The 72,089-nt window shown below is 40.5% G+C and overlaps 1 protein-coding gene across 1 annotated transcript; it reads left to right on the forward strand.

The window, feature by feature from the left end:
* The first annotated feature begins 19,971 nt into the window (after positions 1-19,971).
* Positions 19,972-51,829, forward strand: lmo1 (LIM domain only 1). Its single transcript, XM_049601053.1, has 4 exons — positions 19,972-20,793; positions 37,212-37,425; positions 49,337-49,462; positions 50,906-51,829. Exons 1-4 carry the CDS (start codon positions 20,772-20,774, stop codon positions 51,009-51,011), a joined length of 468 nt encoding a protein of 155 aa, XP_049457010.1. The 5' UTR covers positions 19,972-20,771; the 3' UTR covers positions 51,012-51,829.
* The last annotated feature ends 20,260 nt before the right edge of the window (positions 51,830-72,089 follow it).

Here is a 72,089-nt window from a genome sequence, read left to right on the forward strand (position 1 = left end):
CTTTGAATTTTCTATGTGAGCACACCCTTTTGCCATAACACATGACAATATCAGTTTCAGATGTGAAAATGACACAGAGAGTGTGGGAATTTTCTTTCATGAGCAGTGAACTCACATCAAACTGCTGCAGAGAGACCAACACATTCCCAAATGATCAAAAACCCACACTTGGTCAGTGGATCAGCACGTCAAAATATGATATACACTAGGTACCCCTCCTATGTCAGTTTTGGACCCTCAGGGACAGCGTGTCAATTTACACTCATTGCATGCATTGTCTCTTTTCAAAATAAACTTCTAGTTTTACAGTTTCAGTTTCACAGTTGTTGCTCGTTAAATACAGTCTCCAAATTAACTTCGAACATAGGTGAAACACTTTGTTTTTAGGTTCCTTAGATTTAGGCAACAAAATAATGTGGTTAAGCTTAGAAAAAAAACATAGTTTGGCTCAAAGTAAGCACCTTTGTTACCATAATATGAGGTCATGTGAAATATGTCACTAGCATAGTATGCTACACATACTAGCACACTACACTGTCATTAAAATAACTTCATTGACTTTTGGTTTCATACGGGACACAAACAGCGGTCTCCCAGGTAAAAGTCCGGAGTATGTTTGCAACCATCTTCCCTTCTACCTGCCCAATTTGGACTTTCTTGCTTTGGTAGGGCAGCTGTGGCTCAGAGGTAAAGCAGGTCATCCACTAATCGGAAGATCAGCGGCTTTCAGCCGCTTATATGGTAGCCTCGACCACCAGTGTGTGAATGTGTCTCGTAGTGTAAAAAGCGACTAGAAAGGCGCTATTCAAGTGCAAGTCCATTATCAGCATCAAAAATGCTGCCCCCTTGTGCGTCTCAAACCGCTGCTAAAGGGTGCCTCTGTGCATCGATGTCTGATGCCAAGAGCCATTGATCAAGCGTCCGTATTTAACGAGTTGGGAGTGAGACCAGGCTGAAGAAACAGACAACTGACACTGAGTAGACATAGCCTAAAACTAAGTGTACATCACTGGAATGGAGAGGATGCAGAACTCTTGACATAGGCGATGGTTTGGTTTCCTTACTTCCTTAAATGTCTATCAGATTTCTCCCTTCATGACAAAAAGAAACACGAACAAAATTAACAAAAGGGCTACATCACAATGAAATTATAAATCACGTATAAAGGAAAAAGGTCAGAGGAAACATGAAGGTTACGAACAACAGATTATTTGTCCCTGCATGTATAAAATGGTTAAGCACTGTCACCTTACAACCCCAGCAGGCTGAGGCTTTCTATATGTGGTGCTTCAACGTTTTCCTTCTGCTTGCATGGGTTCTCTCCACACTCTGAATATACAGCTCTGAATTACCCATAGATGTGGTCAAAGCTGAGTTAAAGACTGGCAACTGGTTCAAGGTGTACCCTGCCTCTTGCTCAATATCTGCTGGAATAGGCAGCTGTACCCTGGTTGTTTACAAGGGTTCACTGAATGGTTTAATAAATGAAAAAAATGATGTTAGTCATTTTCTCTGGCCTTCACACTCATCACATCTCAATTCAACTGAACATCAATGGGAGATTTTGTACCAGCATGTTGCACAGCGCTCTCCAGCTGCACCAAACACCAAATGAGGGAATATCTGTTCATTCCTCTGGTAGAGTTCAGATAGGAGGCTCATGGTGGCCCAATATCTTACTCGGACAATTTACGAGGGGTTTTCCTTTAATTTGATACCCATCTGTAGTTGTATACTCAACATGCCAAGCTAGCATCTTTTACAGCGGATGTCTTATTGTATTAGCAGCTAGTAATGTGTTGACAGTAGAGTCCACAGAGCAGAGAAACTCTCTCTCCAATCTGTCCATCTAATGGGAAAAAGGGAAGACAGAAGACCACTGTGGTGTTGACTCTTTCAAATGCCACCCCCACCCAACCCTTGCCTTTCCAGACAGTCACACTCTGCGTTGACACGTCATTTGCTATTGCCGCAAATGCGATCATTAATTTACCCTTCCCAGTGAAACTTCATATACCCATGACACTTTTTTTTTTCTTTGTCTAATTAAATATAATTTTGAAGCTCTTTAAATTCAACTTCATCCAAATGCACAATCTAATTTTTCATTTGCTTTTGTACATGATATAAGACATCAAGTCAATAATTTATTAAATTACTTTTCCCATTCATTTTCTTCTATCTATAATTGATCTCTCCAGTTGAAATTCTGTTGTTCCTCTTACTCAGCCAGTCTGCGGAGAGGCTGCGTGACATCACTGTGAACAGGGCTTGTACCTCACCATACCCTCACTGGAAAACACACACACACACACACACATACACACACACACACAGTCTCTGTGCACTAGAAGTACATGTAGCCCAGCAGTATTACACTTTGCTAGCTGGGGCAGTTTTCTTAGTTTTGCACAGCTGCTCTATCTTTTCTGTGGACACTACTGCCTCTGCAGACGGCAACAAACAAACAACCTGAGAAAACAGACATTACTGTGAATAACTTTGTTTGCAAGCAATTACTGGTAATTGTTGGTTACCTTGACAATAACAAACAGGCATTTTTCATGATTTGCATGAATTAATCATAAATAAACACATGCTGGTTTTTATTCTGAGCAATCATCTAGTCATTCCTCTTGCAGCGCTGTGAGACTTTCATCAGAAGTGACAAAAGCTAACATGCTACCAGCTAACATGTCATGGCGATCAGCGTTGAGGGTAACATGCTACAAAAGTAACACGTTACAACAAAGCAGTAGCAATAGTAGTAATATAACCAACAGGATTTCGGGTAATATTATTATATTTACAATGTCATGTAACACGTTACCACCCAAAATAAACCGTTTATTGTTTTCATTCATCTACACCGCTCCACTTCCGCCAGTGCGCCACCACAAAAAAACATCCCCCTAGGTTGTTGTGTGTTGTCATGTCATTCATTATACGCTACCTTATAGAAGAGTGCCAGTGATCCTGTGTGTTATCATTTCCAGTGTGTTCGTCATAGTGATTTACTTACACGCCATTCTGTCTGTTGTGCTAACCTCAGTATTTGTTTACTGTGTTTAATTTCATAGGCCCACAAATATTTATTCATATCTCATAATTATTAGACTTTTATACTCTGTGTCCCTGTGTCCAAGGCTATTCATTTATCTTAAATGGTCTAGGCTATTTAATTGTTCTATATTGTCATACTACTGATAATATAAGCAGGGAATTTTTAATGCAAAGTGGTAACCACTGTACGTGAATGCATGAATGGGTCGGACCTGCGCAGCACTGGATAAGAAATTAACTGTAATAAACTGGACCTTCTGTGCTCTGATTATCTGCTGTGAAACAACATGACCCTCATCCATTTAAAATGCCTACTGATTTTTCTGAGGTCATTTTGGTTAAAGTAATGCAATAGGTAACTTATTTTGTAATGTAACTTATTATTTTAAATAAAGGCAACGGGCAATATGTAATGTATTACATTTCGAGAGTGACTTGCCCAACACTGATGGCCATTCCCTGCACTTTCAGTGGGCCTCACATCCTCTAGATGCGCACTTTATCAAGAACAAATGAATGTTCCTCTCATTTAAATTTTGGACCTGCTGCTCGAGGAGGTTATTTTAACAGTTCCAGTGGAGGACAGGGAGAGAGGACTTGAATTTGACTATTTCCTGGTTCCCACAAAGACAAAGCACAAGACCCATTCTGGATTTCCATCCACTGAATGCTTGCAGGGTAAGTATGCCTCTCTGCTAACATTAAAATGGCTACTAGAGCTGGCTCAGCCAGGTGGTTCACCACTATAGACTTGAAAGATGTTTATTTTTATGTTGCAGTGGCGCCCTGAGATGAAAAGTTCCCCTGTGTAGCTTTCTAGGGAGTGGCTTACAAATACAGCTCACTGCTTTTCAGCTACTTTCTGGGTGCCAAGGTTTCTGCCAAGGTAGTAGAGTCTTCTTCTACCTAAATGACCTTAAGATTATTTTTGGCCTGGTCTCCAGAGTCAGCTATGTTCTACACAGTGCAGTTGATGCTTTACCCCACCAGGTAAGAAAAAGAAGGAGAGCTCCCCTCGGCTCATCAAGCAGGTGCTTTATCCAGGAGTGGAAGTGACTTCTGCCACACTAAACACCGGACGCTCTGAGCCCAGATGCACAACAATGACAGCCTTGATTCTCATGCAGTTTTTAGGTTTACTGGCAGCGGCTAACACAGTGGTTCTCTTGGGTCTTCTGCATATGAGGTGCATGCAGATATGTTTGGAGCATTACAGCCTAACCATTGCCCCAGCAGTCAGCCAAGTCTGGTGCAGAGGAGAGATCCTTTCTTTTGAGAGAGTGTCCACCTGTGTTTACAGACGGCCTCATGATGGAAGAGGAATGGACTTGCATGACAGTTCTTCAATTTAGAGCAAAGTCTTCGAACTCCCCAAAACCAAAGGCTATAACTGATGGTACTGATCCACTGAAAGCTGCAACACAGCTTTGTGTTTTGATTCAGCGTCAAACACCTTTGGCTGGCACATACTGTGATGCATTAGTGGATTACAGAAAGTTGTAATAATCAAAACTTTGCTGTGGCAGAAATGTACACAGTGCCTTCAGAATATTTGAAAGTGTTTCCATTATTATTAACAAGTCTAAATCATGTCTGAAGTCTGCTTCACCGCCCTATGAGGGTGAAGTGGAGAGGGCTATCATATGAGATCTGTATTGTTTGTGTGACCCTGCATGAGTGATGTTCCTCCACCCTGCTAAGCCACTCTGTTGTTGGCCTCTGAGTCCATGTTTGTACTGTGCTAATTTTGGTTGCTGGACCGGGGTTTCTTCCTTTTTACTACTCAGAGTCAATCAAGCTTGGAGCAGAGTTTTTTTTTATCTTTCCATCCTCCATCACAACAGGAGCCGGAAAGGCGCCTGTTCCTGTGTAACCAGTTCATGTTGATTTCATGTCATGCTGGTGTCACAGCAAGAGGTGTGAGTGTCATGCCCCCCCAACCCCCTTAAGCCTATAGCGAACCTGTTCATTGGAAATGTAGCTCTATAATGCCAGGCAGAGCTGTTGCCTTTTCACATTGCCACTTGACAATATTGCTATTTTGTAAGTGTCCAGTGGGGTCATGCTACCTCTAATATAAGGTCAATTATAGTTGGGTCAGTAATATAGGTGAGAAAAACTATGCTTGTCTCAATTTAGCAAGCAAGTGTTGTAAATAGTGCATACTTCAAGCAAGGTTCCACAAGGGATAGGTCCGCTTAATGGCTCAGGCCAAACTGCACACGTCCTTTGCAACTGTATACACTTTATCCAAAGCAGTTAACATGTATATATTTGCACTCTCTGTTGTGTTGTGTTGTGAATAAGTCTACTGCATGCCCACAGTAAGACTGCTCTTACAGTTTACAAAAGCAGTATGTTAACAATGGCTCCATATAAGGGGACGACTGATCATGGTTCAATCACTAGTTCCTTTTAACAATACACCCACCTATCAGCCAATAAGCCATTTGTAACATACCCATCTTCCTAGTAGTACACCCACTTCATCAACTACCACTGAACCACTGCACAAGAGGTATATAACGCAGACCTGCTGATGTGCATTCAACCTGCGTTAAATCCGTTTATAAAAGTCATCCGCGTGGAAAGGCAGATTGTATTGGCTGAAATGCAATCTTGGAGCCCATTGGCTAGCGTTTGATGTCTTTATGTTTTTTCAGGGGGAAACACAGCAGGACAAGCACAAAAGTTAAGGTGTCGAAAGTCCAAGTTAGGCAGGTGGGAGCGGTGGCGGATGGGTCCAACAAACACCGACTTTCACCCGAGATAGCGGTGTTCGCCTACCGTAAGATTCTAAAGCCAAACCCTGTTCTTTTTTCCTAAACCTAACCACTTGCTTTTGTTGCCCGATCCTAACCGTATTTTGTTGCCTAAACCTAACCACGTGTTTTTGTTGCCTAAACCAAACCACGTGTGTTTGTTGTGTTTGCGCGGTGCTATACAGACATAATGCGTTTATTTTGAAAGAGACTGTATATAAACGATAAATTTCCTGTGAAAACGGAAGTGTATCTTCAAAGAAGACAATGCATGTAACAGGCAGAACTTGACATGGTGTCCCAGTACACCAGCAACAGAGAGAGCTGTGTGTAAGACAAGGACAGTGTGTCAGTGTTGCTTAACCATCGTAGGGTATGTGAAAGGAAACACGCATCACCCAGATGTGCTGATCACTGGTACCCTTCTACATTGTAGCCTGTAGTGGCATGACAAGATACAAAATTTAAAAAAGGATCTTTTTCTGGTGGTGTACTGGCAGATGTGTGGATTGATAAAAGAATACAAACAACAATCACTTAATTTCAGGTGGTATTGTGTTGTGTGACACAGTAAATGTAATGATATTACCCAATATCCTATTAGTAATGTATCATATTACTTTGTTACTGCTAAAGAAACATATTACTGTAACCCACCACTAGCTCCAAATATTGGTCTCTTTAACTACCAAAGATCAGAATTCATATTGGCCCTTGAAATAAAAACATATTGGCTGAACCCTATTCCATATACAGACTGTGTTTTAATGTTTGACTTGCTTCCTAAATTGTCTTGTCTCTATAATTTCTTAACTATCTGGTCGCCAGTGTGATTTAGAAAGCTACAGAGGAGAAAGTGATACGCTTGGGAGTATTACAGAACAATAATCTAATAATTTACAAATTAAAAGAGGCACACACAAGGGCCACATGGACGCCACAATTATGTAATTGCAGAGGTTTGCTGGTACCATGAAAGAGTGTGAAGCCCAGAAATAGAATCATGCAGTGGGCCTTCATGAGATCAACCTGTGATCATAGCACCAGGCTTACAAAACAACACACGAACCTATAATAGCACGCTAACGTGTTATTCAGTCATCAGTCAAATGCCCCTCGTGTCAAACGCAGAGTGAGATATATAAGATAATTATCCTAATTGTGACCAAAATAATTGCTGTGCATTTTCTACCTGAACCCTTCAATAGCTCCGGTGACGAGGAGAGAACAAGGGTCTGACAACAGGGCCAGACAAGGAACAGTCTGAGAAAATTGGTCTATAATTAAATGTTTACATAATTTGATGGTTCATTTTAAAATTCAAGTGCTTCCCTGAAACAATTTCCTCTCCCTAATTACAATTTCCGTCTAGACTGACAATTACAATACAATCTTCAGATCTTTGGAAATGTGTTTTTGATTTATTATTTCTGCCTTCATCACAGTAGTTAGTGACAAGAAATGAGTTTATAAAATAAGAGCTCAAATTATCAGGGCCTTTGACTTCTACAGCTGACTCGTTATCGTACGTCAAAGAAAAGCTGAACATTTCTGACAACCACGTACAGCCGGAGAAGATCAGAGGGAGAAATAGGTTGTTTCAATTTTCTCAAAATGCCTTTCTGCTATTGAAATGAACTGCAGGGACATCAAACATTCTTGGCTGCGTAGCTTTCAGAGGGGAAGACAGACAAAATTATTTGATGCCATCTGAGGCTCACCAGTGCTGAGGATCACAATACAGCTAGTTGACACACTGGTGATTATTCATGGCACTCACGCTTATTATGCCAGAGAGACAGAACAATGGTTTCCTGTTGTGGGAAGTGAACAGTTAGAAGTTCTAACCTCTGCCAAAACAATCGCCCTATGCATTTCTCAACAACGGAGGGATGGAGGGATGCACACATCTCCGTCTCCCTCGGGTGTAATCTGACTTGGATAAATATTTGCCATGCAGTCTGAACATCACACAAAACCATTGTGATGCTCTTGTGAAGCTTGCTGGGATTGCTTTACTCCACCGCAGAGAAGGATTTTAGCCTTCAATTGACTTTCTTTGCTAAAGTATCTATAAGCAGGCCTGATATACAGCTGAAAGTGCAACAAAAATCAATTTGGAAATCGATGGAAAATAAAGGAAAAACATCTTGGATAATTTCACAGACACATAGACAGAAATAGATAATTATTCTTGACATGAAATTATTCAAAAACCTTCAGAGTCCAAAGCAATGGGAATGTGGATGTTTCCTTCATATGTCTGAGCTTTATTTCCTTTTTGTAAAAAAAAAACAAAAAACAAGGCAACAAACAGGTTGGTTGAGTATTGGCAGTGACACAAATGATATTGCTTTGTCTTTGAAGAGCTCCGGTAAAGCTGTTCTCTGAATTTCTGCTTACCCTACAGCACGCTGGCCCATGTAGCTCGTGTTTTACTATCACACACATCCATCACTGAGTCAAGAATCATATCAATACTTGCCCATTTCCCCATTTGGGGAGAGCTGAGTAGATCAATTCATTTAAAAGGAACCACAGCCAGACATCCGTTTTAGAGATTAGAGCATATATTGGCTAGTCATCTGATGGAGGGTTTAAGGTTCATTAAGTCAATGGAATCCTTAATCAATAGGCAAACTTTAAGTCCAGGCTTTTATGGCAGAATTTCTACTGCATATCTAGTTACACTGGTAAGGCACAAAGCTCTAAACAGCCTTGGCCTTATTTTGATCATATTTATATTGTATTTCCTAACGTCTCTGTATTTTGTCCTTGGTGAACAACTAGCCCGACAAAATGCCTAAACTATTTGTAACAGAATATTTCAAAAGGCCAGTGATATATTTATAAAATTGTGAAATGCAGTCTCAGAGAGGAGGTTTTACAAATCCGTTTCATAACCTCGTTGCTGTGATGAGGCTCCGAGGCAATAAAAGTGGGGAAATATTGGTGAGAAATAATTCCTTGTTCCATTCTCAAAGTCAAACAACTGGTAATCTTTGATAGTCAAAGACAAAGGATAAAGACACATGACAGGCATCGAATGCGTGCTCCCGTATCCGTACAGTATTGTCCAAATGACAGTGGGCGAGTCCTCAATCACTGGGTTTATGTAAATCCTGCAACTCAAGTTTCTATCTACAGTCCAGCGTATCCCTCTCCAGCTAAATCATGGGGCATACTCCGGCCGTGATTCTTAAGTGTCACTCTGGCCCACCTGAATTATTGTTTGTGTGTAATGCAGGGGAAGAACCAGCATGCAATGAGAAGTGGTTGTGCCCTCTGATTGATTGTTAAGTGTTGTCCAGGAGCCCATTGCCAGACTCCACTTAACGGCCTGCACAGCAGAAAGCAATCAGTGGCTGTTACTAAGGGTCTCGTGGGGACGGGTCCGGTCATGATTGATCTTCAGTGGATCTCTGAAGATGTCTCAGAGAACTGGGTTTCACCAGAGTCGTCTTCAGGTCAGAGAGAGTGCCCTCGGACTTGAATGTGTGGCATCGCATCAACTGAGAACTTTGGATAGTCAGCGCAACACAAAGAAGCCCAGACCCCGTTTTTTTACTGATTCAACTTTCCTTGTTTGGAGAATAGGAGAGGACTTGGTGTGTCTAATCATAAGTGGTATTGCCCTGTGAGGCATTTTAATTGGCATGACAAATGGTGTGTATTTGCATACATCATTCATACGGTATGTTAACGGCAAATTACCGCATGAAGCAGTGCATTATAGCCAAATAGTAAATCCCAGTGGATATATTACATGTCTCCAGGCACTATTGTACCTGAGGACACGCATGCACACACAGACATACATACACACACACACACACACACACACACACACCACCGCTTCTAGTACCAGGCAGTAGAGCTGTCGGCTCTCCAGTGGTGTGTCAATGTGTTCAGTGACCACAACGCCTGGTGTTATTCTCATTACAGAGGGATCAAAGGGACATGAGCTTCATAGCAGCGGGGACTCTCTTCAGCCCCCTGAGAAGCAACTCCTCCTCTAATCTCAAAGGTCACATTTAGTCATTCAAATATAAAACAGCATCACATCACTCGCACCAATGTGACCCGCTGGAGTCCTCTCTGGAGCCGAGGTTTCACAGGAAACAGACGAAACTGTTCCATAAAGACTGGGAAACTGTAACACGGAGAACTAACTGCAGTTTGTCCTTTAGCAATAATTAGCCTCTAAGGTGCCCAAATATTATGGTGATGACCCTGTTGATATTTAATCTAGACTGGTAAGTAATGTTATTTAAATATACAATTAATATTCCGAGGCCCATGCAGCACGCACAAACAATAATCCTCATTAAGAAGCCAGATGAGGGTTTGTCCTTGCACAGTATCGTAATGACTGAAAATCACGGCCATGAATTGTGCAAACACTTTATATTCTGTGCGGTCTCTGTTTCAACCGTGCTCCAATGTCAGGGGTTAAGTGAGGTAAGGGTATGTAAGTTTAAGATTAAACCTGACACATTCATAAATATCTTTCTATTTTACTTATTTTATCATCATTATTTATGTTTTTTCTAACTTGCACAAATATAAGCTCAGTTTCCAGGGTTACTACAGTTTATGGCAGGCTAGATTTAGGACATTTTTAAGATTTTTTTACAATAACCAAAACTGGAGAAAACAAAATCATCAAATTCCTGGCATTTGTTGGCCAATTTTCCTTGAGAGTTGTCTTGCCAATTTTGTGTTTCTCACTCTGCATGTGGGATTCCACTGCCTTGACTCCCATCATGCCAAGTTTGAAAAACTTTTTGCATAAAATACACCTTAACTCTTATTCATTGCTGTGTGGTGGTTTCAACCAAGCAGTAACCACCAGGGCTGAAAAATGAAGCCACAGCAGAGGTATCAAAAACTGCAGTTCCTTGAATAGCCACTTGAGGCTGCTTCTGAAAGTCAGTCACTTCCCATAGAACCCTATGTTACAGTTATGCATATCTTAGGGCAGGGCCGCTTGAGTGCCAGGCTGTCTGCAAGGTGTCGCTACAGTCTATGAGTCAAATGCTGAACTCAAGGCTCCACAAACTAATGGGTGACATCACGGTAGCTACATCCATTATTTTAGACAGTCTATGGTTTCAGTCATGCCACAAAATCTTGGTTAAGTAGCAAAGTTTAGTTGAATTTGCACCTCCCCATGTCGTCCAGGGAGCAGTGACAGCTGTTCGTCAGACCTACGAAAAACAAAATATGAGTGTTGTTTGTGCTGCTATCCTGAGTTGCATGACGTTAATGCGAGAGGCATGCGATAAACTATAAACAAATAATAGATGTTACCATTTGCTCTGAGATTTTACAATGCAACATAAAAAAAAAAGATTCATAAAATCCTCCTTCCCATGTCTCAGCATTTTTAAGATTTTTGAAAGACTGGTTTTAACATTTAAATACCAATTAAAGTGATAGTTAAGGTTTTGGACATGAAGTTGTGTGAAATGATGACCATCTGTAGCTCTGATGTGACGGTGTCACTACTCTCAACAAGCCTTCTGCTCTGAGAAGTTGCCCGTAGCTTACCGGAGAAAAAGTAGTTCTGAAGATGTACAGGGGACACGTAACCAAAAGGTTTTAAGCTACAAAAAAGTATGCATGTGTTTTGTTAGACTATTTCAATCATTTTAAAACATCCCCGCATTACGTCAGACCTTGCTATCAATTGGGACTATTTTCTGGCCAGTATCACTCCACCGTGCAGGCCTGCAAGACAGCACGGCAACAGAAATCAATTAGACAGTTCATCACCACACCGTGCAGGTGCGCAGGATAGCAACGGCTAACGAAAACTTCATCGGCTGTTTCCAACAGAGAACCAGTAGGCTATTATTAGTGAGGAAAAAGATGTACTAGCCCTATATATACCTACTACTACAGCGCAAACACCGGCTCAGGCTCACGACACACCCTCGTCAGCTGCTGTCGGTAAACAGAGGAATACCAAAATGGTGCGAACAGCTGTGGGAATAAAAACATCGCCGGCTCCCAATTCCATCAGTTTCCTGTTACAGATGTAACCCGTAGGCAACTTTGGCTAACCCACCACCAGAACAAAGCAGAGACTGGTCGTAATCACATATGAATTCACATTTCTATGTGATTGATTACTCATGTCATGGATTTAGCACTATAATAAACTAAATGCCTACGGTAAAACAAGGCCGCGTATAAAACTCTCCACAATTAGTTCAATCAAACATTTTGTTTTACAGACAATCAGCAACAGACATCATTATATAGACTGGTATTAGGTAATATATCTCTCTTTGGGCACAGCAGTGCGGAAATTGCGTTTTCTCTGTCCATCGGGATCTGTGGGCAGCTGAAGTGAGCCTGACATACATGCAGTTGCTTCACCCTCGCCGGCTTGGTAGCGAGGTTCATCCCAATTGACACAAGCCAAAGTTAGCCAAGCCAAAGCTGTAGTAGTAGGTATATATAGGGCTAGTACATCTTTTTCCTCACTAATAATAGCCTACTGGTTCTCAGTTGGAAACAGCCGATGAAGTTTTCGTTAGCCGTTGCTATCCTGCGCACCTGCACGGTGTGGTGATGAACTGTCTTATTGATTTCTGTTGGCGTGCTGTCTTGCAGGCCTGCACAGTGGAGTGATACTGGCCAGAAAATAATCCCAATTGATAGCAAGGTCTGACGTAACGCGGGGATGTTTTAAAATGATTGAAATAGTCTAACAAAACACATGCATACTTTTTTGTAGCTTAAAACCTTTTGGTTACGTGTCCCCCGTACATCTTCAGAACTACTTTTTCTCCGGTAAGCTACGGGCGATTTCTCAGAGCAGGAGGCTCGCTGAGAGTAGTGACACCGTCACATCAGAGCTACAGATGGTCAGCGTTTCACACAACTTCATGTCCAAAAACCTGAACTATCACTTTAAGGCCTTATCTTTTACAGCAATGAATTCAATGCCTTGCATGGATTAAGGATTCCCAGGAATCCTACTTTCATACAACATGTTATATGTGTCAACACAACAATTTAACATGTGCTGCGCAGAATACTGCTGCAGTCAAAGGTACAAACACTGCCACAAACACGCGTTCACAATTAAAATCACACCAGTGATTTTTGTCATGGAATTTAGTTTTCATTCTTTAAATGACACAGTGAGTGGACAGTGATGGTGGCAGCTAATAACATTGCAGTGCCAACAGCAGTTCCTCGGGATCTGAGCAGCTGTTCTGCAGTCTATATTGGCCTGTTCTTCAAGTGGAGAAAAAAAAGAGCAACCTAGATGAGAATTTTGTGCTTCAGTGGCTATTGAAAGATGAGGCAATAAACGGCTAAACTTGAGTAATCACACACTCCCTGAGGAATTTCTCAAATGGGGATGGTCAAAAACCTTGAAATTTGAGCCCCTCGCACGCGGCCCAGGCTTTAACATTTGATGAGATTCATTATTGTAGGGAGCTGAATACAAGTGTCTTCTGATTACAGGGCCCACCATTAAAAGTTCCCACCAGTGTGCATTTCCATGGTGGAGCGTCAATGGGATTAAAATCTCAATTCACTCCAGTCAATTCTCCAGTAACAAGATTTCATTAAAAGCAGGCAGGGAGGAAAATGGACTCGAAAGCACTGAAACAGCTGGACTATAAATTATAAAAATGTGCTTTCTGCTAACTGAACACACCTTCAGCTTGCAGATGCATTATTATTTAATGTTCAGAGGAGCTGGTTTTATGTAAATTGGAGTCTTCTATTCTCTTCAGTCCCCTTCTCAATGCCAGGTACTTCCAAACCAAGCAAAGGGAGAGATTATGCAAACCAATTAACATATGAAAATAACGTATTAATATACTGTCTCTGAACTGTATCCAATCAGTTCCTTTTCACTGGCGTGTGTACAAAACAATTAAAATTAAATTTATACTGCTCTTCCTTAACATATTCTGCAGCAAATGGAATCAGTGAGCAAATGCTGACAAAAGTTTTACAGGCCTGTGTTCTTCCTTAAAGGCACACTGACTTTAAGAATATTTATAAGAAGCCAAGCTAATAAATTCCACTCTTTGTTTCTCCCTAATGATGTGTGCATCTGAGACAAAGCAGCGAAATCCATAGCGGTAGCCAGGTGCTAATGAATGGCTTACATTATGCTGTCCACTAATTACTACCGCACCATAAATAAAACACAAGACAATCAATTAGTGGTAGACGTGTGTTTGTTAGTCATGGGCAGCAAGTTCCTCCAGGCCAGGGCTCTGCAACAGACCTGCCTCTTCAGGGTGTGATTCTGAAATGGATAGGATGAGATCAGATGAATCACATTTTGAATGCTACCGAATGCACTCCTGGAGATCTATTTCCACTCTCGCAGATTACACGTAAATTAATATCTGCACAGTTTCAACTGAGAGGTGTCGTAAAATGTTAAAATGCACATGGAGCAGAAAGTCCTTTCCACTGAATTAGACAAAAGAAATCCAACAGGCGGCTATCATCTCTCTGCCTTTTAATGGAGCTTTGCAAAAAGGCTTTCTCCTCCACTTCATACAAAGCTCCTCCAGTTTCCCAGACACCAACTGGCTGACGTATCACACTTGATTTGAACCAGAGCAGGGGAAATCAGAGTGCATTAACACTGCATGTAGAAGGCACTAACTGAATGATCCTAGCATTATGCGGCCTCTGGCCTGGCCTATCTGCGTAGTTTGATGCATAATTTGAGCATTAATGTAATTTACATTTTAACACAGTCCCAAAAGTAAACTGATTAGGTGATAGTTATCTACTAATGTGCCAAGAGGACCCACATGTCACTTGCATGCAGGCAGAGGGACAGGATTACACATGACAAGGCTGGCCTTGCAGGAGCACAGACAAAGAGACAATGCCTGCCAGAAGGACAGACACCAGAGAGAGGTGCCACACACACACACACATGCACACACACACATGCACACAAACACACACTCAAAGTCTAACACAGAATCTTGTGAGGTAAATGGTTGTCGTTCAGGTTTGCTAGTGTAGCATTTCTGTCTAACAGGATCTATCTTTCTTCTTTATTTTCAAGGACCTTTAAACAGATCATACCAAAAAGGAGTGAGAACCGTAACAATAAATCTGGAGGATACAACAATAGGTTCTCGGTTGTGTTTGCAGTCCTCAGACCACTTGGTAGCATCTACAAATTTGTGTTTGTGTAAAGTTTCAAGGGCAGTTCACTTGCCAGACATCGTATTAATCAATCTAAAATTCAAATTTGAAAACTTATTAAAAGTTTTTCTGGGCCATCAAATGTCTTTTATCTCTGTCCCGGCAGAGTTCCTTATTTTTCATGGGACAAATTAGTGCCCCTGTAGATGACAGAGGCGCTTTAAAGAAAGTGCAACAGAGTTGCAGTCCCATGATGCAACGCTCCCAGTGGTTACATCTGCTCCATTCTTTCATCTTTCTCCATTGTTAGGTGGAAGCTGTCACATTAGGAGGAGAATCGTGGCTTCTTCCCACCCCCAAGTACCCCTTTTTTCCCATTCCAGCAGTTGGCAGGGTGGCAGGCCCATACAAAGGAGCGTGCACCAGGAGCGCAGAGGGGAGCACCGTTAGAGGAAAAACAGTTTGGGAATTAAGGTCATTAATTTTCCACTTTCAAGGGCTGCCACACAGACGGAGATAAAGTCAGCATAAATATTCCGCCGAAGTTTCTCCTGTTTTTCTCCTCTCCCCATTTTCATCGGCAGCCCATTTATCTCCATGCTGTCAATTAGAGGCAAAAGCAAAGAACTAATTAGGAACTGTGCAATTTTAATTAGCTGTTTTGATAATTAAACTAATTGGTTCCCTTGTGTTTCTGCAATGTGTGCTGAGAACTTTTTTGATATCTGGGCAGCAGATTTCCCATCCGCTGGTTAATTAGTCACTTTTGCATTAAAAAGGAGCCTTCCTTAATAGCCTTAATTTGCAGTTGAAAAGAGAATCTACCATCAATAATTTGTGTAATTGGTAACCGTTTGATTGTAATTTAGAGGCACGGCCGGACAGCTCGGCATGTCTAATTCCTAATGACTAGGATTAAAGTTGGATTAACTGTTTGGGAAAGGGATTCACTCTCCTCTCTTTCCTACCCACCAAATGACACCTTGTCTACATTTGATTGGTCATGAAATTCAAATTGACTAGGTGAACAGCAGGGCTTATACCGTTCCTATTACTTCCTATATGGTGAGCCTGTCAGGTTACATCAAAAAGATTCCAATAATTCCTCCCCGTCTCAGGAGCTCCACCAAGAAGATAATAAAAAGAGGTTACAATTTATTATGTGATGTGTTAAACCTCTGCTATCACACCCATTTGTGTACAAGTCTGAGGGGAACACATGGCAGAGATCAGCCACTAGGAGGAGCAGAACCTTAAAGCTCACAGTAACAAAGCAAAGTACATCTCACTGTTCAAGGAAACTTCATTCAAGTAGTAGGCAATGCTTTTCTCTCTGAACATTAAATTCTATATAAACACTGCGCACGTTCCCAAACAGTAACAGAATGTCCACCTACAAGTTACAGGCCTAAACTCAATGCAGTGATGGTGACATTACTATAAATCATTTTGTACAAGTACTTACCGAACTGGTGTTTGCTACAGTGGCAGAAACGCCAGGGGAAATCACACTGATGTTTACAGGTGTCCGCTTAATGCTAGAATGCATTTGAATATTGCTAGAAGCTGGGAAAACCTGGACTAAAAGCATATCATTCAACATCTTAACTATCAGGCACCATCTCTATACTTTTACAACACAGAGCCCCGTCAGTAGTCTGATTAAAAAGCACCATTCATCCCACTTAGCCAGAATACAATTAAGGGACATGGCTTTAAAAGCCCAGCCCTGAAGCCTCTCCCCATCCCACATAAAAGGAGCACTCTCCACTGAGCCTTGCCTGTAAATATCATGTTTGATATGAGGTTTTAATCTGCTTAGCCATTCTGAACTATAGAATGGGCTCATCCTCTCTCTGAAACCTCTGTCCAATGGCTGTGTGCCTGAGGACGAATAGGAACACAACACTAGTGCGCTATCTGATTAGGTGGGGTTAATTACAGAGCACTGTTTTGTAGTGGCTGCATTTGAGAGCCGCCCATAAATAGATGGGCATGGCTAATGCATGCTCAGAAATGAATTTTAATTAACTGTGTATCAGAGAGGCCCACTCAGGGGCTTGTTTGTAGTATGTACTGACCCTGCTGTTGGATGTGGAGTGGGAAAGGGTCTGTGCTCAAGACACTGTGAGAGGGGCTGAAGAGTACACTGTGGCCTACATGAGCCACATATCATGGACACACAAAATGTTGTGTCTTTACACAAAGGTAATGTGGGTAATTTATATTGATGAGAACCCTGATTGAGAGCCACTCTGCAACCTGTCCATGCCTTCACATTATGATCATCCCAGTTGGACTGAGACACACGGTCTCTGCAGCTACTCCACTTCTCCAAATGAGGATCAAATGCCAGCGACACTTTTATATACATGAAACTTCCTTGACTACATGATTTTGTGTAAAAAAATTGGCTCAAAAACGTGGCACACTATTGAGGTAATTGTGGTAAATTCTCGGCTCCATCCGTTATTACCCACCCCGCGCACACACCATTTTCGCTCCCTCTCTGAACGGTCTTTATATAGTGTTTTTTTCCACATTCAAATGTCAAATGGCTATTTGAAGTCAAGCCCCGATGATACTGAACCATTCTTTCCCCTTTCATTTCCAGTTTTCTGTGTGATTGGATTAATTATGTGCCACTCACTTTGCTAGAGGTCAGCAAACATACATTCTCGGTCATAAGTCATCAATCTATGTGACCGTGGAGATGAAAAGTCAAGCATGTCAGCCAGGAAGCTGGACAGAGAGGGATCAGGCCATTGATTTCAGGGCCAAGCCAATCTCACCACAGCCTGCTGCCCCGAGAACTGAAATTATCCCTATGGGCTATGTACAGTGAGCTTTATACCTTAGATTTGTGGCGCATGATCACATTAGCGGGGGCTATAAAAGAGGAAAAAAAGTTATTTCAAATGCAGGGCAGGATAATTATCAAATGGGAAAGCATGTGTAGCCCATATACTGTACTGTTCTTACTCAACCTATAAAAACTGCAATGGGGTCCGACTCAAAATAAATGCCAATACATCCTCCTGAGGCCAATTTGTTTTTATGTAGCCTATGTATTTTTAATTTCTCGTTGCTATTTGGGATCAGCAGGACCTGATGAGAATAAAAAATTAAACATTGTCAACAATAATAAAGTCCTAATGTCCTCAAATGAATACTTACTTAGTACAGCATCTTAGCTTGTTACCGTTGATAAAAAAATTGTCAAATGTGTATGGCATATCATAGTACTAATGTTCTTGATCATAAATAAACAAGCTTCAACCATTAAATTTGATCAGGTTTTGTCCACTTCTGTGTCAAGGTCAGCTGCAGGCTGACCTAGCTTAGGTGGCCACCATCTTGTTTCAACGTGAATTAGTGTAGTGTGGTCTTACTACCACTAGATGGCACAAAAAAGTGTTCACGACTGAGGCCTCAGATAAGCAGAATGAGGTGTAAGGTCCAGTAAACCCAAAATGTGATGTCCTTATATGAGTACACAAGGTCTCGGGAGGACATATTTTATTCATAGGTTTCACCTCCATCTCAAATATATACAAAAATAATCTTTAAAAAAAGAATTTCCACTGCACTAATCTTGATAAAATGTGACTGAACGCAGATCTTAAAGAGGCCCTTGATCTGAAATTGTTTGAGTATTAATTATTACACTTATTTATTATTGCAATTAACAGCATCTTAGCTTGTTACCGTTGCTAACATTTGTGAAATTTGTATAGCATATCATACTGCTAATGTTCTTGATCATAAATAAACAAGTTTCTACCATTGTATTTGATCAGGCTTTGTCCACTTTTGTGTCGGGGTCGGCTGCACACTGACCTAGCTTAGATGGCCGCCATCTTGTTTCAACATGGATTAGTGTAGTGTGGTCTTACTACCACTAGATGGCACAAAACAGGTGTTCACAAATGAGGCCTCAGTTAAGCAGAATGAGGTATAAGTTGCAGTAAACCCAACATGTGATGTCCTTATATGAGTACACAGGGTCTCGGGAGGATATTTTGATGTAATTTAGCACACATATTTTATTCAAAGTTTTCACCTCCACCACAGACATATACAAAAAGAATTTCCACTGCACAAATCTTAAAGAGGCCCTTGATCTGAAACAGTCTGACCGATCATTATTACAATTATTAATGATTACAATTATTGGATTATAAAGTAGCTAATGATAATGTGCTCAGAGTAGGACTGGTGGAAAATGTAACAGAAGGCAAGGACAGACTGAGCAAGCTCACACCACAGACAGCCTGCTGGCTGCTGACGAACCAGCATTATTGTAGCTATACTCCACTCCACTCTCCTAAATGGCTAATCTTTGTTGGATCTCACCCTTAATTGGTTAACAGTCTCCGCAGGGCAAGTGAAAGTGGTGCTATTTAAGGCTCCACCATGAAACAGCAACACTTTCATCTTGGCAATAACAGGCAACAATTATATTACCAGATTCGAAACTGAACCTTCTATCTACCCACTAATCAAAAACGCAGCCCATCTGTTGTGCTGTCTCTTTTGAAACGACTGTTTATCTGCAGCCTGTATGATAACTGTGTCTGGACACTAATTAACTGCTAAATAGACCGCAATTAGATGTTATTTCTATTAAATTCTGCAGAGAGGGGCGAAAAGTAAGGAGAAGAAAAAAAAAACAATAAGCGCATTTTATGTTTACTCCAACTGTACCAGGCACCGATGGAGCAGCATCACTCTGCCTCTATGTCTCTCCCTCCTTCTCTCCCTCTCTCTCTCTCCCTCTCTCTCTCTCTGACACACGCGCACCCGCGTCCGTGCGCACGTGCATCAATACAACCTTACGTGCATGCGCGCTCTCTCCTGCTCCCTCTCTATCACGCACGTTCAGCAGACTGGCAGGCGCGCGCACACACACACACACACACACACACACACACACACACACACACTTTCCCTTAGCTGTGCTTTTGTGTTTTGTCAGAATTAATGAGAAAAGTTCCCTTGCCCTAGGGGTAATTAGTGTCCTTGGAGTTAAATAAGCTAATACTTAGACACCTCTGGCACAAGCAATTATGTTTGTGTATTGAATAATTGATTCAAAGAGGGGGGAAGGGCTGCTAATCAGATCTGAGCATAATGAATTGATTTAATTAACAGGGGAATCCGAGGGTCTCTGGAAGCTGCGCGCATTTATTCAGTAGCAGCAGAGGCGAGCGCGGCACATAAACTGGAGGAGAGAGGCGGCGTGAGTTTGCTTTTAGCAGTTGTCAGATTTGCAATTGGATTTGTTTGAATGTAGTTGTTGTTTCGGAGCAAATGAGAACGGGAAAGAGAGAATATTAACAGCGAAGGGGGGAGCTCGGCCGTTCAGTCTGAGCGTCTGATCCGTCCGTGTGTGCACACTTACAGATAGGCGACACTAGATTTATATCGCTTTTCATTGTTTTGCCTTTTTTCTTATTCGCATGGAATTTATCAAGAGCAAGCAACGCTGTTTGATCGCGATTTATTTGCGTTGCACTTCAGTCCGGATAGGGGGATCTCGCCGCGTATCTCGCCGTATTCCGTGTATGAATTATTATTGATAGGAGAAGAGAAGAGAGAGAGAGAGAGAGGAAGAAAAAAAACGTGCAGACGGCAATTCATCTTTCCAGGGTTTTGGTTTATCGAGGCGTAGTCTAGTCAACCGCGCGTTTCAAAGCCATTTCCAGGAGAAGCTGTGAGCAGACCGAGCGGTGCAGCCTGCTGGAGCCGAGGACGGATCGCCCGGGGAAGGACTCCTCGTTCCTCAGGACGATGGTGTTGGACAAGGAAGAGGGTGAGTAACATCTCCGACTGTAGGATGCTATAACCTGGGGAGTAACGCGGCAAACTACTGACATTTTACACGTTAAGTGTCTCCCGTCGCCCCGGACCCTGCGCACCCGCAGCCTCCGCTTTATATTGGCTTTTTCAAACCCATTTAGTCACGACAGGCTCCGTGTTTCCGCGAACAAACCTCCAACACTGTGTCTGCTTTCTGTACCATGAAGTTGAGGCTGCACTTAGACACAAATACCCCCTGCCTTAAACTGCAGTTTAGTTGGGGAGAAGAGTTGCATGTTTATTGAGAGCAGATTTTGTAATTTTTTTTTATTTTTTATTTTTTTATTTTTTGGTGTGCAGCCCAGAGTTTGAGGATACTCCACAGACGCTGCAGTGCATGTGGCTCCTCTTTTCTTTCTTCCTCTAAGTGCTTTTTGCGTCTGTGAAGTTAGCGAGGCAGCCTTTGACATCACCACGGGATGGGAGATGACAGCAGAGTGCTTTTAACTTGATTGCAAATTATGGATAGCGCCGTGCAACGTTCACTCACTTTCCATCCAAATAGGCCTACTTGCATTACTTATCTATTTCAATGTATTTAGGTTAATGGGTGAGGCAATCTAATTAATTTTAATTTAAATCAAACTCGCCTCTAATGACGTCCCATTTTGGATTAGACTGATGTTGAGATGTGCAGCGCATTTATCACATTCAGGTCTAAATGGTGCTCATGCATTTAAATATATTTATACAACATAATGATTAAATTCATACAATGACTGTAAGTAGCACTGAAGGCTGTCTGTGCTCTGAAATGAAGTTATCCTCCTCCTTTAAGAGTATTCTGAGTGCTGACCACCGGCTGACATGCACAAATACAACCTCCACTAACCTTAAAGCACACATTTTTGTGTTGTTCCTCAAAGTACAGTGCATAGCCTTTGTGCATTTGAGTTTATCCATGGCTGCTCCTCCTCCTCCTCCAAAAGTAATGGATGCATTTGTAACCCATTATTTATGTTTGAAAATGGATATTTCATATCTCTTAGCAGAGCATCCTTTCACTTACACATCTAAAAACCAATAAAAGGATTGCGGCAGGGACATAAATTGGTCTGTCTGGCTGAATCCATGTTGTGCTGCAAATGTACTCAAATTAACTCAACTGTAAATTGTCTCCTTTGGATGTCTGTCTAGCTAAAAGTTCCCTATATGATTCATGATTCAGATTGCTTTTAACAGTTATTGGCTAAGCAATATGGTAAATGTACAAGGTGATGCAAATGGCATTAGTGGGAAAGGATGCACAGGAGCATGTAATGCAGTCAATACTACATTAACTACTGATGCCCAATTACAGAACCAGGGAGAGTGGCTTTTAGGAGCATTAGGACTTGCAGAAAAGCTGAGATCACCTGCTGCTCATTGCCTAAAAGCTTCACCCTTTATTTGCTGGGCCCGACCAGCAGCTCCAGCATTTTGGCCAGGTTGTCAACAGAGCTGCTCGGATCTGGTCTCTTTCATTGTGGTGCCTCTTAGCGTTTATTGGCTCTAAAGTTATAGGCTTGTCAATTCAACCTTCTTGTCTGATGTATCCACTTAGTGCCTGCACAAATAAATGCGTGCATATGTGGAGAGGGAGGTGTGTGTGGGTCAGTGTTTTTGGGTGGCCACATGGGTGTATGTGTGTGTGATTACTGTCTGTTTCTCTTGATTGATTCACTGTTATGTCCACTGTGTGTGTTTGCGCGTGCTGCTTAAGTGTTCATATTTCAGTCCTTATGTGGCCCATAAAACAGATCATCAGTGTGTCTGGTCTTGTGTTTAAAGCCTGCCATCCTGGCTGGCAACAAAGTAGTGCTGCTGCTTGTTTGGCAGGCTGTTTTTTGAACTCTGACTTCTTTTTGAAACGTCTGCAACAAATTGTGCAACAAAAGCAGTCACCAGAAATGAATATACGTGACCCCTTACATTAGCTTCATTGAGAAAATCGGCCTGTTACACACCATTTCCCTCTGGGGAGTCAAAAGTTTAATATAACATTTAAGACAGACTGCCATCAGGCGATCAAAACCTAAAATGTTCCTTATATTTTTTTCACGTGACATGTAGCTCCCTGCTCATATCATGCATCACATGTTATGTGCGCATTGTAAACTTATCACCACACTCTCAGGTGACGCAGTCATTAACTTATAATGTGCACTTTCTGGTAAAGCACTGAGTCAGAAAGCACGGAGGAGGAGGACTGTAAAAGGAATACAGGCACTGCTCTGTGAAGTGACCTAATATGCAGGTCATAGTTGGTAATGAATAGCAACACATGTACCAATTCTGTGTCAACATTTTATTTCACCCTGCGATATGAAGGTTCCAATTTGCGTCTAATTTGAGAGGGAAAAAGCAACTCAGCCATTTTCTCTCCTCCTTCGTACCAACTGCAGGAGAAGCAAGTGAGTCCACACTGAAGGCATATTTTTGCTGAACATTAACACAACTACAGTGTACTCTTTGCAGACCTGTGCAGAAGAAATATCCTCCAGCTCCTGATACATTTCTGGTTACCTCTGCTTGTTAATTTATGACCCTGTTATCATCCTGTCCAGTGAAATTTGTACATTCATAAAGCATGTGATTGAAAAGCAACGCTTCAGATGAATACAGACTGGTGATCTGTCGGCTGCTGTAATAAAACTTGGGCTTCAGGCTCCGATTTTTATTTTGAAATAATAAGAATTGCTTCATTCTTTACCGGTGTTACCATGGTAATACTGTCTCGTAGCGATGTTATATTGATTTAGAAAGTGGACAGTAATATTTCTTTTCTGTTATTTGGTTTCTGAGGGTTGATTTCTAATTTCCAGTTGGAGATTACTTTTATATGTTCCTTAAGTCTTTTCACTTTTCCAAAGGAATGCAATTTGCTCCCCTGTATTTGCTATTTTCTCAGCTTATTGGTTTGCTCTAACTTCAAAATTAAACTTGCCCATTTCAAATATTGAAATTACGTCTGGTTTTTGTGCTCTGGGCCGTGAACAATATTACAAACACATTGCTTCGTTTGATATTTCTTAAGTCACCACAGTTTCTTTTAAAAAAGCTTTATTACAGACACCTGCATCGCCTTAGCAGTACTTTTCCAATTTTGTCTTAAACATAGATAGCTGAGGGAGGCCAGTGTGTGTTTTAAACAGTTACGAGTTTCACCTGGGCAAAAAAAAATGGATGCAGGAAAATCTCCTTTTATTTATCAGCACACACATAACAAAATATCACCACAACATGCAGTATGAATCTCCTCTGACACAGATGTGATTGTAACATTATCCACTCCGCACTGACATGTAACATGTTCTGCGCCCTCATTGCATATTAGACTAAAGCTGCTCTCATTTATTAACACAAAATCACATTTATACCATTTTTAGCTGTGAGTGTTTAATTCCGTCTAATCTGTTTCTGATATTACAAATTCAGAATTCTTTACTGGGGACAATTTCGTCTGTCACCACTAAACCTCCAGATCCCTATCAGCCCTGATCGTTTCACATCTACAAGTGCTCGAGCTGTGTATCATTTCCCATAATCTTAGTGGAATTCAAAGGGGCTGAATTGAGACTTAAGAGACACGTGTTAGCGAGCGCGCCCACCTGCCTTTGATGTAAATGGCTGCACTCATCAGCGTGGCACACAAACTCAATTATGCACTTTTGAGCTGTAAGAGCATCCCTTTTATTATTGCCAGAGGCCACATGCTCGCCATGTTATCACACAAATTCTCACAACAAGATCTGGCTGCCACATGCATCACAGGGAGCGAACGATCCCTGTTGTCTTGTCCAAAGTCTGACCCTCTTATTCACTCAGAATGATTTTTTCAATGTCACCAGGAATGTCTGGTATATTGTCGAGTTGTGCGCGTGAGCGTGGTGAAGGTTGCAGAGATAGAGCTGCCACGTTGAAAATTATATGAACAAATAAGGAACTCTAAGCCGCAAGGGCACATACACATCAGTCCAATGTTACAATGAAACCTTTCACGAATTCCACAAAAATGCTGACAAGTTGAGATGAATCTTTACACCACCTTAGAGGAACCCAGAGTCTTATCACGAGCTCTGAGACAAATGCAGACTGAAGTAATGTTGATGTTGCACAGGGGCAAAACTACTCTCACCTGCACAAAATAAACCCCAATAACCTCATCTATAGTTGAGCTGGTGTAAAAATATGTACCAGCATGTAATCCAGCTTTAATGACAATGAGCCACCATATACGTATATATATTAGAGATGGGACGATACATGATTTTATCGTGTATCATGATAAAAAACACAGTAAGTTGATGGTGGTGAATTTCAATATTGGGATAATCTTACGGTGTCCAGCAGCACCCAAAAAGACTGCTGGGTGACCAGCAATAAAAGAGACTCTACAAAAGCAGGCTGCATACACACCAAACTCAAAAGACACAAAAGATCTTAATCACGGATTGGCATATTTCATATTGAAAGATATGATACCATTTCAAACTGCTGAAAAGCCTGCCTTTTTAAGAATGATTGTTCTAACTAAATTAGATTTTTGTCCCATCTGTGATGCAATAAACAACAAAATGTAAGGTAAAGTGTTCCCTCTCTCACTCTTAGTGCCATTTTAAAAGTTTTAATTATATTCTGATGATTATCGGGTAGGGTTGCAATGGCATGAGATTTTTACGATACGATAACGGTCTCAGAAAGTGTAATGGTCTCACAATATCACGGTATCATACAACTATTATCACTATATATTAAAACTGTTGGGGTGGGGGTTGAACAAACGCTTTATTATAATAGAAACATGAAACCTTTTTTTTTTTTTAAATCGATATATGTGTTAAAAGTCTGACAGGTAGTTGAGGAGGAAAGGAGAGATCCTCTGCCCGGTTGCATATTGTTTTACAAAACTGTCTGCGACACTATTATCCGTATAATATTGTCACTAATATATATTGTCAGATTTTCATGTGTTTGAACCTGTTGGAGGCAGGTGTCACTGCCACTTGTCACTGCGAAGCTGACTCTCGCATGCTGCTAACTACACTCATGTTGACGTGGAGAAAAAAAAGTATTCACACATTGATGCCTCAGCAGACACACACACACACACACACACACACACACACGTTTCTTACAACATCTCGTTTGTTTTTTTCACATAAAGTTATTTATTCACCTGTTTACCCATTGCGTGCTCTCTGTTCTGACTTGTCTGGCGTTCTGATGCACTCTGTAAAGCTTATTCTTTGCTCTCTGCGGAAAATAATTTCTCCTTTATTCTGTCACCATAGGCTTAGCGAAGAAGACGAGAAAGATGGGAAAGGGGAATGACATGCAGCAAAGTTCTTGAGATGAGCAGATGTCAAAACTACAATGTCACCAGCTACAGTTCTTTGGCAGCTGAGTGCAAGTGTCAAAATGGCCCAAAAAAATGTTTCTGAGGAGAAACCTTCATATTCCACCTGCAGTTATAAAATATCACGTCACCTGTTACACTCTAAGGCAGCGCGAGCACTTTGTACAGTGAAGCCTCAGTGGAAATCAAACACATGTGGCATAAATGACACGTTTGGAAGGATTTTAGACCCAGAATAAATGTGAATTTCACATATTTATTTCATTACTATGGTGCATTATTCATTACTATTATTCAGCCTTTATTAAACAGGTCTTTTTTAATCCCTCCTGAAACAGTCTCTTGACGCATATTTGTTTAAATGAAAGGCAGGGCTGTGCATACGCATAGACATGTGTGTGTGTTTGTGTGTATTACAGCCTGAATGATACTGGATTTTTGAAGCCAGTTTTGATACCAGTATCGATATTTTAGGAGGTATGATACCTTGACCAATAGAGGCCTACTTTGGTATTGTTTCTAAAATGTCATGTTACTAATCATTGATATATCTGCAGTGAGCTGATAAATGATTTTTTCTGTCTAGCTCCTGCTTCTTCAACAGAAGGTCCACAACCCTTAAAGGGTCCTCAGAGTTACTTCAGGGGGGCCGCCAAATTAGTGTCCCGTGATATATGTTTGTTTGCTTGTTTCAAAAAATAAAATATGTCTGGAAATACACAATATCACAAATCCAGTATATCATTAGCAAAGATAAGTTGGCGTGTTTCTAAAATCCTATTTAATTTACAGGACACAACATTGACAATACGCTAACTGCTACCCTATCCTTGTGTATTCATGTTAGCAAGCTAATGCTAAATCACTGTGCGGCATCTGTCCATAACAGCACGGTGAACTATTAAGTGTCACGTACTATTGAAACATATTAGCCAAATAGCCGTATTATTATTTCAACTGTATGAACATTCTTGTGAGCGCTTGTAACTCTTCACGCAAGACACTCTTAAACACCGTCACGCCTCAGAAACAAACATTATGTATGAATACAGGAATCTAAAAATAATTATTTAAATAGCTTCGTACTGTACACACCATGAAAATAGTATGTTTATACATGGTACTTTCAGCTGCCCTACAGTGGGCGCAGTTTAATATGCAACTCAATTTATGCAACATATGTAGCTAGTATGGGGTCCCTGCTCTGTCTCTGTTAGCTAAGCGGTCCTTGGCCTGAAAAACAGTGCTGACTGGTGACTGGTCTAGTGTGCACATGAGTGTTCGTTCTGATGGGAGTAGGAAGACACAGAAACTGTCTTGGATTTTAGGGTGTGGACATGTGTAAAATGTGTTACATGAAAATAAGTGTTTCATCAGCTTCTCATGGCAAATGTGGAGCGGTCTGAAAGTTGCGGTTAACAATTTTGTATGACTCAGGTGTTGATTGGTTTGATTAGCACTGGTTCATGTTAAACAAGGGGAAAAATGGACACCTGCAGAAATAATACAATACAGTATTATTGTAATAATATAGCTTCAGAGTTCAGCTGTCTGAACTGGCCTGCTGTGTTCCCTCTATAGTGCACACATCACAGTGCCAGCAGGAATTCTTGCCGATGCCATGTTTCCCATTTGCCAAAGCCCCCGATCGTTGTTGCTGAGTGTATTTTTCATTTGTTTTTTGGCCCTGCCTGTGTGAGTGTGTGGCTCTGAGGATGACAGTGTTGATTGGTCAGTGAAACACTTTGTTCTTGTGGGTGTAAGGAGCAGCACAGCCTCTAGGGGCTGCTAGCGGGGCTTTTAGACTTTCAGAGTTGTTTCACTGTAAATATCTTTCAAACACCACTCTGCTGTATTCCCACTGCAGTATTCAGAGAGAAAAGTAACTTTGGCCTCAAGACAGAGATATATTATGGGTTTCCTTTTGCATTTCTGATCTGTTTGCCTTTATCTGGTAGTGCAGGCTCCCAGTTAGAGGATGCCATTTAGTCCAGTCACACATGAACGTAACAGCAGTTTAACCATACGTTGCTTTAATGTTACTGGATTGGTGTTTGGTTGGCCTATAGTAAAGTTCCTCTGTTTTCATGCGCATTCTCACGCAATATGTGGTTTTAATCCAACACAAAATAGCACATGCATCTTTAAAAGCCTGCTTTTTAGTACAAGAATCCAGAGAAATAGAGGAGGATGGAGTCTTTCTTGAGATATTACTGCTATCTTGTTGGTAAATAGAGAAGCCTAGGGTGCCTTCTCTTAAATAAGAGCCAACTTGCTGCAAACTAATCTCTTATTGGATGACCTTCAGTAAATAAAATCTTAAATAGCTAATTAAAGTCTGTGATTAAAGGGGGGTAGTTCTTTCCCTCTTAAAGCTAGTAGATTAGGTTTTGGATATTGAAGCTGCTGATTTAATCAGTGCTTAACTGTGCTGTGTGCAACTACAAATTCAGAGACGAGTGACAGCCGCCATCCACGCACGCGCACACACACACACACACACACACACACACACACACACACACACACAGAGCCTGACATTAACTGGAACTTGTTTCCGAGACCTTAGACCTCCATTATTACAATCACACCTCTTTCATTTTATATCATTTCATTTGACAAGTCGTCTCTAGTTGAATTGCCATTTGATTTTAGCCAGTTACAAGAATTACTCCGTTAGGAAAACGGGCCGGACTTTATATTATGAGGTAATATAAAAGTGTTAAAAGGAATTCATTAAAAGCGAGCCATCTTCTTAATGAAACATCAAACGTCAGCCACAATATTCCCCTCATGGGAGATTTAGGATAGGCTGTACTACATGAGACTTTACCAACCCACCCAGGCTATATGAAGATCTCTTCCCTAACTGCACCCAACCAACCTCCCTCATTATTTACCCCATCAGGTGTGGGAGTAGGTGCCTGAATGACATTAGAGGCCAGTGCTGCCAAATAACTGCCCCCTGTGGGGAATTTGCATTATTCAAGATTAAAGAGCCTCACACAGTGCACCACAGTATGGTGTTCCTTCTTCCCCTCCATTTTCAACACACTGAGGACCCTGAATGGCACACCTGTCTCCTGGCATATCCTTTGAAATAATAAGTGTGCAGTAATTGCTGGGGAGTGGGGAGGATTTTGTACATCACTTCCTGACCTCGTGAGTGACACAAACTTTAGAGGGCTACATTTATTCCTCTCCAAATGCATTTTTAATGTGGACTAAAAGTGTTTGTGCATTATTCTGTTCCGGATGGCGGAAGGTGGCTGTGACAGGTCTAATGGTTTGATTTTTTTTTAGGGTTTTCTTTTAAGTTTTTGCCAGGAATCACGAAGTGGCAGATAAGATTGCCTCGTCTATCAAATTTTTAAAGTATATAGTTTGAGAATAGATGGGTTTTTTCTTTATTCAATCTCAGACTCTGGGAGGAAAAAAAAAAACGTCAGTTGATCGGGCTCCTACTGTATGAGGACTGAAAATGAAGATGCATTCACCTTCTCGGTTATTGACAGCTTGCGCTTAAATGAAAAATGGTAAAATGGCAGGTTTCAAGAACTAAACACCTCAGAGCAACAGCAGACAAAGCCTGACACTACGCCCACATTTGATTGGCTAGATGCAATACCAAATCTTCTCCTCGCTGTGTCAACACTCAGACAGTCCTCCCTCTTTAAGAGCTCTCATGGGTTTATTTGGGGTAACCCTGCATATTAAAACCATGAATGTTTGTGTCTTTTCTCCTCCTCCTCATTCATCTTACTCCCTCACTCTCATTTTCTGGCCCCATCGCTCCCTCTCTCACTCTGTCTCTGCTGTTGACAGCTTACCTTGCAGAGCTCTAATCTCACCCTACTACTGAGCAACCAAGTGTTGGAACAAGTCGCCTTCTGTAATAATTTGGAAACTCTGCCAGTTTCATGTCTTTAAAAAAAAAAGCCGCAATGAATTTAATTAGAAAGCTGTTGCATATCTCTGTGATACATTTCTTTTAATTAACCCCATGTGAATAAATTAAAAATAATAGGGGGCTGAAAAGTGTGGAAAGAACACCCTAATGAAGTTTTCCGTTAATTAGGATGGAGTCTGGTGCCAAACCACAGTGAGTAGTGAGCACCAGGAGCTAACAATGCCTTCTGTAAGCCTCAGAAAAGGGCCCAGGGCCTTCGTGCTGACTTCAAGTGTAAGAAATGCACCTCTGACGTGATGGAAATGACCGTGGGCTGGGAGAAAAGGCAGTCCTGTTCCAGGCTGCTCTGCTGAGACTCCCCATGCCGCGCTTGAAGCTGGGCCAGTGTTATTGCAGCCCTAATGCGGCTGACTCATTTGGAGCGGATCAGGAGTAATTATGGTAGGGAAAGTGGCTGCCGACCGTGGGGGTCAGGACACTTGTAACATGTGAAAAGAGCAATTATTCCAGGAGACAAAACCCTCCCTTATCCTGGGCAGTGCCAGGGTCAATGCAAGGGACGGCTGGGCTCCGTTTCACCGGGGCTTATTAGCCACAGCAAGCTGCAAAGTTTGAGAGAGTGCATCTTGTTAATGAACAGTCCCCTCCTCATCCGCACCAGCCCTGTCTGCTCTCTCTCCCACTTACTGTGGGTGTTAATTATGTCATAATCATAGCATGCATACAGTCCCAGAAATCACCTCACAGACCCCAGCATTCATACACAACCATCTGGAAATGTAGCATGCCTTACAGTAACATAGAAGACTCTTACAGCGGACTATAAGAAAAAAAAACAGGCTGTATGAAATGTAATATTGACTTGGGCCTTGTAAGAAACTCCTTAATGTGAGAGAGACAGGGGGAGTGTGTGTGTCTCTCTGTGAGTGTGTGTTCATGCATATCTTTTCTTCTACCCCTTGCATATGCTCCAACTAAGGATAGGGACATGAATCACACAATGAATCAGTGGTGTTTATTTTGCTTATCATTCAGAATACACTCATGAGTCTGCTTTCAACTGGCATGTGTATTCCAGCTGATGTTATTACCAGATGTCTTGTATTTTGTCTTGGCAAAAGAGAAACGTGTCTATGGGCTCAATTACGGCGATGACGGGAGCTGAATGAAAGGGGCTGATTCATGCACACAATGGCAAGACATCTGCATGAGATCCCTATTAACCTTCGTGGCAGACACCTTGGCCTAGGGACAAATTTTACTTGGGATTGCCATGGCCACGGCATTTACAGTGGTGGCTGAAAAATAAAGGGAGTGAGGTTTTAAATCAGCCCCTGTGGCTTCTGAACTGCAGGCTTGCTGAGCGCTTTGGCCAACATAGTGTTTTTGATTTTCCACTGTCCTTATATTGTTCGTCTTATGAAATCATAATATAATATAATTTTGATTTATTTAAATGATTCATTTAGTCATGGAGGGTTAGTGTGTGGTGGTCTGGTATCCGCGTGGAACAGATTCATCGTAGGCAATTAATGTCCGCTTGATGTCTTACGCAGGAGTGCTTGAATTAAGTGATGGTGATGATGATGATGATGATGATGACAAATGCACTTGTTTCAGCTAAATGCAATCATTTGGTAATGTAGTGTCTAATTTCCCTGAGCATCCCAGTCGTCTGTGTGCTCACCATGCTGGTGGCTAAACCTCTCTTATTTGCTGCAGCTGGGAGTTGGAATTATAGGGGCCCCCGAGAGGAGGCCCACCCAGGGCCAGCTTCCACCCTCCTTGAAAGCCCACCTCCCTCCCCATGTGTCAGAAAGGCTGAGTGATTCTCATCAAGATCCTTTACCTCCCCGTGAACCAGCAAAGTCTGCATCACACCATGGCGTCAGTGCTTTTAATTGATCAAAAGACATTTAACAAAACACAGAATCACATGTAACTGTCCCCTATGCCATTAAGGCTGAGTGCCTGCGAGAGCAGCTGTTCCATTGGGATCGTGTGTGGAGTGTCTGAAGTCGACTTCCTCACAATTGTGCGGCGTGCACTTGTTCTCATCTCAGTTCTCACAGAACTGAGATGATGTGTCAAAAAAACGATGTCAAAGAACTTTAAAATTATTTGGCAGATAATTTAATAAGCAATCAATAAGTCCCTCTCAATTTTATACGATGTAAATTGATTATACTTTGGTTTTGACTGTTAGTCGGAGAAACCACGCAATCTGAAGGTGACACGTCAGACTGAGAAACAATAAATCTATTAGTCGAACAACAGAAACGTAGTCTGCAACTATTTTGATAATCGATTAATCATTTGGTCTGATTAAAATATATTAAACAGTTGCTGCTTCCAGCGTCTCATATATGAGGATTTGAACCTTTAGTTTGTCATACATGATAGTTAACTGAATATTCTGGAGGTCTGGACTGTTGGTCAATAAAACAAGTTAGTAGGGATGTAAATAAGTTTCATCAAAATACCATATTATTTTGATTCTATGGGCAACAAAACTATATTTGCTGACAAACTCTGCCACAGTACCTTTTTGAGTTGATTCAATGCAGAGGCCTGCGATCAATACGACACAGTAAATAAAATATCCTTATTACGATAGGTATGTATATCTAGACATTTATTTTTTTTCCTGGTTATCTTATCTCATGTGATGGCCTCCGATTGGCTCCTGCCACTGTATAGATGGGGACATACCTGTGAGGTATGCTTTGAAAGCCTTTTAATGATTTAGCTACCACAATAAAAGCATATTACTATTTCCTATTTTTTCGGAGTGCCTGGATTGCCTTCCTGTCGATCCTGCTGTTTCCCGACACAAGACTTTGATCTACGCTTGAATATACAGAGCAACGAGTCGTCTCTCCCTTCTGTTTCTAAATAAAATATCCTTATTGTCTTTTTCTTGGCAGCTTGCCATGATCTGCTCAGCGCTAAGCTGTTAGCACTGTTTGAATGTTTAGCAAGGACGTACGCTCGAATGAAAATGGTGACACATACGTGCAGTGGGACTTCAACGATAAAGGCTTATCTTAAATATGACGATATGTGTCGATGTCTTCTCTTTGCATTGACAATACTAAAATCGTTGATCATTGAATTGATATTTTGATTCAGATCGACGTATCGTTAGACCCATACAACCTAGCTAAATAGATCCCCTTGGGCTGTGGAAGATGAGACGGGAATTTTTCACTTTTTTAAGACACTTATTGACAAAGCGAGCAATCGATTAATTAAATTGACAATGAAAATAGTTGCTAATTGCAGTCCTGTGTATGTAATAGCAGAGAGAGCAGAAATACAGACAATAAACCTGGTAGGGTAGAATTGATCAGGCAATGTGAATTATTGTTAAGGTTATGATTATTTCCTGGTTCTGCAGGTGATGCCGAAGCAACAACCAATCTTCTTTGAGTTCACATGATATGACAGAGCGTGGCTGATGGCTCAGGGACTAATAGGAAACCTGTATACATTACAGTTTGCAGCTTGATCTGCAAGCACCTGCACACTTGTTATAAAAATAGCAACAAAACATTTAAGTGATAATGACATGGGGAAAGGGGGGTAAATCTTTCTCTTCACACACTCTCGTCCACTCAGATCCACTGTAGCTGTGGCATTGTCTTCAGCATGTGATAATTGTAGTTCTCCAATTTCAAACATTTCCTTGAGTGCTCCAAACAGTGGATTTTCTTCTAAAACCTTAAATATATCAAAAAAGGTTAGCAGACTGATGTGATTTTTTGATAGCTGTAAAGACGGAAGTCTAAATGGGGTAACATAGAAATCGGATGCTATCTCTATAATGGAAAATACATGCTCTGACAGACTGCTTGGGCTGAGAAAAACTAACTGTACATATTCTTGAAAGATACAATCTTAAAGAAAGTAGATGGTAGAGGGGAGAGATGACAGGCCTCTACACACAGTACTAATGGCAAATTAAATTCCCTCTCAGGAAGAATATTTGGCAGGGCAAGTGCTGTCTCTCCACTTTGAGGGGTAAAATGCATCCCTTGTTGGAGAATGAATCGTGATGTGGAGAGGCATGCTTTTGGTGACATCAAATGACACTGGAAGGTCAGTGGCACTTGTATCTGTTAAATGGATTGGATTAAGTGGAGGCTGCCTCCTAGTCTGCTGCTTCCTTTCATAATGCAGCTTTTCTTTCTGGGAGGTGGCAAGCATGGGAGGTTCTGTTCTACTCTACAGTTTCACATAGCGCCGGGAGTGGTGACAGGTGCAAGAAAATGTCTCGTGGCATTAAGGGAATTGAAAAGACATTTACTTTACACACTCATTTTTTTTTCTGTCACTGCTCTTTGTTTAGTAGGTTTGAGCTAGTGCTTGCTACACTACTATTAAAGCTGTTTTCCAGAGGCTGCTTTGGTAGAAGACATCAAACCCATGTTTGTTCCCCGCAATGGCTTCAAGAAAGAGGCATCAATGTGCATACTGTTTCCCCCGGCAGACATTCCTCCATTGAGACATCTCTCTTAGAGCCAGAAGGACAGACGGACCAGGACGTATGCATGAAGATATGAGTGTCAGACTCACTGCAAACAGTGTTGTCACTTTAATGGTGCCGAGCAGGGTTTGAAACAAAGTGTGCATCCAATAGGAGGAGGTGAGCTGCATACAGTAATTCCAGGATAGGTTAAGCTTTGGCCTTTTCAAACGTGATGTAAAACACACACGTGATATGTTTAAGGAGTGTGTGGCAGGTGGTGGTCTCAACCAATTAGGGGTAGTTCTCTGGAGGTGGAGGAACGACCTTTTTGTATAATTAGTTCTCTTATTTAAAGCAAAGATTTTGAGTAGAATAACTAATTAGGTGTCATAAAAGGCAAATTAAAGATTTTTGTGATCCCCGAGGGAATTGCAGCAACTCCTTTCGTTTTCTTTGCACAAGCTCTGAAGCGCACACACACATGTACATAGGCATACACACACACACGCACAGGCATTTTCTCTCTCCTCATTAAGACTGTTTTTAGTTCTGTAGAAGTCTGTCAGGCGAGCACTGTTGGCATACCTGCAGAGAGCTCCCCTAACAAGCCATGAAATGCAGGTAGAAGAGTCCGCCCTTAGCCAGTGTGGCTTGAATTTGAAGCTTTTTAGCTTCATTTACACTGAACATTGGTATTTATAGCAGGTTTTGTGATCCTAATGTGCCAGCTTCAAGGGGCCTGTTTTGGAGAGGGAGGGAGGTGAGGGAGCTGGAGGGCAGGCAGAACACTAATTGATGGCTCCCATCACCAGCACCGGACCAATTAGCCTCCCCTTTCCACTTCTGATAAAGAAATAAGACGGCTCAACACCACCAGAGCACTTACTGACATATAAACCAAAGCCATAAATTTGACTAACAAGCTCTCCTATTTCTTTCACCTCTTTTTTAAAAGGGGAAATGCTAATTATATTACATTCATAGCATTATTGATGTGTGGATGGCCAAAAATTGCAGAGCAAATCTGGATCCAATAAGGTACTTTGTGAGTCCATTTAGGTGCAAAGATATGTGTGTGTCAGTGTGTGTGCGCGCGTGTAAGAGAGACAGAAAGATGGAGAGAGAGAAAATGCGCTTTTCTAGTCCAAAGAAGTCCTTTGAAAAGTGGTATAAGGTTTTTGTGAAAGAGAACAAACTTGACAGGCTCAGCAGAGAAAAACAGTGCTCAGAGTGAAGCAGTCCCTTGTTACCAGCTGAGGTTGTGTTTATCACTGAGCAAACCACATGAGTTACTGTAAAATGGCAGCGCTAACTACAGAATGACCCCATTCACACTTTACACTGCACTATAGCAACGTACTGTGCATACTTTCCTGCTAATGAAAAGGAAATAAAAACTTTTATCTGGTCTGGACAAAATGTACCTGCGCATGGCTCCGGAGTGCAACAGTGTAACAGTGACATTTCATATAAAACTCAGCGTAACATGTCTTTAAAACAGGCCTTTATAGATGCCCACACATACAAAATGCTGGCCTAACCCCCTGTGATGCAGAGTGTCCGGTCTTTTTTTTTTTAGAGAGAGAGAGAGAGAGAAATGTGTTTTGAAAGTAGAGTGGCAAGTGGCGTCCACTGTGTGTTCTTTTAGATGGATCAATAGCTCAGTGTGTGAGAGAGTGTCTTAAGAGCTGTTGTCTTGTGCTTTCAGCTGTGGCAGACCTGTTAGTGCTACAGAGGGGAGCTGCGCGCCCCTGCCTCTGTACCAGCAGTGGCCTGAGGGGGGCTTTTAGTCCAAACACAAATGTCAACCACACATAGACTATTAGTGTTTAGTGCAGTTATTAAATGGACTTTATTTGTCCTTTAGGAGGCTAAAAGGCACGCTTAAAGGGGACCTGCGTGACAGCAGGGCAATTTGCGAGTTTGGTAACTTAGGCTTGCTCGTTGCAGACACATGAGTACAGATAAGTGTAAAAGGAGGAAAGGCTGTAATGCTGTGAGTAGGGAACACCGTGTGTGTGTGTGTGTGTGTGTGTGTGTGTGTTTGTGGTTTGTGTGTGCAAATGTGTGTGTGTATGTAGGAAACACAGAGAGTGAGTGTATGCTAAAAGGCACTTAGGCCATAACATATCTCACTGGGGTCTGGTAGCAACGTTTTTGTGGTCAGAGGCTTTTTAAAAGGTTAATGTTAATCTATACCAAACAAAGCCCATGAGGAGCTTTTACAGCTGTGGACAGTTGAGTGAAATGGGCTCTGATGAAATGGCAGGTAACTAACGTACTACACAGCTCGCTGTAAATACCACAGTAAGCAAAATAAACATTGTGTCTTTTATCCTGAGAAATACACCAGACGTGCCCCCTCCTCTGGAACCTGCTGCAACTGATCATGTAACTTTTGTATTACAGCATGTTCTTAGTGGAACAAGTAAGTCAGGGCTTTGTAGTCCAATGTGACCTGTGCGCCTATCTACATGGAAGAATGTTTTCTTTAATGCATATGAAGCAGGTAGGCAGTGTGCTGTGGCCACGCGCGAGGCCAGGCTTAGACGCCTCGAGAAGCAGCCGGCTTATCAAAAAGAGAACATGAAAAGTCACTCGTGTTCCTGGGCCGTAAATCACGCATGGCTGTTTGTCTCCTTATCACTACAGGTGTGCCGATGCTCTCCGTCCAGCCCAAAGGGAAACAGAAGGGGTGTGCTGGCTGCAATCGCAAGATTAAAGACCGCTACCTGCTCAAGGCCCTGGACAAATACTGGCATGAGGACTGTCTCAAATGTGCCTGCTGTGACTGCCGCCTGGGGGAGGTGGGCTCCACCCTCTATACGAAAGCCAACCTCATCCTCTGTCGCAGGGACTACCTGAGGCAAGACAGACACACAATCACCTCTCTCTACTCACAACAAACACAAAAGCTATGCCTTTCCAAGAACTCTGTGACATGAAAGCACCACAAAGGTTTTTTTTGTTTTGTTTTGTTTTTTTTTTTACCTCCTGGTAGCGTTTGGTTTCTCAGTGTGTGTGTGTGTTTCCTGTGGCTCCCATTCACAGAAACTCAACTAAATCTAAATCATGCAAGATTCCTCAGTGTTAGAACTACATCACAGCACAACCTTATGTGTTGACAGTTTGTTGTCATATTGTTTTACAGCACGGATGAGGCGGAAAGTAATGTTGTTTTGGGATCCTCCGGCACGAGCATATTGCACTGGAAGAAAAAAAAGGAACAGTTTAGGAGCAGAGCGTCTCCTTGTTTTAACTCTTAAAAATTCTAAATACTGTATAACTTATAAGAATTCTTGTGCAACCATCAAAACATGAGTCATGCTGTCATGACATTTCTGTATCACTGCATCCAGAATACAGAATGCAAAGTCGCAGTTTGAATATAAAGTGAGCAGTGGGCTACACTGGGTTGTAATTTACAGTCAGTTGTTTTCATAGCATATTTAACGTTTAGCATCTGAAAGAAACCTATTGCGGATTCATTTTGAAGACATTGTGAGCTACTGAATCAACATCTACAAAAGCAGGCATGAAATTCAGTATTATACAAATTTCATAGGCATGCACCAATTATGAAAGTTTGGGCCCATATCGATACTGATGTTTAAAATAATTTGGGCAATAGCCGATACTGATTTTTTTATGTTGTCATTTTGTTTCTGTCGTTAATCAGTTCCTCTTTGTGCCAAGGAAACAAAGAAATCTTTGTTCTATAGTCATTCAGTCATTCATATTATTTTTGAAACAGCACAAATTTATTCATACACATTTATGAAACAACCTTTCACATAAAAAACATCTTAAAAAACTGCTTCAAAAACCTTTTTAGTATACATAATATATCATAATTCCCTCTTTTATATCCATTTTATATTGCTGTGAAAACATTCAAACATTTAAGTTTCTCGCCCAAAACTACATTTTACATGATTACATTTGAACGCATCATGATAAAGTTATAATGGGCAATTTTACAGAGCTTGAACACATCATAATTCGTTGGTCACATTGTAGCATCATTAGGCAAACAACAGGGTGCGCCGCCAACTCATTGATAGTGAGTTTACTGCATAATTTCATCCTGAAGGTGTCCTAGTGAAGATCTCCATTTGTCCCTGGGACCACGGGACGGCGTTAGTCTTGAGCCCTGCTTTTTTGCATGCTCAAAATTGATGTGAAACAGACAAATTGGCCACTGCCATCGATGAATGTAATCTTATTTGCTGATAGGCCGATGGCAGTCAATGAGGAGAATATTGGCCGATACTGATGTACAGTGCAGCCAATGAATCGGTGCATCATTAAAATTATATTATACACTAAAAACCCCAATCAATGTCTCACTGCTACAAACACCATCATTTCTTGGTCTTATTTAAGGGCTCTTTTAGTTACATGTACCATTATGCTTTGATTTTAAGGTGATTTCTTTTACTTTATACTGGTATTTACACCGACAAGACCTATGTCTAAGTGAATCCACTCCATGCTTGTTTTTGCTGTGCTCTTTTCTCATATTTTAATCTGGTCTTCTGTGTTTTGCATCAACACAGAAGATTTCTGTCATGGAGTAGACTGGCTCTCAGTTGTACCAGAGCTGTAGGCTGTGAGAAACCTCCAGGCAGGCTTGTTGCTTCATCAGTGTCTTTGGCTCTGTATACCCCCCTTCAGATGCCCCTGCCATCTGCTTGTTAAATTAAACATGACCATTTCCTGGGCGTTAAGTCACATTCCCAATGAGATTCTCCCATTTATCTGAGAGGGAATCCCCCAGGGGCCAACTTAGGGATGCCGGTGCCCTAGGCCCCCCTGTCTTCAAACTCCCTGTCCTGTGCTGTCCTCCTCTTTCACTTTCTCTATTTCCCTTCTGCCTACTTGTCTCTTCACTCCCTCACTGATACTTCCAGTTTACTGCCGCCCACTGGATCTGCATAGGTTTGTTATTCTGATTTTAAAATGCTAAAAAACAGCAATTTGCATCACTTCTAAAATCCAAAGCAAAGAAACCTTAATCTACTTGGTTTTCTTTCTCTCTTACTCATGGATCTCGATGACATTTTACTTACATCTTAGCTCTTCCTCTGACCTGGAAGAAGCCCGCAACCCACTTGAGAGGCGCTTAGGGACGTTACGTTGAGATAGGCCATTACCATCCATCAGTTCCCACCCACAGTTAATGCTTTTAAGATGCAGTGAGAGGTCCACTAAGACCTGATGTTGCCCCCAGAAGGGGCAGATGGTGCAGATGAGGTAATAATAAATGGGCAAATGACCAAGAGAAGGCAAAAATGATGAAGCTCAGAGTTTCACTTGGTAAAATACATCTGCTGAAAGGACAGCAACCCCAACCCCCCAAGCCATAAGTGCCTAACTGGCACTATGAAGGGAGAAGGAAAAGCTTTCTCGCACATTAGACCAGTAAGATGTAGAGGTCAGAGATGGGATGAAAAACTGAGCATGACATATGAAATCAAGAGTTAGGAATACTAAAATAAGAATAAAAAGGAAAGGGGAGGAGGGAGCTTTCTGTGCTCCTCTGTTGCCCCGGATTGCCTAATGAAATCCATCCCACTCGCCTGCTCTTCAGCCTGCAACAAATGCAGAACACTTAATGGCTAGAGATGCTTGAGATGAATTCTATTATGGAACAAATTAAAAACCTTGCCTTGCGTATAGAGAAGAGGCAGTTTGAGAGACCAGAGTATTTGAAAGTAGGTGACGCAGTCTCCATCCGGCACCGGTTTCCTTTTCATTCCTTCTTTTCTGTGTAGTAAGACGAAGGCTCCTCTCACCTGCAGTAATGAAGTTAAATCTGTGCACTGAATTAGCCTCCTGCACTTCATTAAAGACAAGCGGGTGGATCAAACACACTTTGGTTATTTCCCAGAGTTTGGAACCCTGCCATGCTCACATTAATTATTATAGGAGCTCCATCTGTGATTGTCCTTCAGTGGCATTAGCAACTTATTGAATGCACTCACGCTTTCCTGAATCTTACACTTCAACACACACAAACACCAAAGCACACACATACCTTTAACAGCGTCCTCCTCTGCCCTCCAAACCATCGCACCAGCAAAAAGTTCAGTTTCTCATATCCCTGACATTCACTTTCCTGAATCAAGAGAGTTTTTTTTATCAACTTGGCCACACTCTTTCATTATAAATGAGAATAATAGATTAATTAGGCGTTTCCTTTATGTCTAGGGCCCAGGATCGCACGACTTCACCAGAGGGTTGACAATCTAGTCATGGTGTGATCATCAGGACTTGAAGCCTGAAATCATTTAATCCTCTATTTCATATATTAGAGAGGACATAATAGTCATCCACTTATCAAAATGGGGTATAATTAACTGTAAGAGGAAAACGTTTTCAAGATAATGAACATTATAAGTTATCCACAAACCGGTGAAATAGCGAGGGGAAGATGATAGCTCCATCTGGATGTGACTGTTTTTCAAAACTGTCGTCCTCTCCCTACTACTTCAGTAAGTAAAACAATTGCTCTGCTCCCGTAACAGTTGCTCTTCCTCTCTGGGCAAGATAGATCTGAACAGGAAAGGTTTACACTTTCAAAAAGACGCAACTGTTGGGGAGGGTCAGAACATGCGATGCATGCATTAACAGCTTTCCCTTTTATGAAATCTGACAAACTCTGTGCAGGCTGGGAAGTCTCAAAGAGCTCAGAGAACAGGTAGAAAACTTCAAGAGCCACAGCCCAATCTGAGGGAAGCAATACAGAGAGGCAGATGATGCACTGTAGGAGCTTTAAGGGTTTGAAGTTAGCAAAGCAGCAAGTTGAAAGAACTAAAGAAGGCCCTCTTTTCTCTAAAGACTGATTGTAATAACTCAATAACAGAGAAAGGAGAGCTGGGCGTCTTTACATTCCTGCCATCCAACTCTGCTCCCAACAACCCGTATCAGCACGCAGAGACACATTTTTAGCTACTAAATAAGAGCTTTTTTAAGTAGTGTAGAGTTTGGCAGCTCCCCTGTGCTGGAGACTGTAGGAAGCAGGGATTAGGCAGCGATACATGTTGTCATTCAGTGTATGTAAGAGCTGATATGAGAAGTGATACTGATTATTAGTTGAGTTTGGTTCATTTGTCTCACACACATTAATCCAATTCATGAAATAATAAATGTTAAGTACATGTTAGGGTGTGCTAGAAACCGCTAATGGCTTAAAGGGGTGGGGGAAAACTTGATACAGCATAATACTGCGATATTATATCATGATATGGCAATATCGCATCGTCACACAGTGCCAAGTATTGATTTTTCAATTATATTAGTAAATACAAATTAGTCTTTAGGTAGCCTACTAGAGTTATATAATCACATGCTTTTTCAGTCCACTACGTGCAGTTTGAAAACTTTATTACTAGATAACACAGATGTTGACAAAGTTTTCCTGTGGGGGACATAATTTACAATGGAATAAATCGCAATATATCGCAATATATTTTATCACATATCACAACAAATTTAAAATCGCAATTATATAGAATTGTGACTTAAGTATCATGATAATATCGTGTTGTGGATCCTCTACTGATTCCCACCTCTGGCTTATGTTTTAAAAAAAAACAAAAAAAAAAAAACACACACCCAAAGGACACACAAAACACAAAATCCATATTACTAGGTTTGAGAATGAGCTACCAAAAAGAACTGATTTATACACTGGTGGGAAAAAAAACCTTGAACCAAATTACATGAAACTATTTAATATTTACTAAATAATATGTTTATAATTAGATATGAGCTACAATAATGACTGCTATTGATCCCCTTATTAAAGCCTATAATCTGAGACAGAGGGATTAGGAACTTTGTAATTCAATATCTAAATATAGTATGAATTATATAAATTAGATGATAAATGGATATTATTATTATAATCATGAGTCATATTCAAGTAAGATTTTAGCTTCTCAAATATAAGAATTTGCATTTTGTCACTGCACTTAGGGGTGATAGTAAAGTGAATATCATGGACTGTTGGTCAGTCGACAAGACATAAGACTCTGTGAAATCTTAATGGACGTTTTTTACTATACCACTTACCACTATAGCTGCAGCCATACTAATTATTATGCACTATAAAAGGGGTCATATAATATCTGAGAAAAGAAATTTGAAAGTACCTAAAAATAAATAGCCAGCCTGCTTTCACATTTTACTTCATTATGCTGCTCAAAAATCCATGCCAGGATGTCTCACAGGTTGTGGGGAGCAATCCAAATCAGCACTTCTAACCCTCTAATCCATTTAAATAAACCACAGAAGCGTCTATTTTAAAAGAGGAGTTTTTGTGCTACCAACTCTGTTGCAATGCTGATGATTGATCGACAAAACCTGACGGGCTTGGTGTATTATGAGCAGCTCCGAACAATACATCTCATATTTTCCAGAAACTCACCATTTACACTCTATTTAAATAGAAACGCTGGGAAAAAAAAAACTGTGTTGATGTTGAATTTTTTTTTTTTTTTTCACTTTCCTTTTGGGAATATTGATTTATTTAATCCAAATGACCAGGGAAATTGAAGTGCATGAGCCACTGCACTCCTACAATACGGGACATGTGTCAGAACAATACGTGGGAATTCTGCAGAAAATAGTCTATTCAAACAAAAAAACCTATTGTGAATGGAATGAATGAATGTTTTTCAAAGGTAACCCACAATTTATGAGGGCACTGTTTCAGGGCTGCGGAGCATATCAAGTTTAAAGGAGGAAAAAAAGACAGAAGCAACTGTATTAATACGGTTTTCTTGTGTGTGTGTATATGCACAACGTACTGTGCATACTATGTTTTCAATAGAATCCTTAACTATAGTAAAAACACAGTCACCATCGGCTAATTGGGAATCTTTGGCTTGTTTTAATCACAGTGTCGTCCAAACTTTAGCACAACATAAAGTTGATCACCGACCAGTTCATTCTGCTCACGCACTGCCTTTTTAAAGCTTTAATGGACCTAATTGTTTCCATTCTACTTTGTGTGACTTCTTCATGTTTGCGGTAATATGTTGCATCCTCTCCCCTGACCTTTACATTTGCCTCAACATCATAGTTTGGTGTAAAACATTCATTGCTTGCTATACGCAGCTCCACTTCAGCTGTTACTCATGAGACTGCTGCAGCGGCGGTTCAACTCCGGTTGCTTTTAGCTTCATAGGAGCAGGAAGAGAAGAGTGTAATGTGTTTGAACAGTTCTCTCAGGCTGTAATCTCCTTTTAGCACGAGGAGCCCAATTAAGCCTTATGTTGATACCACGTTATAACCCAGAAACATCAATTGTTGGCTGAAGAACTGTGTGAATGGGACACTTTCTTACACTCTATTCATGTTATGGTGAAAATGGAAGACATTTTTTTTTGCCGTGCCAAATTTCTGCAGGTGATTGTAAATCGCTAGGCAGATAAGGAAACAGTTTAGCATGGATGAAGTGGGTCTCTTCATGATTTGAAGACTGTCAGAGTGATTCAGAGGAACCGGTGTCAGTTGAGAGAACATAGCACGGTTCTGTAGTTTAATTTTTACTGAAAGCCTGTCTGTGCCATTAGCTGAATACTTCTGTCTTCTTTTTGGCTAGCTAATCTAATGTACACGACCAACTATTTTCTAAAGATGACAGCCTCAGCACCCATTAAAGCCATTGTGCAAATACGCCCTGAGAAAGAGCAGCAGGTCCAGCAGAGCAGGGTAGTAGGTGGAGATGGTGTTGATATGGATGTTCTGAGGTAAATACAGCCAAATGCCTGGAAAATACCTGAATATCTTATCAAAACAAAGAAAAGTTAAGTTGCAGTCTGCAGAGAACTGATGGTTAAGTTTTATCCTGGGAACCAGAAGAATCTGAAAGCTCATGTTTTGTTTGCTTTGGCAGGTGCAACTGGTCCCCCTCCTGTTAGACAGATTTCCAGTCGACCTGGCCAGAGGCTGGCATTCATAACAGTTTATCTATCATGGGGTTTGTCTCAGACGATGGCTGACATCTTGCAGAGCCTTTGTACTTTGCACAAAATACAAGATGACGTCATTTGTAGCTCACACAACCTCGAGATGGGGACACGACAGCAAGCATAAACCTAGCTTAGTAAAGAGGAGTGGCATGGAGGCATTTCCGAAAACAATCAAGATGTGGACCTCACTTTTTAAGTACTATTTTCAAATTCTGATGGTACAAATGGCAACACTCGTTCACAGACATATTGGGCCTCATTCATAAACAGTGCATACACATAAATCTGAGCTTAAGCCATGCGTATGAACGTTCTAGTAGAAATCTGGGATCAATCAATAGCTTCTTCCCTAACTTTGTCTACTTAATGAACTTTTTTTATCCATAGTAATTATTAGTTAACACATTGAACTATGAAAATGGAGTGTCCCAGTGTTATTTCATAGATGGCACATATGTATTTGTAGCCAACTGGTTAATTGATAGCCTATTAAGAGGCATACAGGGTAGGCTATATAAAAGACTCTGATTTAGCACCAAGCAGATGTTAAGATATGATATCTAACCTTGCTGGAAGATATTGCCTTCTGTGCCTTCAGAAGAGAGTGCATCAGAGGCCTATGTGTTTTTTTGGTTGTTTTTTAAAGACTATTCTCATGGCTTTTTTGCCTTTATTAGATAGGACAGGATGAGCGTGAAGGGGGAAGGGAGAGGGGACGACATGAAGCAAAGGGCCAGAGGTTGGAATTAAACCCACAGCAGCTGCACCAAGAACATTGCCTTTGTACTTGGGGTGCCCGCTCTACCAGGCGAGCTACTGGGCGCCCCGAGGTTAACATGTTTAAACATGTTTGACGAGAGTGACGAACAGCTGTTTCCAACTGCCTTCACATTCACAGACGCTCCTTGACAGTCCGGCACTAGTGTGTCAGGGCCTTAATTGACCTATGGCTTAGCCACGTCCCCCCCCCCCGACACTCCCTCCGACAAATTATCAAAATTACAAGCCAAAATTTACAGGTCCCAGTGTAAGTGTGATAAACTGCATCTTGTTGCCATCGCCATCAAAGACAACAAGATAGAGGATCAGCATTGTTCCACTGAAGTTAAGGTTTCTGGCTCAGAATGTGAGAAAAAGATAACGGCCTTTTTACCATCTTTACCAAGAGTGTGTCTCCATTAGTTTGGTGCTACAGTATTTACATTGAATCATTCAGCATAATGTTTGACAACCTTTGTTACCTCTGCGATTACAGATAAGTTAAGTTAATGAAGCTAAGCTCCAGAAGGTAACGTTTTGCCCTTTGAACAACAGCTAACAATGATGTACGATCACCAAAGTACAAAACTAGAACAAAATAAGCTAATGAACTCCCAGCAAGGCAGCTAGGCGCTAACGTTAGGCAAAATTTAGGTAAGGTTAGCTAACGTTAGGCGAACTTTAGGTAACGTTACCTAACGTTAGACAATATGTTGCCCCAAACACGATGTCGACTTACTTTAGAACAGATGTAGTCATGCTTGTTAATCTTATTCGCGTTGAGTTGTTGTTGTGGTCTAACGTTACCGTACAACTTTATCCAAAGGAGACACTTTGCACTTTTTGCATGTACCCCATGCACACCGTTTGACCATTTTTAAACTTCAAATCTCAGAAAAAGCTCATAAAACTGCATGAAACTGACTTTCTGTAATGCATTTCAATGGATGTCCAGGCAGAGAATGTCAGTGTATGGGAATGGCTATATGCACTGTGATTGGCTCATCGCGTTTGAGGGCAGGGCTTAGCCATAATCAATTTGTGCGTAGAAACAACCTCGGCACTTTCTCCATGATACACCTTTAGGCAAATGGATTTCCTTGTATAGAGGAATGGGAGTGTGACACTCAATTAAGAATTATTCTGATTCCCTAACACACATACGGTGATAAGAACAAAATAAGCTAGTGCACGTGTCATGAATCTAACGCTGATTTTGCGTGCACACTTAGAGTAAGAACATTTCTATGCACATTTTAGTGAATGACACCATTGATGCTACACCACAGCTCATCTCTGCACACTATAGTCTGTTTACATTTGTTTATCACTCAGCGCTACGTGACACATTTCGTTGCTCTGACTGGTTGTAGGTCTATCCAATTATGTCCAGAGGCATTTTGATCTGATGACGTCCTTGGAAATCCGGCGATGTCAGGCTAAATGTTAAGTTTAAATTCATGTTTGATGAACACAAACCACAATACCCATGCTCTATTTGTTTATGAAACATTAATCACATATTGTCAGTGGTTTAGTGGAGGGTATACATAGGTATAAGGGTTTTCTTGCCTCTTTCTCTGTCCCTTTACAATATACCCACTTATCAGCCAAAAAGCCATTGTACCCACCTCTTCATCGGTAACTTACCCATCTTCCTAGTCGTACACTCACCTCATCATCTACCACTACACCACTGGATATTGTCTTCATTAATAATAGCCTATGTGCTAATTGCATTTTTATTCCTAATAATCAGATTTTAGCTCTATAGTTCTATTAAAGCCTATATTTAATGCACATTCATTTCCGTTCTTCCTCCCTTGTGGCTCTTGTGAATCCCATCTGTGCTGTGGTAACGCCTCATTATAAGGAGTACTACTTAGTGTGATGATGTCATTGAAAACAAGACATGTTATTTATGGTATTTTAGTATTGATGTTTTTATCCTCCCAGCTTTATAAAATAAGTCTTGAAAGTCAATCAAAATAGCCTGTTTATCTGACAGGGTAATGAAGATCAAATGCAGTGTACTTGCTGTACAGTAGCTGACACTGAATATGTTAACAGCTCTGCGGTGAGACGATCCTCAAAAAATATCTTTGTGTTTCATAATATGGGGGAAAAGTGGATATATCCACAGTATTTGGATATTGGTTTGCAGAGAATATAGATGTAGCTGAAAGGTAAAAACTAGCCACAGGTGTCGCACACTGCTTTGACTGAAGGTAGAACTTAGTGTCGGCAGCAAGCTGGGCTTCCCCACCAGGCGTTTTCACAACCTGTATGTATCAAGTCAGCACCGTGTCCGCAGCCCAGCGGGGTGTAATGGATAAGGGTTAGAATAATCCTACGAGCTGTTACAGGTGTGTGCATGTCAGACTCTGTAAGTGGCCGAGGCTCTCTGGGCTCTTTTATAGCCTCGGTTCCCCCGAGGGAGAGAAAAAGACTTCACTGTGTGACCCTTGAGTCCAGTACGGAGCTCAGGTGTGGTGGGGAACCTGGAGCAGACCCTGCCACTTGACTGTCATGATGACACAGCAGGTGTGAGGCAGTGGGTTGGCTTTAATGGGGACAACTTTGAATGAATAGTACACAAAAGAGAAAAAGAATAAGCCTTCATTTCATCATGTTACAAAACCAAGAAATCAGGGTTATGGAATGGAAACAATGAGCACTGAAGCACTGATATTTGGTCAATTTTTGGATCAATACTGAATGTGTGAGAATCTTCTAGATGTTTGGAAAAGGAAAAAACGGTTTTTAAAAATGCTTCACTGTAGACAAAAACAACTACTTTGTGTTTTACAGAGTGCCCCGTGGGTGGCTGATGTCTACTGTATGAGAACATGCAGTATTTTACTGAAACAGTAACCAGTTGTAACAATGTCTTTGTTTAACACCGTGTGAATCCCTCTCATGGAACATAACAGCCTTTCTCCCTCTGTTTCTGTCTCTCCTGCTCCTCTGGGGCAGTGGCCCCTAATTAGAAGCAGGGCTGCTGGATAGACGTTTTCTTTAACAAGGTGAAAGCAACTGAATGGGACTAGCATAAACAAGGCAGAATATCAACACTGTGACTCCTCTGTCTGAGCCTCTACAAGTTTGGGGGAAAAGTGTTTAACATACTGTTGGAATGGCAATCTGCTGTTGCCATATTCCCTCTTGCAAAGCTGTGAAACGGTCCTTCTCCTCCTGCAGAATATATAAATCTATCTGTGCTTCAGAATCTCCAAATTAAACATAGGGGCAGGCGTTTGGAAAATGAAAATGTAAATCTGACTGGGAAAAGCATTTGAGGTTCCTTTGCTTTGAGGAGAAAAAAACAGATCTACACCAGTGCCTCTTTGCTCTGTTTGTGACCTTTATCATTTGGCTCATATCTAATAAGCCTAAACAAGCGGCAGCAGCGAGGTTTGAGCAGCAAGTCTGTTCGCTGTGAAACATTTAGTTAACTCTTCAAGGTTACATCTCCCATCACTGTCTCAGGCTCCTCTCTGAATGAAAGAGGGAGATGGAGAAAGGGAGAGAGAAGAGATTGAGCCTGAATCCTTGTAACAGAAATCTTTTGAACTTATGACTACATTATAGAACGTAGCCTCCTGTGTAAAAATCCAGCCGGCTTTGGTTGAAGATAGACTCATTAGGTGTTTTAGTTATGAAAGACGAAAACTTTCAACAATTCAAATGGTTTGCTTCAGACCTGTTTTCGTTGCTTTTGTAATGTGCAAGAGGGGGAATTCTTTGAAGAAGGAGATTAAAACCATGTGATCATTTTAATTAGATCATTAGCCAAGAATTAAAGATCTATGTTTGTAACTCTCATTAACAAAAATACCAAGTGGGTGCCAAGACAGATTTGCGCATTACATTCGACGCATTTCGCCCTCTTTTCCCTTCCATTGCAGCTTTTTTTTTTTTTTTTTTTTTTTTGCTGCTATTGTTCTTGCTGTCAGTACGTTTTTGTTTGCTCTTTTATTGCATCAAGGTAAAGGGAAGGTGGGTTAATCTCCGTCTGTGCTCTGTGTCTTTCAGGCTCTTTGGTACAACGGGGAACTGTGCAGCCTGCAGTAAACTGATCCCAGCCTTTGAAATGGTGATGAGAGCCAGAGATAATGTTTACCATTTGGACTGTTTTGCCTGTCAGCTTTGTAACCAGAGGTAAGAATGGGGATCATAACTGCACAACAATATTGCCTTTTTTTTTTCTACAAACATGAATGGAGTGTTAAAATGTCCAATAGCTTAAATATTAGAAACTCTCTAAAGATACAACACCTTTTCTGTCTTGTTATATTATTACAGACCACTGAGCAAGTCTTAAAAAAGTGGATTGTCTTCCTGTGTTGTAAAAATAAAGGTTCCGGTATTGCATTTGTAATGCCCTGCTAATTGTTTCCTATTGTGACACACTGCCAGCAGTTTGTCCGTGCTTGTGGCTAGCTCTCTAAATCTTTTAAGCCAGAGCGATGTAAAATTAGCTCCTGTTCTTATGTGTTCGAGGAGGTGCAGGAGCTACAAAAATAAAGTCCTCCAGAGGTGTGTTGCTGCATAAGGGAGAACGGACCTACACAGGTGAAATGGTGTTTCCTTAGCGATAGGATTTATTATGAAATTGGAGTGAGCACAAAGCCTATGGTATGATACACATAGAATATGACATACCCAAATATTGCTTTTTCCCATTAATATACTGTCAGTAATGGCACCATTCTGGGAGCAGAACGTCCTTTGCATGCTTGTCAGGGGTGCTGTGACCCTGTTCCTCCACACAGCACAAGCCCATTAACCTTCTGCAGGCCAGATTCAGTTACCATAGTGAACACCTGCTGTAAGGGAATTATGACTGCAGTCTCTCTTCTCAGCTGGCAGACATGAAGCCAGGTCTCATCTGGCACAGCATTGCCATGGCCGTGACTGTTTTACCAGCCTGGCTCATTACTAAAGCCAAGCTATGCTCGGCTATATTCTTATCTTCACTCCCCTTCAGTCACATTATGGAGCTGTCTCCACTGTGTCACACAAACAAACAGCAGCACAGAGAAGAACATCAGTAAGGCAGGCTGTTATGTGCTATTTTCCCTCTTCAATTGACTCCGAGACTTCAGAGGAAAAAACATTCTCGAGCACTGGAACCAAACTGGTGTGTGAAAAGCTAACCCTATGGCAGAGTTTCCTTGGAAACTCCCGTGGTGCCAGCGCCTTTTTGCCAGGCCGGGGAGAGTTGACCTGCCTTTCATTGGGCGCCAGTGCTTGTGTCTGGTTGCTTTGAAATGATAGGGTTTTAATCCACTTTTATTTGAAGCCACACATTGATGATGACCATCAAAACAGGCTTTGGATCTGATGAGGCGCAGTGTCAGTGCGCGTCAAGGTAAAACATCTCGAACCAAATGTGCACAATCAAACAGAATCATCATTACCTGCTGATCTTAAATGCAACATTTTCACTGCCAGAGCAAAGCAGAGCAGAGTCAGCCAGTCAACACACACACACACACACACACACACACACACACACACCACTTTGTCATAACACCAACAGTAATCGTCTTTGTGTTTTTAACAACAGTTCTGCTTTTGTTTGTTTTTCTCTGCCGACAGGTTTTGCGTGGGGGACAAGTTTTTCCTAAAAAACAACATGATTTTGTGTCAAATGGACTATGAGGAGGGCCAGCTGAATGGGAGCTTTGAGACACAGGTTCAATAGTTGGAACCTCGTGGCAGCAACAATCGGCTCCACACTTTACACACGAGATGGATGTTCTGCTGCACTTGGAAAAAGACAAGCGTCTGTCTGCTTGCCTGCAATACTTTTTAAGACCCCTTTATCAGTCCCTAAGGACTCTATTGTAAATGTTCAACTTTTTGCCCCTCCCACACCCCAACACTGAGCAGTTACAAATTTTGATGTACAGTTGTGCCTGCTTAGCTGAGCACTGTATTGCTTGTATGTTTTGTGAAATTTGTTTCCGGTTTGTTTTATTTTCCTTTTAGAAATGGTTCATTGGAGGGTATGTACAGTCTGTTTTCTCTGTATATATAAACTGGAACATTTATTTTATGAAATGTAATGCAATTTTATTACTAGTGTGAATTAAAGATTCTTAAATGTTCATAGTGAGTTTTTTCTCTTGCACCAAAACCAAAGCTGTCGGAGGAAGTCGGCCCATGTGTTGATATGTAATGTCTCCAAAAACGGCAACGCTATAAAAAGCTTTGCAAGAGAAAATATATTTGAAGTCCTTCTTCAAAACATGATGCAACAAAACAAGTTTTATTACATTTTACAGAGTTCTGATGGAATTAGAAATGCTGTTTAAAATGAACTACATAAGATTTTATTTGGAATAAAAGAATGCTTCTCCAAACTGTGTTGTTGTGAGCGTGCAGGTGTCATGAAAGGGAGTGAGTTAAGCTGAGCTGCTCTCCGTGATTCATGCTTCACTAATTGCCATCTGATTATGAGGGTGAATTGGCCTGGAAATGAAATGCAACAGCAAATAAATTAGAGAGAAAATAAATGCTCATTGAGTTTGAGCTCATTCAAACTCATCAGCAACAGAGGTGCAGAGCTGTATTAAAAAGTACTCTTCCCAGAAGACTCTTGTTAATGGAGCTGTGTGACACTGACTGTTTATCTGATGAGGTTATTTCTGACACACACCAACAGTCGACGATATACTAAGTGTGGTGGAGCTGGCTGATATTCAGCTGATCCTTCAAGTGATAATTCATATCAATGGCTTTGCTTGTTACATGTAGTTGTATGAATTAATCAAGCAATTATTTTACTCTGACACTGGCAACTAATAATACAGGGTACGAATACATCATTTGATTATTGGCTGCAAATAACATGATGCTGATGATACATCGCTATATATTAATAAGTTAGCACAGTGTGTACCCGTGATTTCTTCCAGATATATCAAAATATTTTACAGATCTTATTTACTTTTATAGACAAAAAACATGTAAGAGAGGTCTGTCACTGCAGGGTGACACAAGTGTGCAGCATTCTTTCGTTATTCCACTGGTCATGTACAGTTAATCTTGGCTTTGGGTCACAAGAAGCTGAGTCAGTTATAAAAAATAGCTTATAACAGGGCTCAAATCAACAGTGATTTTAATTACTGAATAATGATTATACTCTATTTTATCAATTAATAGCTTTGAGTACAAAATGTAAAAAAAAAAAAAAAAAAATATTCACAGAGCCCAAGCTGACGTCTTCAAATTACTTGTCCTATGTGACCAAAAGCCCAAAACCCCAAAAATACTTGGAGAGAAAAGCAGAAATTCATCACAATAAAAGAGAGGAAAGTAATAAATGTTTGTCACTTTTGTTGAAAAAAAAAAAAAGACTGAAATTATTATTGAATTATCAACATAGTTCCTGATTGACTTTCTGTTGGTGGATGACATGATTAATAACTAATTGCTTCACCTTCAGCTTATTACGTTTCACATTTTAGAGCCACTTCGTGCCAATTTTAATTAATTCTGCTGCCTTAAAATCTCCATAGTGCTGTCATGTTACAATTAAAAAAAAAAATTAAACAGCCATGTTTCTCACATGGTGAAACTATGACAACTAATTAGAGAGAGCAAACATCATTGTCTCAGAGAGAAAAAAAGGAGCTAAGCAGAAAGCAAATGGCTGCAGCTTGGAAAAATGAATAGCTCTTAGATCACATCATCCATTTTATTTAAGTTCAAGTTCAGTAACAGGTAATATGCCATACATCAGTCTGGATGGAGGTCTGTAGCCTTTAATTACACTCTGGTATGTTTGACGTCACATGTTCCCGGACCCTATAAGTGACATGTTAGACCCTGAGAACCCAAAAAGGACACGGAGTTTGTCATCTTACATCACTAGCTTTGATTTAATGTGATGTCATGAAGTGCATGGAAAACTGTGTGCTACCCTTCTCTCACTGTAACTCTGCCTCCTAGAAATTCTGTTTCTATGTTACTAAACTGCTTTCTTTGTTATGTTGTTGTGGCAACATAATCATAATTGCTGCCTGGATTATGTTCAGAGACAATGTTTCTTTCAGGTAACAAAACATTCATGTACCGTGTAGGCTTCGGAAGGAAATGGTTGGGGAGGACAGCGAGTGCACAAGTGCAGGACCTTGACACCAGAACCTTGAGTTAGCGTCCAGAATCTTGTCTTGGGTTTAGGCAACAAATGCACTTTAGTTAGGATTGGGGAAAGATCTGGATTTTGGTTAAATGTTCATAAAAAAAAAGGTACCAAAAATAACGTTGTATTTACTATGAGTGGATACTGTGTTGAAAGATTTTGGGGGAAAACAACTAGGATGTGTTCAGTATCAACTTTTTTGCAACTTGCCAGAGACATTAATCAGCAACATTTCCCCATTACGTTAATGAAAACGTAATTTGCTCTGCATTATTTTCCCTTCAAAACGTATTTGCTGTTTCATATTTGTTGTGTGCAAACTTAATTTCTAGGAGACAGGGCTGCTCACCAATGCACAGTGAGTGTAATGCTGGTCTAAAAGATCAAATCACTGCTGGAGGTTTAGATCGAACCTATGCTCTAAAAGCACATCATGCCTACCTGTGTTAATGCTCAATAACTCACACAGATATAATTTGGAATATACAGCTTGCTGTGTTAGGCTCAGTTCAGAGGGAAAAGGCCTACAGCAATTACAGAATTGTCATAAACAGGTAATTTGTCAAACCTCCGTTGTTGTATTGTCTATTATAATTATTCAACACAGTATTCTTCTTCCTTTTTGAGTGAAAAAACTCAAACTTCAGATTTCAACCCATGTGTGACACTCTGTAGGCGCTTTCCTACTAGCAGGACACAGAACAGCAATATAATTTGCTAACACATAAATCAAGTGTGCAAAGAGCATTAATTAGAAATTCATTAAAAATTCAGACTCACCGGCAGGTGTGCAAATAAAGGATTAGGTAGACATCAATTATACTACATAAGAGAACATTTTAATTGCAATTCCTGGATTGATTTACAGAGGGAAACAATCAGGCTCCGTGCAATATGGCTGATTGCTCATTTTCCGGAAAAATAATGAGAAAAACACCTCACCAGGTAACACTGTCCCCAGCTGTAAATCCGTACACACAAACAGATTCAGAGGTGTGTGTGCTCTGTCATGCACAGACACATGTAGGCTTATATACGAGTGCCCGTGCCCACAAACACATTTTTAATGCCAAACTATATAATAAAACACATGCGCGCAAAAAAATAAGGTAGAAACAAACAGACATGCACACACAAAATTACAAAACATGACACACACAGACATCCTCCCACACATAAATACACATGCACTGCAGCTTGGCATTCCCATCTGCTTGTGTTGGTGGAGAAGTTCTTAAGCACCAAATGTTGTGCTGTTATGACTCAAGTTTGTGAATTCTCCAACCTCCTCTGTGTTCCTGATTACTGCATTATGGCATCTGCTTAATTAGCTTGGCTTGTGTCATATGTTGCACACGAGGGGGTGTTAAAAAGTGCCCTTCCTTCTTGCTCATTATCTGCCTCGATTCATGTGATGTATAATCTCTCTTGACAGACATTCATATTGACATAGGGACAGCTGTCAGCAGAGCATGGTCATAAAGAGTGCACATAGAATAAAAACCACAAGGAAGGCAGATAAGTGGAAAGGCTGCCAAATTTCTAAGTGAAACTACTGATTCTGTGTTTCACTCTGGATCCATCAACACTGCAACAGTTCTAATTATACTGAATTTAATTTTATGGATGAGAGTTTTTTGGGAGAAGAAACCGATAGTAGGCCGTGCATTTTGATTACTACAGGTAATATTCAAAGTAGCCTCCTGCCAGTGTATTTTCTAAATTGGTGTGGTGTCCAACTCTTGGCGAGGAATCAACCTCATTATTGCCATGTGGGAAATTCTAATCATTATCTGCATAACAGCTCTGGACAATCATTTCCAACACACAGAACGCTACTTTCTTGATGGAAGAGAGTTTGAAGATTGGAAATGTCCCTTCTTTACAAGTCAAATTCTGTCTATAATCAAACAGCATGACAATGACATTACAATATACCCCAACAGACTTGTTATACCAATGGGACCTTCACTTAGAGATCTTACTGCCATGACACAAACCTATCACTAGACAGAACATTGATTCTGCTGAACTGCAGATTATGTACAACAACAACAACTAGGTATTAAGATTGAGAACTGGTCCAGAATTGTCTGATCCATCGTAATCATAATCAATTCCTTTTATCTCAGCCAGCATGTTATTCCAACAGATGTGCTCTGTAAAACAATGACGTCAAAGTCTTGTGTCTATGTTGCTGGAAACTTACAATAACAACTCACTGTAGAGATGAAGAGATGGTCCAAAGTGTGGCTTCATTTCATGAAGACAGATGACAACTACTTGTTATGTCTGTAAAATAACAATTTCAAGTTAGGGTTGAAACAGCAGCATAATGCTGGAACATCTTTCTACAAAACATTGGCTTAAACTCCAGGGATGCCATGTATTTGACACTGACAAATGAGCCACAGCCCCCCAGTTATGTTATAACAATACTTTAATCTTATAATAACATTAGGTAAGCACCGTGGTGTGGTGGCACATGGTGTAGTGGTTAGCACTGTCGCCTCACAGCAAGAGGGTTCGTGGTTCTCCCCGTGTCTCCCCGGGTTTTCTTTTGGTACTCCGGCTTCCTCCCACAGCCCAAAGACATGCAGGTTAATTGGTGACTCTAAATTGGCCGTAGGTGTGAGAGTGAGCATGAATGGTTGTCTGTCTCTATGTGTCAGCCCTAGTCTGGCAACCTGTCCAGAGTGTACCCTGCCTCTCACCCAGTGTCAACTGGGATAGGCTCCAGCCCCCCCGCGACCCTCAAGAAGATAAGCAGTTACGAAAATAGATGGATAGTTTACATTAGTGACATGCAGACAGGCTTAGCAAATTTGAAATAATAAAACAGTTGCGTTAACGCCGAAAACCTGTGTAGGCCTACTTCTTCCCATCCCAGAAAATTCATTATTAATCAGTTGCTGAATCAATAAAGAGCCCAACTGATACGCAAAGTTAATAATGGCACTGATATCAATGTAATCTAATCAATTTCCATCCCTAAAGACAACATTTAATTCAAGGACAAAATTTTTACCTTTTTTTCAACAATATTTTCCCATGGCTACGACAATAACATTAGGTTAGGAAAATGCCGTGGTTACCATATGGATATGATCCTCTGGGGATCATGAATGTCTGCAAACAATACAAAGCAATCCATTCAGCCTAGTAGTTGTCAGGATATGTTAAGATGGACCAAAGTGATGAATAGATGGACAGACTGATAGTTCTATCTAACCCTAAATTAACATTTCAAACAAATCAGAGTTAAAAACAGTATGGTTGTGCAAAAAGGGGCAAAAGTGCAATTATGTGCATGTGTCAGAGAACTGAGTCCTTCACTGTCTGTTTATCACATTTTGACTATATTTATCCTGACCAGAGGATGATTTGTACTTTGCCACTGAATAGAAAACAACAAGGGGAAATTTAATTGTTTGGAATGATTCAGTATTGGATATACTGCCATCATTACGTGGGTATACGTGGGATATGGCCTCTTTGTGTTTACAAATAAAAAAGCAGCTGATCATTTAAAAAAAAAAAGAGAGACGATACCAATGAGGTTAACTGATGTATTTTTGTGTCGGTATGCGTAATGTTTATTATATAACGATTTGAATGAATAATCTATATTCTCTACTCATGAACCATTATGCCGTCCTTCACACAGACAGTTGTGACCTTACAGACTCAGAGACAAAGCTACAGCGTTTGTTTTAAAACATGGTGAATACAGTGATCTTAAATAAATGAAAATATGAGCCGAGATGCTAACGATGGTCAAGTGACTATTATTCTCCTTGAAAATAAACTGATTTTGACACCCACTCATAAACTCCAACATATGTTCCATTGATGCCTAATGGGTCTGTTTGAGCTATGAGAGACTGGAGAGGGCAATTAGTTGCATGTGGCTTTGATTAGCACTGATTCCACAACAGTGCTGGAAGGAATATAGAAAACAAAATACTAAATTACTGCTGAAGCTCTTTCTGACAGAATGCAATGAAATGGAAGAAACTATTAAACTTCATGGTAATAACAGGTAAATGTGAACACGTTAACTATAGCATGGTGCCCACGGCTAAGATTATGCATATTCTACCTACAAACAGCCTCTGCCAAGCAATGCATATAAAACTGAAATAAATGGCTACAGATGCATGAACTTGCCCTGAAAGAGGTTTGCTTACTCTGTGATCTCATTCTTAAATGAAACCAATTTGCCTAGAAATTGGTTCTAAGGCCTAATGCTGAACTCTGTACATCAGCTCCGCCACACACACACACATACACATGCACACACACAGTTAGCTTTTACAAATGCACTTTCACAGTCACACTGCTTCCACCCCTTCCACCCCTTCCCTCGCTGCAAATCATGTTTGACTTTGAAGTGCTAATTTTGGAAGTTTAGCCAATTTTTATTTGCTGCTTTGAAATGTATCCCCTAAGCTGCTGCACCAGCAATGAAATATACAGACCTTTACAATGAGGGATAAGTGACCAAAATGAGAAGCGCCTGGTTTTCTTCCTAACATTATATAACTGTGAATAATCCCCACATAGCATTTTCTCCTGTGCCATCAGTGCCTCAATTTATATTCAAAAATATTATGCAGACTTTTTACTTTTTGCTCATTGCTCAATCCCCACCTAAAGTTGGAGCTAATTTAAGATATCCACATACAATGCTGCAGACAAAAACCCTAAAATATTTTCCACATAATTACTGTACTTTATCAGTGTTCCTGAACAAAAGCGGCATAACTAAAATAGGGAGAGTAAAACCGTAATGCAAGTAGATGGGTTCACTATGGTAATGTGTATGGATTCTGCTAAAAGGGTACCTGATGAATGTCTAATAACAACAACACTGTATCACCAGTACATTTCTCTGCAGGTTAAATCAGAGTCCATATATACTGTAGTGACAGCCCAGTCACCACGATGAAATGATGGCATTGTGTGTATCCGCAAAACCACGAATAAGTTCCATTTGAACATTTTATACCAATCATATCAACATTTGTAAAGTGATTTAATATCAAAGCTGACCGTCATCTGGAGGTGGACCGGAAGGAGGATGGCGTAAAGCGGTTGATTTAGGGAGTCATTTTCATCTTCCCAGCAGGTTCCTGGGAGCCAAGCATGGGTATTTGGTGGCGACCAGTTACTGTTTTTTCAGTGGCTTTTTAGGCACAAATAGGAATAGTTTTTACCAAAACATTGCTGCTCTGTGACTGAGATTGTGGCCCAAAGAGCAGCTGTTTGTTTTGTTGTTGTTTTATTTGTCAGACATCACTGCTTTTTCTGCCAGGATTGTGCCCCTAAAATGAGGTATTTTAAGCCAAAACATCCTAACCACAACCAAGCGTTGTTGTGCTTAAACCTAACCACACGTTAACCACAGCGATGTTGAAAGTTTCAACATATCTGCTACATAATAATGTGCAAATGTTACGAATACATGGTTTGCAGAAACAGTCAATGCCAACATTTTTTCTAGCGCTTGGGTTGGCAGTGCGTAGGCTTGGGGGTATCACAGTGTTACAGTATACCAGGGTATTTGGAAATCTTGATTGTATGATTTTTTAGTACTATCAAAACTACAGGTGGTCCTCTTACTATCGAACTCACTGTATGTAGTGCAAACCATGTACCACCGGAGGTAAGTCTCTTGTGGAACTGGATGCTGGTGGTTGTAGGGATAACGTGACAGGATTGTAAACAACCGGCCAGCAACAGCAGAGAGACATACTGCAGAGAAAACGGCATATTTTCACATCTAACTTGGTGAATTAAGGATTTATTTAGACCAAACCAGAGTTAGTTATTGTTGGAACAGTAGACTAACTGACTAAATGACTAAAAAGTCTAACTAAGATGGTTTTGGTGAGTTTTGTTTTGTTTTGTTTCTGGTTAGCTTGAATGAAGTGTGTTTAGCAATAAGTTGAAGAGGCAATTCAATAAGTCATCGTTCTTTGAAAGAGAAAGTAGAATAGTGTCATATACCATATACAGAGGTGAAATTTCAGTAAGGTAGCAAGGTATAAAAATTAGATACTGTCCTAGCCTAGTAGTGATCCACTTTATTAACATTTAAACCCTGACAACAAATCATGGTTAGACCATATGGCCTGTGGACGGCTGTGTTTGATATAATTCAGATACATCAGCTATATAAACATTAAAATGGCATTATGTCTTTTGAGCTTTGTCCCTACCGTGTATGAAACCCAAACAGTGGGGGAAAAAATGACCACGGTAATAAACGTAGCAGCATTTACCACCGTGATGGATGCAAGGATGACCTCAATCACAATCCTTTTTTTAACTGCTTTCAGCAGGAGCTGGAGCATTATATAGTAAAATAAGTTGATCAGATTGGCTCCTCACCAAGCAGCCCAGCTAATAACGTGGAAGGCAAAGAGCTTGAGGGAGAGAAGATTTGGAATGTGGGCCCCTCCACTTTCCAGCACTGCTCTGCTTTAACACAGCCCTGGACTTGGCAATAAATTGCTTTGGTAATCAGCTTTTTGAAAAGCTTATTTACTGCTTGTTTTGTGTTTATTGTAGTTCTCAGAATGAAATACAAAATTGGATTTTATTACATGTGCAATTTTCTCCTCTCGTAAAGAATAGAGAGAGAGAGCGAGCACATCACCTTGTTGAGTATGGATGATCCGGAGAGAATGTATACTGTATATTATTTTTGATTATCTCTCTGCTTTGATGCAGTCTCCTTATGCACCCAAGGATGCATACACTATGGGATTGGGTGGAAACATTTCATGTATAAAATGTCCAAAAAAGCTGAGAGATCAAAAAGTCTAAAAGACTACACTGGGGTGTAATCTATATGTGAATGAGTGACAGAGAGTGAGACAGGAAAGGGAAAGAGTGGCACAGTTTGTTGAATGTATCAGTTTTGCATTCTGTTTGCAAGTGAACAAAGTAACGGCTCGTTCACTGTACAACTAGAATAAAAGATTAATTTATCCACAACTCTGCTTCACAAATGCACAAACCATGTGTTCATGCTTGAAAAATCACAGCCCCAGTGGTTCTTTTCACTTGCATCATTATGCTGTACACAATGCAGTACACTGAGACAATGTGCTTTTGTAGACCACATTCTATAAAGTTAACATAAATCTGACATACAGTGCTATAGACCTTCCTTCAACCCAGTGGTTCTTTCAATCTTTGTTGTCAGCACCCAGAACTCTTTTTCACGTAATTTTATTAAAGCTTTATGAATGTATTTAATTACCTAAAATGATAGAAAGCACTCCAATATTCAAACAACCCCTGCATCATAAAAAAAGCATTTAAAAATGTTCTTTTTTTCCCCACCAACATTTTAATAAAACCACTGTTGTTGGCTCAAGTTTAGCAATAACAATTATCAGCAATAACAATTTACAGCAATTACCAACAAAACGTACTGGTGACCTCTTTGTGACTTAATGGTCATTGTCATTCACGCGATGCCTCCTGTGTAGCCACAGTGTCACAACCTGTAAATATGTCATGTCATGTCATGTCCAGACCTCTGATGAATCATCTATGAAATGCTCATTAACCAAGTAAACATTTTTGCACAAAATGTTTTGAACATCCCTTTAATCCTTTAATTGCAACTTGGATTGTTTTTTTTACACACAAAAAAAAGACTACAGAACTTGATTCTATAGAGTGATTCACAGAATAAAAATGATAGACCTGTAGATCACTCTATAGAATCAAGCCATGTATGAAATCCTCTTAAGATTCCCATGGGGCTTGGAAGATGTATATGGCTCCTAGTAACTGTACAATGACCTTAAAGCATTAGCGGCATTTGTATTTACAAGATCACTGATATTAAAATACATTTTGAATTAAATGCTTAGTGACTTTATGTAACTTTATTGCCTGACACAGTCTATTATAATCTGATATTTTGTAGGGGTGCATTCCAGGTCAGAGACTTTTATTGCGAACATTTTATAAGCTTGGCTCTTACAGTTGATACAGATGATCATAACATTCTGTTGAACATACTGCCCACCTCAATGCTACATTTTGAGCCTATTAATATTTAGTCAATGTCTTTTATGAGTCCCAATCTGTTATTGGTTTTCACTGATGATCAATGCTGGTTTATACCGTTACGCAGATGACACCCAAGTGTTTAAGTCTATTTTACGTCACACTAAAACTTTCATTCCACATAATGTGTGATTTTGATTGTGTTGATATTCATCTAGAACATGCATATTGCCTGTGGCTAATTATGCCAAATTATGTCTAGTTAAGCTGCTTAATCCCTATGTGTTTATGCAATCATAGCAATAAATCCTACACTTGTGTGAGGAGAATTGGAAGGTGGTTTAATGTTGTCATTGACCTCAGCGAGGGAAAAAAAAACTGTCTCAACTTTCTAGTTAGTTTATAACTTCTCAGTATGCTTGTCTACTTCATTTGTTTATGATTACAAAACACTGCTATGAAATAAAAACTGATGATTTCAATACAGTTTGAAGGTTGTCTATCTTTATTTTCTCTCCTCTGCTGCTGTGTCACTACTTAAAAAATAAAGTTAAGTTGTATATCCATGTGCATCCCTGTGTGAGAGTGTGTGTTTGACCTTTCCTACTTTCTCCCTTAGTTTTATATTGCTTTTGGGAAAGTGGAAGAAACAAGAAAGACAAAAAAGTTTACAAAGACACGCACATCTAGATTGTAAATACTAGATGCTGGACAAAAGAACGTGTTGATGGAAAAATGAGTTTGCACATAAGATAATGCTCCCATGAACATAAATTTAATTACCACCAAGGAGACGTTTTGAGCGTTGATGTAGAAAAACTTGTACTTTCGCCAATCTTCATTTTGATTAATATCAAAATAAACTTGATGGGCCTCAGTTGTTCTTACTTAAATATATGTATGTTTAAATACAACACAATTTAGATCAGAAAAGCTGTTGGTACAGCCCATGTGCTTTGAGAGAAACATACCAAAAACTTAATGTTAACAGGACAATCATCCAGCCCATCATCATCACGCCAAACAACTCCAATCCAATCATTTTACCACTGAACATCTACAAGGTCTTCATCTTACAGCCTCTTACCCTTCAGACACCCCACAGCCTTCTAACATGCCTGTGTGCAGACAGTGAAGGACTCTGAGGTCTCTGAAAATACCTCACCATGACCATGAATGAATCCATGATGACATTCACATACTTTCATATTTAATAATATTTCTATGACAACCGTCAAGCTCTTCTTCGGATCAAGAATATGCAGACACACCTTCAAATACCTACTTGACCCAGTGACAGCGCATCAGCCAGGTCACCTGGTCCTAATCAGCTCCCTTGGAATAAATAAATACATCCATAATATATATACATATTACATAGATTCAATGTATAAAAAATGACATCAGTGTAGCAAGTATGATGATAAAATACTCAGCATGTCAGTGAACATAGTAACTGTGTGACTGCATTTATAAACAACATAATCCAAAATGCAGGTCGAAATACCTTTTAAGTACCTAAAGCTTAATTAAACCAACTTGAGTATCATGTGATTCATCATCCAGTATGAACCATCATGATGTGATAACATCGCTCCGGTTACATGATATTCAAGCTGTTCTGATTAAGCTGTAGGCACTCACAAGGTATATTGACCTGACAGACAAGTGTACTTCTTTTAAGTGCAATGTGGAACTTTGTACATATCTTGTTGGTATATATAGTGTATTTAATTGTAATTGTGTTGATTTTAGTTAGTTCAGCCTTTATGTGATGATCTATCTAATATGTATTCATTTATTTATTTATTCGATCCAAGGGAGTTGATTAGGACTAGGCACTGTCAGGTGACTTGGCCTAGTAGATATTTAAAGGTGTGTCTCTGCATATTCTTTATCTGAAGAAGAGCTTGACGCTTGAAACATCCCCTTGGTGGTAATTAAATATATGTTAGTGGAAGCACTACCTAGCATGCTGATTTATTTATTTTTTGTCAAAAAACAGACAACAGAAAAGTAAATCAACAACTGTATAAAATTTTGATGCACTATCTAATGTAATTGTTTTGCTTTTGTGAAACTAAAAATCGATGGACAATTTTTACCGAACCCTACCATTCAGTTTGGTGTACGTGTGAAAGGCAAGTACAGAAAAATATATACAGCCAACCAGAGTTGTGTATTTTTTCCAGGTTGCTGGACTCCACCACTGCTCTACCACAAATCACACTACCCCAGATGGCGGGTTTCACACTTGCTGTCAGTTTTACATTGACAGTTTTTAGCTAATTTCAATCAGTTAATTGGTTACCACCTATTTTCTTTTCTGATGGAGCTCAATCTCAGAATCACAATCAGTAATACTTTATTGATCCCCAAGGGGGAAATTATGATTTGTTACAGTTGCTTCGGTGTACAGAATAGAGAATTACAAAAAGTGAGAATAAGAGAACAAAATAAAAGTATGTAAATATAAAGAAATAAAATAAAACAGAAATGAAATGTGCATTAAAACAAAATGTTAATTATGCTACAGTCATTAACACTAGTACTTAAGGTATCAAACATTTAAATATTATCAAAATATTATAATCTAAAGGAGACACATCTGAATGACTTTCCCCAAAACATACCTCTAGCCTGAAAATCAGACTGAGGCGCCATTTTGTTTTACTTCAACCATTCGGCCTGTGTTGAGTGCACATTCTTGTGTTATGTTTTGTCTGAACCACTGAGAGGCGAGTGACGTATCCATCCCACTAATGTCATTTTCAGTCAACAGTAGCGAGTGATAGTAAGCAAACATTTTCCTCATAGATCAAAGTAATTTGTTGATTTCTTTATGTCGTAATAGCAACTTTTTGTCAAGAGTTGTTCTGTCTACTACAGCTAAATCAATCTTAGACATGCTCGTTGCCATTTTTAATGAATGTAGCCAAGTAGCTGGCAACCTCTCTATGTAGGTATGGAAAACCTGCCCACAAAGCTCTGATTGGTCCATTATTTCTCTAACATCATCAATGACATCTATGTTGTGTTTTATGCTACACTTAAATAAGTCAAAGCATAATATCTGACCTTAACCCTGCTGCTGTTAAGCAGTGATAAAATATACAAAGGGAGAGCAGGAGTTCAGATTCAGTACATTATGTCCAGCATAACTTCCAAAGCTAGTCCTATTCATATTCAGCAATTATTCTGGTGGCACATAGTTACAATGAAATCCAAATGAGATCTCTGTAGCACTGACATACTTTCTGCTAGCAGGTACAGGATGCCTCATATATGATTAATTAATTGCGGCAGCCTGCCATCTGTGTTTTAACTGATTAAATAGCTCACAAAGTGGGATGCACCTTTTGATGTGAACCTTTGGGGAACTGGCTCTGTCTTTGTATTTCTACCTTGATTAAGCACAATACTCCCGCACTTCCTCCAGCCCTCTATTTCAAAGTCTCTTTAATTTGGGAGGAAAGGACACAAAGGCATTTGGGGTGCTTTAAAATGTTGCCCATTTCCAGTAGTCAAGGGGCTGTCTCTCTCTTTCCGTCTTTTTGTTTTTTTTTATAAAGTGAATGTTTCACACAGGGCTGGGCCGGTGAGCAAGCGTCGAGCTTTCAGATAAAAATTGATTCCAGTAAATTCTCACCTGAGATCCATCACGGTGAAAGGCTTTAAAAGGTCACACATGTAATAAGTTCCTATGGTCTCAGTCCCTCCAATAATAGGCCTTTAGTCTGCCATGGAAGGCTGGTATATAGAAATAATTGAGTAATCTGTGGACCATTCAATTCAATCGTGGGACTCAGTGACAGTGCAAGGCCTGCTGGGCTGCGAAGAGGTTGTTCTGGAGAGTCTTTCTGCTGGCAGGGAAATGTTTTGTCCCCTAAAGCCATGCACCTCCATCTTTGCAACGGCACAGTGGATCGCTGACATTTTACAGGCTCTTCCAGGCCTAAATTGCACAGGATCATGTCAGCGTTTCAACTCAGAAAGAAGTGTGAATATGCTGTACAGAAATGCATGCCTGAGAGTGCTAATTCAATTAAAAGCTATGTTTGCATCCTCATAAATGAGTATGTATCCCCAACATACAGTAAAGTCCATCTGCTATATGAGAAACATTACTCAATGTTTCTGTATCAGGGAACATTTGAGGAAACAAAATAAAAAGACTACACATAACTAATCAAAATGTTTGGTGAACGTAACCCTATCTCTGTAACAGCTGTGGTTGCTCGAGTGTAAACTTTCTAAAATCTTTTTCTAAGATTATTTTTTGGTATTTTCGCCAAAATTTGAGAACAGTTTGTAAACAGGAAAAACAGGAAACATGGCAGAGAGGGGTACAACATGTAACAAAGGTTCCCAGCTGCAGTCAAACCGGTGATGATGTGGTTACGTGACATGCGCTGTAACCACTAGGATACCAAGGCACTCCAAACCTCCTCAAATCTAATAAAGAACAGGACACAGTCACTATCCTACACACGGATGGCATTCAGGATCAGCTTCCATACAGTGGGGAAATATCCTGCTTTTGGGAATTTTTTTTTCCAACATAAGCTGTAACCCCAAAAATGTGTGTATGAAATGCTACATTATTTGTGCTCTTGGAAATAACATTTGGAGAGGCTACTACTGTATGTAGTATGTTAGCTGGCCGGACATGCAAACATCTGTAGCTCACGTTAGAGCACTCAGAAGCACCATTTAATCGATTCCTTGCAATTTTATGCCTGTATTTTGGAAAGACTACAAAAAGGACACCACAAACCAAATTTTTTCACATACAAAGTATCTTGCTTACTAGAGTCTTTGCTCGCCACTTCAACATGTTGAGACATCTAAAGCCCAGTTCAGACCAAAGATTTGGGACAAGACGAAACCGTTTTAGAACATTGCAGAGAAATGTTGCAGTGGTGTGAACTGGCCATCTGAGCTCGACACAAGCCGGCTGATGTGTCACCTGCAATTCCGCTAGTCAAATCGCCAGCGGCTGGTTCTAGAACGTAAAACTTGCCACCTGTTTCTACAGCCAGTCAGCTTGTAGTGAAGTCTGGTCAAGTCAAAAAGACCGCAGATGGCGCGTTCACTTGCTGCAGCAGGCGCTCTGTCCCCACCAAGCCTCAGTTTCCGTCCTCACTGTGTGCTGGTGTGAGACGGTGGGTCACAGCTGCTGCTCGCTGGATGTGCTTATGCCCCCTCACACACATTCTCATTGACAAGCTAATTGGCAAATTGGCCAGTATCTCACTATCACTATCCTCATTCAAGCTACAAATAATGTTCAGCCACAAAATACGCCTGAAAAGCTGAAAATCTGAACAGAAGAATAGAGAGTTGTTGCATAGAGATGATACACCATCTTATCTAGAACACTGCAGAATGGCACATTGCAAGTCTCGTCGCAAATCTTTGGTCTGAACTGGGCTTAAAGCACGAAATGCCTGCTCTGCCTAGTCACAGTTGCAAAGCTATAATTTGACAATCAATAGCCCTTTTCACGCAGAGATGGCGCTATAGGGATGCTCTTCATTATGCTACCTTTGCTTCTTTATACAGAACCAAACAACATGCATTATGCTGCCCCAGTGTGTGAATTTATATAGCATGCCTGCATTCTGGAAGCAAAAGAGCAGTGACGGGTGTGACATGTAACACAACAGCCTTGGGCCCTAGTGTCACATATAACATACACGTTGGTAGCACTTTCAAAACAATAACAATGGCATGAAAATCATATACCATCCCTGTTACTTAGCAGCTGATGTCGTTCTCTGCGCAGTGGGGAAGGGCTCCCCAACCTCATTGTTTTCCAATTCGTGAACATTTTTGGCTGCTGGTCTTCTTCTTTGAGTTAGCTGCTAACAGCTGCTAGCTGCCTTTTAAATCTCAGGTGGTGGGTCGCACACGTAACACGTCATCGAAACATCACATCTGTCCCTTCCATGGTCCCATCTTGCCAGCTGTCTCTTTTACATAGATGTCAATCTGGCGCTGTGACTACCTCCGCTGCCACCTGAAAGGCAAGACAACTATCTCCTGAAAAAGAGAGGAAGAACAACAGCACAACATTCCTGCATTGAGCAGGCAGTGTAAAGGGGGCAAATGTTTTGGGGAAGGGACTAATTGAACAGTCAAATGTGTGCTACCACGCCAAAAGGTCTGGTTGACATAAGAAGCAATTAAAAATTAAGAAAGTGAGTAACTGACTATAAAACAATGTCCAATCTCTAAGTCTTTCCGATACCATCTGGCATTTGAATAATCACTTCATATTGTAATTCAGTATGAAGCTTCTTACACTACAGCCTTTGAATGAACCACATCAATCATCACTCCATCTCTTTATCTTTCTTACCACATTACAGTCTCTTTCTTTTTATCTTTATACAGCATCTATGTATCTTTATTCTTCTGAATCTGAAAGAAAAGGGGATGAACCCTGCATCTTGTGTTATATTGCGAAGTCCATTAAATGTGATGAGTGTCCTGTAATTAAGTCCTTCAGTGGGATATTTTTTGACTAAACATAGTTGTCAATACTGACGTCGTGCAGGGTGAGATTGACCTTTGTCTTGATAAGTCTGCAAACTGCAACAGCATTTACTTACAAGTAACACATGTCATAATAGTCTTTACACATAATTTTATTTTCAGCAAAAAACTGTTCCCACCCATCAAAGAAGCGTTCTCCACACATACACACATGCACACACACACACACACACACACACACACACACACACACTACATGACAGATTTAGAAATATGACTTAAACCAGAACAGATGGCCCTTAAAAGTAAAACACAGTAATTCAATCTGGCTAATGGGAGGAAAGCCACAAACTGCTCCATTCTCATTTCTTTGACTGAGGAACTCGGCTGAATTGCTTCTCCAGCTTTGATGCTCAACCCCTCTATCATAGTGTGTTTCTGTGTTCCCCATGCATATTATAAGACATTTAAAAGGAAAACAGTGTATATTTACTAGACATGCCTCATCATGTGCACAGACAGGAGCTATTAGTGCCTAGACAGAGGGGGAAATGTATTGTAATTGATTGTTACAAAAGATTACCCTCTTCAAGAAGCATCAAGCTATTTCAGAACTGCATTTGACGCCTTAGAGCGCCGTGCAAAGAAGGCTCTTTCAGCGCCGCACATTCACGCTGACATGCAGTTTGCAAAACAATTACCATGCGCCACTGAATGATCTTTGTCCCCACTTTGGTTCTTTATAAGTGTGAGTACAACTCACTTGCCAGCCACATGGGCAATCACGGCTTCTATCAACAGGGGTGTCAGCTATAGGCAAATGGAATGCCTATGTCCAAAGCTGCTTGAGGGAGCTGCTTTCGCCACTAAAATGATGCAGTTAAAATGATAATGAATTGCTATTGGAAAGTTGTGGCTGCGTTCTGGCAGTTACGAGGAGCACAATGAGCCTCCACGATGGTGAATGACATCGCAGTTTGAAAAATAAAATCCTAAATGTGTTCCAAAACATACATTAGGTTTGGTGTGGAAAAGGATTCAAAGAAAGCCAGCTTAATTGACAATATAACATCCAGCTGCAGGATGCAAAGTCTTTTTCAAGGAGTCTGTGAGGTTGAGTGAGCCATCGCCTTAGCCTCATGAAGACAAAGCATTGCTGTGTCTGGAATTGATTTAATTTCACTCACTTTCTGTATGTTTATGAAAAAATCTCCAGTTACAGAGGGGCTGTATCCCCTCATGTGGTTGACCTAATTGCCCAGTGAATCTGACTGTAGATTTCGACTTTACAAATAGATCAGCTCTACATTCTGTACAGAAATTATGACAGACTAAACAGCCGATTTGATGGGAAACGCATCTGTGTCGTAATGTGTGTAAAAGTGGGGGATGGGTCGTGAATCTAGAATTCCCAACTAGCAGAAAATTGGTTTCTGTACAGCAGCAATATAGCTTGGACACTTTTAGACGGTCTTTGGAGGAAATATATTAACCTGCTGGGCCATGCGCACAAACTTTCCAACCTTTTTGTTGACAGGTTTTATGAGCCTAATGCACTTTGTGATGTATAGCATAATAACCCAGTCTATGACTGTAGGGCCTTACTCTTAATATCGGCTGCTGAGTGAATCAGGCAAAAATTATTGTAATGAGACAAAATTTCCATACAACATCAAAATGAGTTCATTACTCTGAGTTATATTGGTGAAGTAACCAAAAGAAATTTATGGTTTTATTAAGCTGGAATCGAATTTCAGCCATAAACAGAATTAGGCAAACACGCAGACAGCAAAATGTAATAATAATTACATTAGTGTTATCAAAAAGGTTATCTCAATGGCCCCTGCTGCTCCTTATTCATCACTTTTGAGCAGAGATACTGTTTTGAGCTCTGCTCGAATTTCCCTGCCTCAGTAGACTGATTGAAATTTCTACAATTGCTCGTCTAAATTGATCATAACCCTGAACACAGCTGTAAAAATGCAGGATGGAACTGAACACTTGCAACTGGTCAATTCAAGTCTTCTGTTTTAAGATTAACAAGAGTGCACAAACCAGAATAGCTCACATCCTTTTTTCTCGCAGCCTGCTCTTACTCTACCTGGGGGATCCCCAGGCATTTCCAGGATAGCTGGGAGGTGTAGTCCCTTCAGTGCATCCTGAGTCTGCCCTTGGGTCTCTCCCAGTGTGATAATTTCCTGTACACATCCAAAGAGAGAAGCTTCCTGGGATTATTTTATATCATATAATATGAATTTCTGTGGAAATGGTGAGGTTAAGAAAATAACTGACCTTAGATATAATGAGTGTATTTTACATAATTCAGCATGGGTGGACAATTAAATTACAATCAAACAATTACAGGCACAATCTACTTAAGGTGGATGTGGAAGCTGAAACGCATACCTTGTGTATCCATTAAACAAAGTATCAGTAGTCATTCCTCCCAAGGTTACCATCTCTCTCAGTAGCTGGCTGTACTCTCCAGCTGTCCACTGAGGACTGCTTCAGTGCATCCTCTACATCAGCTGATTATGCTATCTATCAAGCCCAGCTGTCACTGCCCATTTAAACCTTTGTCAAGTCCTCCATGCAATGCAGCCTGCAGTAAACCAAGTAATTGCACTTTTGTAATCCAACACCTGAACATCACTTGCCCTGTATATTTCTAAAACAGATAAGCAAGATGGTGCATTTAAAGACTCATATTTTGGGGACTTGTGTTGCATTGATGGGAGGAATGGGGAGCAGTCTTGATGACAAATAAGCTGGTATCGAAAAAGCATTTTCTTGTTTTGTTGTAGTTACAGCGAGCTAAAAGAAGGAAAAACAGATGCCAACTGCTTTTTTCTTGTTGCCAAGGCACAAACAGGATGCTGGCAGCTACAAAGATTCAATTATAAAAACTACAGAAAATAATTAGAAAAAATAATAGCACTTGAAAAAAACTGCCCCTCCAGAAATTGCGCATAACAATAAATCCGTTAATTAGCTCATTAATATTCAATTGGGGTCAGTGGACTTAATGGAACCTTTTTCATGGGCCAAGGAAATGTTTAACACTCACTTTTCCTCTGCCTGTTCTCATTATCAACTATGCACAGGCAGGCCTTATCAGCCCTCCAGATGGTGAGGAACAATGCAGCACCATTATCGTCTTACAGCAGCGTGTGTGCCTTGTAACCGGTGTGTGCCTGGGACAGTGAAGTATAGATACTGAGGCATTTAGTGTAATTGATATGTGGTATATATCGTATTGTTTAGGCCTGTTTGTTTGCTCTGCTGGTATTCAAGGCGAGAGGAGAGGCGAAGATTGATTTTCACCGCAGCCATTCCCGCTCTCACCACAGGTCACAGATAACTTGTCAACGCAGGTTTTTGGGGCTGGTGTAAAATGCATCAAGGCTAAACTCTCTCGGGCATAGTGGAGGATAGGGAGTTTCATCTCTGCAAACACAAGCCCTCTCATCGCCATTACCTTGTGCTTGAGACAGATGTTTTATTCAACAAGTACATGGGATGGCAAGATGTCCGAGCACCTCTTGCTTCTCTGTGAGTTTCTTATTTTTCGGCTTTGCAAATGCAAACAGACGCCACTTACTGTACTGATAAATATTATTTTATTATATTATTCTTAAACAGTTAAATGTGTCACTCAATATTTTGGTTCCAATGCTTTAAAAAGCAAATATAAGGGACTCTTATCAAAAATGTTTGTGTCCACAAATTGTAGCCCCGTGTCCTAGAAATTATATTTATATACAATTAATTTAAAACAGCAAATACATTTTGAGGGAAATGCAATGCTGAGCAAAGAGTGTTTTCTATTAACATAATAAGGAAATGCTGAATAATGAATCTAGCAAGTCACAAAAATGTTGACACCAAATGTATGAGCAAAATGTTGCCAAAATAGGCAATCTTCCAATACAGTATTCAGTTGTAGTGACTACAGCACTATTTTTTTTATTACATTTTTAATTATGATACACTAAAATCATGATCTTTCCCTAACCTTAACCAAAGCGCATCTGTTGCCTGTAACCTAAGACAGGATTCTAAATGTGAACCCGAAGTCCTGGTTTCAAGGTCATTTAC

This window comes from Epinephelus fuscoguttatus, linkage group LG2, assembly GCF_011397635.1.
Source record: "Epinephelus fuscoguttatus linkage group LG2, E.fuscoguttatus.final_Chr_v1".
NCBI classification, from domain to species: Eukaryota; Metazoa; Chordata; class Actinopteri; order Perciformes; family Serranidae; genus Epinephelus; species Epinephelus fuscoguttatus.

Bases quoted from the DNA above. Each gene is read 5' to 3' on its own strand.
- lmo1 (XM_049601053.1), top strand. From the start codon at position 20,772: ATGGTGTTGGACAAGGAAGAGG. The intron at 20,794-37,211 runs GTGAGTAACATC...TTATCACTACAG, and splicing joins GGTGTTGGACAAGGAAGAGG to GTGTGCCGATGCTCTCCGTC. The intron at 49,463-50,905 runs GTAAGAATGGGG...CTCTGCCGACAG, and splicing joins TGTCAGCTTTGTAACCAGAG to GTTTTGCGTGGGGGACAAGT.